A 62,584-nucleotide genomic window follows, 5' to 3' on the forward strand; every position below is an offset into this window, starting at 1 on the left:
CTGGAATCCTTTCCCCTGGCACACTGGCGGGGCGCGGCCCTGCCCTGGCTGGGCACCACCGAGGCAGGAAAAGGGGAGGGAGCGGAGCCAAATCCCCTCGGGAATCGGCACCGGAGCCGCCGAAGCCGCGCTCGGGCGGTGCCGGGCGTGGGGCGGGCACCGAGGGCGTGCCCGGATCCGCGCTGGCATCGCACGGAAAGCGCCCGGAACGCTCCGGAAAAGCTCCCAAAAAGCTCCCAAAGAGCTCCTAAAGAGCTGCCAAAGAGCTTCCAAAGAGCTCCTGAAAAGCTCCCAAAAAGCTGCCAAAGAGCTCCCAAAAATCTCCCAAAGATCTTCCAAAGAGCTCCCGAAAAGGTCCCAAAGAGCTCCTAAAAATCTCCTGAAAACTCCCTCAAAACTCCCAAAAAGCTCCTGAAAGCTCTTGAAAGCTCCCCAAAAGTTCTGAAAACTCCCCCAAAACTCCCCCAAATCTCTGGAAGTCTCCCAAGAACTCCCCCAAACCCCCAGGAAGCTCCCAAAAACTCCAACAAATCCCCTGAAAAGCTCCCCAAAACGCTCCGGAAAACTCCTGAAAGCTCCTAAGAAGCTTCCAAAAGCTCCCGAAATCTCCCCAAAAATCTCCCGAGCCGTGAATTCCCCCAGCCCCGGGCCCGCGCTGGGATCTGGGATCGGGCTGTTCCCCACCTCGGGGGGAATTGGGGAAAATGAAAATAAATTAAAAAAAAAAAAAATAAAAAAGAGATGGAAAAGCGGCTGGCTGGGCCGGGCGCCCCTCCCAAGAAATGGCAGGGTGTCGGAGCGTCCCCGATAATTACCGTAATTAACGTCCCGGGGATGAGCGGAGCCGCACAAAGCCGGGCTTGGCTGGGGCTGGGGATGATGAAAGGAAGGGCCCGGGCGGGTCCCGGCCTGCCCGGCCCCGGGGATCCAGCCGGGATCGGGATCGGGATCGGGATCGCCCCACGGAGACGGGAAAAGGGGAAAAGGGAGCGGAGCGTGGGGAGAAACCGGGCACGGGCTGGGGGGGACGGTGGGCAGGACCCCAAATCCAGGGGGGAGCTGGGGATGGACACAAATCCAGGGGGAGATTTGGGAATGGACACAAATCCAGGGAGGAGATTTGGGAATGGACACAAATCCAGTGGGGAAATTTGGGAATGGACACAAATCCAGGGGGGAAATTTGGGAATGGACACAAATCCAGGGAGGAGATTTGGGAATGGACACAAATCCAGTGGGGAAATTTGGGAATGGACACAAATCCAGGGAGGAGATTTGGGAATGGACACAAATCCAGGGGGAAGATTTGGGAATGGACACAAATCCAGAGGGGAGATTTGCGGATGGACACAAATCCAGTGGAGATTTGGGGATGGACACAAATCCAGTGGAGATTTGGGGATGGACACAAATCCAGGGGGGAGCTGGGCATGGACACAAATCCAGGGGGGAGATTTGGGAATGGACGCAAATCCAGTGGAGATTTGGGGATGAATCCAAACCCAGGGGGGAGATCTGGGTATGGACCCAAATCCAGGGTGGAAATTTGGAAATGACCCCAAATCCAGGGGGCAAGTTTGGAAATGAACCCAAATCCAGGGGGGATTTGGGGATGACCCCAAGTACAGAGGGGAGATTTGGGAACGAGCGCAAATCCAAGGGGGGTACCTAGGGGTGAACTCAAATCCCGAGGGGATTTGGGGATCCCGAGGGGATTTGGGGTCAGCAGTGGGGGCTCACAGTGCACAGTGGCTCCGTCCCTGTGCCCGAGGGGTCACTGATGGGGTCACTCACACATCCCTATCCTATTTTTTCCCATTTTCCCATTCCCATTTTCCCATTTTCCCATTCCCGCAGCCCCTCAGCCAATCGCCCTCTGCAGCCGCTCTCCCGATCAATCCCGCGCTGCCACCTCACGGCGCTTCCCACCAATCCCAGAAATCCCAGGAATCCCATCAATCCCAGGAATCCCTGCATCCCATCAATCCCTGCATCCCAGAAATCCCAGGAATCCCATCAATCCCAGGAATCCCTGCATCCCATCAATCCCTGCATCCCAGAAATCCCAGAAATCCCACCGACCCCGACCCCTCCCAGGCTGTAACGCCCCCTCCCCTGCAGCCGCTGTTTTGGGGTTAGAAATGGGGATTTTGGGGGTTAGAAATGGAGATTTTGGCGGTTAGAAATGGGGATTTTGGGGGGTTAGAAATGGGAATTTTGGGGTTAGAAATGGGGATTTGGGGGGTTAGAAGTGGGAATTTTGGGGTTAGAGTTGGGGATTTTGGGGTTAGAAATGTGGATTTTGGGGGTTGAAAATGGGAATTTTGGGGGTTAGAGTTGGGGATTTTGGGGGTTGAAAATGGGGATTTTGGGGGTTAGAAATGTGGATTTTGGGGGTTGAAAATGGGGATTTTTGGGGGTTAGAATTTGTTGGGGGGTCAGAATTTTTTGGGGGGGTTAGAAATTGTGGTTTTTGGGGTTAGAAATGGGGGTGTTTTTTGGGTTAGAAATGGGGGTTTTGGTCAGTGCCCCTCCCTGCCCCACACAAACCCCACTCCATCCCCGCACCCCCCCGAGCTCATTAAGGCCCCGCACTAATGAACTTTCCGGGCACGGGGGGCTCATTAACCCTGCGCCGACACCCCGCCCCCAAATAAACCCCGCAATTAACCCGGGGCTCATTTGCATACGAACCCTTCCAAATCCATCCCCATCCCGGTTTTTTCCCCCCCTTTATTTCCACCCCCCAGCTCCGATTTTCCCTTCTTTTCGCTTCCCGCAGTTCCCATTCCCGGCCCTCATCCATCGGGAACGCGGCATTCCCGTTGCCACGGCAACGCGCCGGGATGCGCGGGGACAAAGAGCGAACGGAAAAATCGGGAATCTCCCCCAAAAATCCCGATTATTTCCCCCCCACCCAAATTTCCCCCAAAATCGGAAAATTCACGGATTTCCGCGCTTTGCGGCGTCGCCGCTGGAGATGCCCCAAAAGCGCCGGATTTTCCCCAAAAAACGGGCTGGGGGGGTTCGGGATCTGCTCCCCTTTTTGGGGTGCCAGGAAGCAAAAAAATCCCCAGGAGGATGGGGCTGGAAAATGGGGGGGGAAAAGGAGATTTTTGGGAATGGTTTGGAGAAGGATCTGCAGGGAAAGCGGGATGGGAACGCTGGCCCTGAGCGCGGCTCGGACGGATCCATTGGAATCTGTTGGGATCCATTGGGATCCATTGGGATCCATCTCCCGCAGGGCTCCAGCTTTGCCCCGCTCCATTTTGGGGGTTTATTTGGGTTTTGTTGGGTTTTTGGGGGGCTTTTGTTGGGTTTTTGTTGGGTTCTGTTGGCTTTTATTGCGATTTTATTGGGGTTTGTTGGGTTTTCTGTTTTGGGGAGCTTTGGTTTTTTGTTTGTTTTTTTTTCCCCCCCTCATTTTTGGGGGCTTTTATTGGGTTTTTGTGGAGTTTTCATTTTTTTTTTTTTTTTAAGTTCTAGGGGTTATCTCTTGGGTTTTTTCCATTTTGGGGGGGGGGGGTTGTTGGGATTTTTTGGGGAGGAATGGGGAAAAACAAAAGGAACCTGAGACCTTCTGCCCCTCAGAGCTGACCCCAAAACCCCTCCCAGCCCCAAGACCGGCGCCGGCTTCCCCCCAGCCGCCCACCACAGGCGCCACCACCCCAAATTCTGCCCATTTTGGGGAATTTTGGGCCCAGCTGAGCTCCCAGAAAAGGAGCAGGATGGGATCTCCCCCCAGATCCCAGCCCGGCCCCAAAAATGAGGATAAAACCGGGAATCAAATCCGTCCGATCCGGCTCAAATCGATTCCTGCTCGTGCCGGCTCCTTCCCACCCCCCGATTCCTCGGATTCCTCCTCTCTGGGCGTGTGGATTTCTGGGGTTTTATTCCCTTTTCCCCCCTTTTTCCGGCGTTCCTGGGGTTCCCAGCATCCCCAAACTTCCCTTGGTCCCAAAACCCGTCCCGGGATTTCCACCAGGAAAAAAAAAAGGAGAGAGGAAACGCGGAGGGAATTTTTTTGTGGAGGGGGGGAGATTTTGGGAGCGTCCCCAGAACAAAAAGGAACCCCAAAACGGAGCTGCTGCGTGTCCCTGGAATTCGGGGGGGCTCCAGCTCCTTCCCCGCTGGTCGGATCCCGAATTTTCCATCCGGGATTGGCGGCGTTTTCCCCGCGGCGCCGTGAAAGGCGCTGGGCAGGAAAACAAGGCCGAGGAACGGCGTGGGAGCCATAAACGGCGCCGTAAAAGCAGGGAATAAACGCGCCGGGCGTGAAAATCCCAGGAATTCCAACCTCGGCAAGGAGCTCGGCCTCGCCTTCCGTGGATTTTTGGGGAGCTCGAGGCGTTTCGGGGTTGGTTTTGTTTTTTCAGGAAAAGGGGAAAAAAAAATAATAAGGGGAGTTTTGGGATGGTGGATGTTTTCAGCTGAAAAAAAAAGCGTTCAGGGGGAATAAATCCATCCCCAGCAGCCCAAAGCTGCGGCAGGATGGGAATTTTTGCCTTCGAGGCCCTCCAGAGTGGAAAAAAAAGGAGCGGATTTGCCCCGTTCCTGGGAAGTGGAAATAATCTAAATTATTTCTTCTATAATCGGAATTATTGCTTCTCCACGCCGCCCTCCGGAGTGAACAAAAAAGGGGGTGGATTTGCCCCAGTTTGAAGCTGCTGCAAATATTTTGATTTTTTTTTTCCTCATCCCTGGGTCCTTCTGGGAGCTGGCGAGAGGGAAACTGAGGCAGGGGAGGGAAAACCAGGAACGAGGCCAAACCCAAAACCGCAAACCTGGGGCTGAGCAGGGTCTGACCCCAAACCCCGGCAGCTCCAAGCTTTGGATCCCCCAAATTCCCCAGGATTTGGGCCATTTTCCTCTTTTTAAACAGCAAAAACCCCGCCTGGAGCTCGGCGCTCTCAAGGAGAGCTGCAAGATCGGCGCTGCCAATCCCAGGGAGGTTTTTTGGGAGGATATTTTGGTTTATTTCGGGATTTTCGCCACAGAATTGCCGTGGTTTATCCCCGGCTCCCCGTTTTTTTTGTGGTCAGGGGCCGCGCCACGAATTATCATTCAGCACCTTCGTTTACATGGAGCGACCACGGGGTCAATTTATTCCCAAATCCCCCTTTTTTTTACGGCTCTATTGAACTATTTGCCACATTATTTATACGTTAATGTGCCGAGTCCCCGCGGAGATCGCTCTGGCTAATAAATAACGGGACAAATCATTAAGCAAGGCGATAAAATCAAGCCATTTAAAAATACATCAACCTGTGTTGCTTTCGTGTAAAAAGAAGCTCCAGGGGCCCATCAGGAGGAGAGAGAAACACATGGAACAAAAAAAAAATATAGGGAAAAACACCTGCTTTTGCTGTTTTCCCTGGAAAATGAGGGATGGAGGGGGGTTTATGGGAGTGGTGAAGGTGGGGAGGGTGAAGTTGAAGGAAAAGGGGATTTATCCCCAATCCCAGCAGATCCCAACTCTGAGGCTGGGCTGGAAAAGCCCCAGAGGCCTCCCCAGCTCCCGAGGGAGAAGATTCCGGCCGGGTCCTGCAGCCCCAGCCCAGGAAATTTGGGATTTCCCTCAGGAGCACAATCCTAAATCCCGTGTGCGTTCTCAACAGGAGCAGAGGGGGGTGGGATGGGATTTTTTTTTGGGGGGGGGAATCGCACCCAAAATCCTTCCAGGGGTGATGGGGATGACCCAGAGCGGGTTCCCATCGTCCTGCCTTCATCCAGCCGCCATGGGGTGGGTGGGATGGGATTTTTTTTGTGGGGGGAATTGCTCCCAAAATCTCTCCAGGGATGAGGGAGGTGATGGAGAATTGGAGGAGCGACGGCTCCCATCCTCCTGCCTTCATCCCCACCTCTCCCTGCCCTTCCAGATCCTCCCCACCAAAGGTCTCCTGCAGCTCCACGAAATCCCAAAACCCCCCAAATCCCGATTGCCGGGCACCCCCTGCCCCCAGCCCCGAGGAGAAAATCCGAAAATCCTGCGCTGGCCTCTGGCACTTCCCAGTGATGCAATCCCGCTTTATTTGTGTGACAACAGAACGGTTATTACAGTCATCAGCATAATTAGCAGCAGCCAATTACCATAATAACACCATGCCGGGTCCGGGGGACTTTGGGAAAAACAGGTTTATTTGGGGTTTTGGAGAGACAAAGGGAAAATGGCTCAGCCAGACGCGGCGCTGGGGAAAAGGGAGCGTGGCTTCCCCCGGGGGACCGGGAGGTCATCGGCAGCTCCCAAAAAAAAAAAAAATAATCATCTCAAAAAATTCCTCTCCAGGCAGGCCAGGAGAAAGGGAAAAACGTGTGGGATAGTGTGGGATAACCCGGAGGAAGGATTGCAGCAGCCTTTCCTGAGGGGTGCAGCTCCAGAACGTTCCCGAAAAATCCTGAAAAAAACCACCAAAACAAAACAACCCACTCCCGCAAAATCCCGAAAACCTTCCCCGAGAGGGCCCGGGGCTGTGCAGGAGCTCCGGCAGCAGCCGGGATTTACGGCAGGATAATGAGAACGCTTCAAAATCTGCTTTGTTTTGTTTTGCACCCGCACCGCCCTCAGCGCGCAGGGAAACTTCTCCGGAGAACCCTCGGGAAGAGCTCAGCTCCTCCTCCAGGGCTTTTAGGCCAGGTTTAAAGCCGGGATTAGGCTGAGGCGATGCTTTGGTGGTGTCACTTTTTGTCCCCGAGGCCCCGTTCGGGGTGGAAGCGTCGCTGGCGCTGAGCTGGATGTGGAAAACTCCAGGAATGGCCTCAAAAAGTCCTCCCGTGGTGTGCCCCGATCCCAGCCCAACCCCGCGGCTCCGTGGGGTCTGCAGGACATCCCCTCACCCTCCCCTAAACCCCGAAAATCTCCAGAACCAGCCCCAGTCCGGGGCCTTTCTGATTCCCAGCCTAGGCCTTGGGATTTTGTGAAGAATCCTTTGAAAAATCCACCTTAAGAACATTTTTTTCTCCCTCAGATTTGTATTTTCAGGCTGAGGCGAAGGAGGCTCTGTGGCACTCCCAGGACATCCCCTAAACCCCAAAAATCTCCAGACGCAGCCCCAATCCGGGGCCTTTCTGATTCCCGGCCTAGGCCTTGGGATTTTGATAAAAAATCCTTGGAAAAACTCTATTTTGGAGCATTTTTCTCCCTCAGATTTGTATTTCCAAGCTGAGGGGAAGGAGGCTCTGTGGGGTCTGCAGGACATCCCCTCACGTTTCCCTAAACCCCAAAAATCTCCAGAACCAGCCCCAATCCAGGGCCTTTCTGATTCCCAGCCTAGGCCTTGGGATTTTGTGAAGAATCCTTTGAAAAATCCACCTTAAGAACATTTTTTTCTCCCTCAGATTTGTATTTTCAGGCTGAGGGGAAGGAGGCTCTGTGGCACTCCCAGGACATCCCCTAAACCCCAAAAATCTCCAGATGCAGCCCCAATCCGGGGCCTTTCTGATTCCCGGCCTAGGCCTTGGGATTTTGATAAAAAATCCTTGGAAAAACTCTATTTTGGAGCATTTTTCTCCCTCAGATTTGTATTTTCAGGCTGAGGGGAAGGAGGCTCTGTGGGGTCTGCAGGACATCCCCTCACGTTTCCCTAAACCCCAAAAATCTCCAGAACCAGCCCCAGTCCAGGGCCTTTCTGATTCCCGGCCTAGGCCTTGGGATTTTGTGAAGAATCCTTTGAAAAATCCACTTTAAGAGCATTTTTTTCTCCCTCAGATTTATATTTTCAAGCTGAGGGGAAGGAGGCTCTGTGGGGTCTGCAGGACATCCCCTCACGTTTCCCTAAACCCCAAAAATCTCCAGAACCAGCCCCAATCCAGGGCCTTTCTGATTCCCAGCCTAGGCCTTGGGATTTTGTGAAGAATCCTTTGAAAAATCCACCTTAAGAACATTTTTTTTCTCCCTCAGATTTGTATTTTCAGGCTGAGGCGAAGGAGGCTCTGTGGCACTCCCAGGACATCCCCTAAACCCCAAAAATCTCCAGACGCAGCCCCAATCCGGGGCCTTTCTGATTCCCGGCCTAGGCCTTGAGATTTTGATAAAAAATCCTTGGAAAAACTCTATTTAGTAGCATTTTTCTTCCTCAGAGTTATATTTTCAGGCTGAGGGGAAGGAGGCTCTGTGGGGTCTGCAGGACATCCCCTCACATTTCTCTAAACCCCAAAAATCTCCAGAACCAGCCCCAATCCGAGGCCTTTCTGATTCCCGGCCTAGGCCTTGGGATTTTGATAAAAAATCCTTGGAAAAACTCTATTTAGGAGCATTTTTCTCCCTCAGATTTGTATTTCAAGCTGAGGGGAAGGAGGCTCTGTGGGGTCTGCAGGACATCCCCTCACGTTTCCCTAAACCCCAAAAATCTCCAGAACCAGCCCCAATCCAGAGCCTTTCTGATTCCCAGCCTAGGCCTTGGGATTTTGTGAAGAATCCTTTGAAAAATCCACTTTAAGAGCATTTTTTTCTCCCTCAGTGTTATGTTTTCAAGCTGAGGGGAAGGAGGCTCTGTGGAGTCTGCAGGACATCCCCTCATGTTTCCCTAAACCCCAAAAATCTCCAGAACCAGCCCCAATCTGGGGCTTTTCTGATTCCCGGCCTAGGCCTTGGGATTTTGTGAAGAATCCTTTGAAAAATCCACCTTAAGAACATTTTTTTCTCCCTCAGATTTGTATTTTCAGGCTGAGGCGAAGGAGGCTCTGTGGCACTCCCAGGACATCCCCTAAACCCCAAAAATCTCCAGAACCAGCCCCAATCCGGGGCCTTTCTGATTCCTGGCCTAGGCCTTGAGATTTTGATAAAAAATCCTTGGAAAAACGCTATTTAGGAGCATTTTTCTTCCTCGGAGTTATATTTTCAGGCTGAGGGGAAGGAGGCTCTGTGGGGTCTGCAGGACATCCCCTCACGTTTCCCTAAACCCCAAAAATCTCCAGACTTAGCCCTGATCTCGGGCCTTTCCAACTCCCACCCTAGGCTTTAAATTTTGAGGAAAATCCTCAGAAAAATCCATTTTAGGAGCATTTCCCCCTCAGGCTGATGATTCCAGCGGGGGAAGGAGCTCCCCGGCACAATCCCAGCCTGGAAAAGCCCCGTGGCCAGCAGGAGAGATTTTGGGGCCATTTCCAAATTGGAGCTGCAGGGTCGTGAACAATTCCTGATTCCCGGTGGAATTTTGGCTGCTCGGGGGCACCCAGGGATCCAAAAAATCCCACGGGATGCAGCGGGGAGGAGGAAGGGGAGCCTCAGGATCCATCCAGGAGGGACAAATTCGGGAATTTCTCTCCCAGCAGCCCTGATCCCGGCCTGGGATGAGCCCAAGGAGGCACCAAGGTCATCCCACGATCCTGGAATTTATCCGGTGATGGTGAAGGCAGAGCAGAACTGACCCCAAATTCCCGTATTTTTGGGGCAGCTTTGGGATGGAATCCCAGCCCTGGGTCGCCAAGAGGATGAGAATTCCAAGTGCCACCTTCCCTTGGGGCGCTCCTGAGGGGTCGAGGTCCCCCTCCAGGCCCTCCCTGCTGCCTTTTCCCTGTTTTTTCCAATTTTCCCTGTGGAAAAGCTGCTGCCAGAGGCTCCAGGAAAAGCAGGAGGAGCTGCTGGAAGGGGCTGTGGATGGAGGATTTCGGGATCAGCTCCGAAGATCTTCCCTGAGGCCGTTCACCAGCTCTCCTTTGTTTCATGGGATTGTTTTTATCCTTTTTTTCCTTTTTTTTCCCCCCACCTCTCTTCCCTTCTCTTTCCCTTCCCAGATGTTCTCTCCTTTTCTTTCTCTTCCCCCTCCCAGGGATAACCCCAGGGAAAAGCCACCCCCAGCACCAAAATCCACCTTTAAATGTTGTGGAGGGAGGGAAAAAAAACCCCCAACCCCTCCCAAAAAAAACCAAAAAACCCACAATGCCCCAAAAAACCCCAATCCTCAAAACCCAGCCCCTATAAAATCCCCCCAAAATCTTCTCCCGGCTTCTCCCCGTCCCAGTGCCCCCAGTCGGGGCAGGGGAGGCAGCACCAGAATTTGAATTTTTAAGGGAAAATAAACCCTGGAATTCTCCCACTCCAGGGCCGCTCTTCTGATCCAAGGCCAAGGAATTTGTAGGGAAGGGGAAGGGGAAGGGAAGGGGGTGAAGGGTGGGATGGGGTCTCCACAGGGCAGGAAATGGGGCTCTGGGGGTGCTGGGGACACCTGGAAAATCCCCAAAGCTCGGGAAGGGGCCCGGTTAAAACAAACCTCAGAATCTGTGTTTTTCCCCTAAAAAAAGAAATCAGAATCCACGTTTTTCTCCTTAAAAATAAATTATTATTATTATTATTAATAATAATAATAAATATATATATAAAAATTGGGATCTGTGTTTTTCTCCTAAATGAACTTCAGAATCAATGTCGTTCTCCTAAGACAAGCATCAGGATATGTGTTTTTCTCCTTAAAAAAAAAAACCAACAAAAAAAAAACAAAAAAAATCGGGATCCACGTTTTTCTCCTAAAACAAACATCGAGATTAGTGTTTTTCTCCTAAAAAAAAAACCCAAACCAACCAAAACTTAGGACCCACCTTTTTTTTTTTTTTTAATCCCCTAAAAAAACCACCTCAGGATCCACGTTTTTCTCCTAAACCAAACCTCGGGATGCAGCCCCGCCGGGGGCAGCCGGGCAGGGAGGAGGAAAGGGGGGGGTTTAAAAAAAAAAAACCCACCCATTTTCTATCCGGACATAATTCCTCCTTGTCAGCCCCCGCCAGGAGCCGCATTCCAGCCAGGAAAACGCTCCCAAAACATCCCCGTGCCGAGGAGTTTCGGCTCCGGGGCTTCCTCTCCTGCCTCCCCTCCCCCGAGCCAGCGGGGGACCGAATCCGCCAGGTTTTTACCCCAAATTTCTGCAGCTCCAGCCGGGAGCAGCCGAGCCTGGCCCCGTTCCAAATTCGAGCTGTGGAAACCAGGCCTGATTTTTAGTTGTTGTTGTTTTTCTTTCTTTTTTCCTTTTTTTTTTTTTTTTTTTTAAAGGATTCTGGAAGAGCAGCGGGAGAGCTGTGGAGTTGTTTTGGTGGGGTTTATATTTTTGTTGTGGGGTTTTTTTTTTTTAGAGGGCGTCTGGGCTGCCGTCTGGTTTAAAATGAGCAATGAGTGGTGGAAAACAAGGTTTTTTTTAACACCAGATTTTTTTTTTTTTTTTTTTTTAGTGGTGTCACCCAATATCTTCCAAGCTGGAGGCCTGGATGGAGGAACCCAAAGCTCCAAATCCATGGATTCAGCAGAGGAAAAGGAGGAGAAAAAGGAGAAAAAGAGGAAAAAGGAGAAAATGAGGAAAAAGGAGAAAAAGGAGAAAAAGGACCCTGGAGGCTTTCTGGGGGGATCCACACCCCACAGCCCCTGCTCCTCCCCGGGATGGATTTTCCCTTCCCTTGGCCCGATTCCCTCGGGATTAACCCCAAACCTGCGTCAGCCCGTGACGGGGGGATGACGGCGGCGCCAATTAGCGCTCACGCGCTGCCAATTAAACGTTGTGAAACGGAACGAAATGAAAGCCCGGATATCAAATTATCCGCGCTAACTGCGCGGCGCGAGGCGTTCGGCCGGGGCTCTGGGGCAGCGCTGGGCTCGGCCCCGAGGAATTTCTGGGATTTTCCCATTTTTGGGGGGGTTGTTTAAGGCTGGGCCCTGCGCGAATTCTGGGATTTTCCCTTTTTTAAATTTTTTTTTTGTTTTGGTTTTATGGCTCGGCCCCGCTGCGGGTTCTGATGGGCAGAGTTACGGGCGAGAACCGTAAAAAAAAATATTGTGGGTGATGGGAAACAATTAATTTTTAAATTTAATGCTCGTGGGGCTTTACTGTCTCAGCCAGACATCCATCCTTATCAGAGATCCTTATCAGAGATCCTTATCACTGATCCTTGTCACTGATCCTTGTCAATCACTGATCCTTGTCACTGATCCTTGTCAGAGATCCTTATCACTGATCCTTGTCAATCACTGATCCTTATCACCAAGCCTTATCACACCCTGTCTGCTCTGCTCACACCCAGGCTCTGTCTGAGCCTTTAGGGCTCAGTTTTATCCTTTAGGGCTCTGGAACCTCTCCAGAACCTCTCCAGGGGCCACCAGAACCTCTCTGGGGCCACCAGAACATCTCCAGGGGCCACCAGAACATCCCCAGGGCCACCAGAATCTCTCCAGGGCCTCCCCAGGGTTGATTTTGATATCAGTGATGGGATATCGATGATATCAATGGTATTGATGATGGCATGCTGTTGGCCATGGGATCCCATCCGACGCTGCTGGAGCACGGATTCCTCCACAGCTCAGCTCCCCTTCCCCATCCTCATCCCTCAGGGTGCTCCTGGATCTCTCCCAGATCACTCGGGATGCTCCCGGATCTCTCCCGGATCCCTCGGGATGCTCCTGGATCTCTCCCGGATCCCACAGGATGCTCCTGGATCTCTCCCAGATCCCTCAGGATGCTCCTGGATCTCTCCCGGATCCCACAGGATGCTCCCGGATCTCTCCCAGATCCCTCGGGATGCTCCCGGATCTCTCCCGGATCCCACAGGATGCTCCTGGATCTCTCCCGGATCCCACAGGATGCTCCTGGATCTCTCCCGGATCCCACAGGATGCTCCTGGATCTCTCCCAGATCCCTCAGGATGCTCCTGGATCTCTCCCGGATCCCTCGGGATGCTCCCGGATCTCTCCCGGATCCCTCGGGATGCTCCGGCGCTCTCGGCGCATTCCTGGGGCTCTCCCTGCTCCCTCCCTCCCCTTTCCCTGTTCCCTTTCCCTCCCTCAAATCCCAAATCCCCCCCGGCCCCTCTCCTGCGGCTCCTGCGGGGCTCTGCCCGCGTTCCCAGCCCGGGTTCCCCTTCTCCAGCATCCCCATTCCCTTTCCATCGCCCTTTTCCCTGGAATCCGGCCCGGGAGCGAGCGGACCCGGGGGGCGCCCCAGTTCCGGAGGGGATTTCAGCCCCATTCCCGGCTGGAATCGCGCCGGGAGCTGCGCTCGCAGCCGTTCCCATCTCCCCATCTAGTGCCCGCACCGCGCCTAGCACCCGCGCCGCGCTCCGCTGCGTTTTTTTGGGGACGATCCCAAATCCTTCCCGGGGCCGAGCGACCCCGGCCGGGACGGGAGGGAATTCCCGGTTTTCCATCAAAATCCCGGAGAGGGGCGGCGGCCCCGGCGCCGTCCCCGAGGATTTTGGCTGGGATTTTCCTCGGTTCCTGATTTTTTTTTTTTTTTCTCCCCGGCTGGGTTTTCTCCCTTCTGGATTTTTCCCGGTTGGATTTTCCCGGTTCCCGGCGATTTTTCGGCTCTCCCGCGGCTGCCCCGCTCCAGGCCCCGCTCTCCAAAGGTGATTTTGGCTTCTCCCCTCAACCCTTTTTTAAAAAAAATTAATTGCTTTTATTTTGGCTTGAAAGGGCGAGAAAGGGAAAATTAAAAATCCAAACCCAGACAAAACAAGGAATGCGCTTTGCTTGGATTGCTTTGGATTCCTTGGAGTGGTGTCTGGATCCCGAGGGGGCAGCAGGGTCTGGGATGCCCCAAGCGACCCTGAGCACCCCCAAAATTTTGATTTTTGGGCTGTGGGATCAAAGCCAGGGATCCCTCAGGGATTTGGGGATCAGAGCCCATCCTGGGATGTTCCCCCAGGGCACAGCCCCAGGGGAGCTCATGCGGCATTTCTGGAGGAATTTCTGGGAATTTCCTGGGGGGCAAACCCGGGACAGGACCCCAAAGCCCCCGGAGACGCCCCCAGCCCTGCCCCGATCCCGTTCCCGGTTCCTGCCCCGGGAAGGAGCTCCAAGAGCCCAACCCTGGCCAGGAATGAGCTGGGACTCGCAGGGAACCCAAAAACTCTCCCTGGAGAGGCCGAACCCTTGGGATGGAGCAAATCCCAACCCAAAATCCCCCTGGAACCCTCGGGATGGAGCAAATCCCACCCCAAAATCACCCTGGAACCCTCGGGATGGAGCAAATCCCACCCCAAAATCTCCCTGGAACCCTCAGGACGGAGCAAATCCCACCCCAAAATCCCCCTGGAACCCTCGGGATGGAGCAAATCCCACCCCAAAATCCCTCTGGAACCCATGGGATGGAGCAAATCCCACCCCAAAATCCCCCTGGAGAACCCTCGGGATGGAGCAAATCCCACCCCAAAATCCCCCTGGAACCCTCGGGATGGTGGAAATCCCAAAATCTCCCTGGAACCCTCGGGATGGAGCAAATCCCACCCCAAAATCACCCTGGAGAACCCTCGGAATGGAACAAATCCTGAAATCTCCCTGGAAAACCCTCGGGAACCCGCAGCCGCCGCTCCCCCTGCTCGCTTTCCTCCGGATCAGCAAATCAAACATCATTAGGGTTTTTTTAAATTTATTTTTTAATTATTATATTCTTTTTTCCTGCTCTCTTTCCTTTCCACGTTCGATTTCCACGCCGTCAGCAGAGCCCGGCAGAGCAATTCCAATATTTTTCATTTCCATCCCTCCCCGCTCGCCGCCTTCCTCGGCTTTTCTCCGCCCCAAAGCCGACGATGCCGAGCAGGATTTTGGGGCATTTTTCCCTCAAACCCATCCCGGATTTTTTAAATTTCCCCCCACACACACACTTTGGGGGAGGCCGGAGCCGGGATGAAGAAAAAGGAATTAAATCCCTTTTGGGGCTGTTTTCCCTCCATCCCCGCAGCCACGTTCCATCCCTAATTAACCATTTCCCCTTAAATCGCTTTTTTGACCCAAAACCCGGCGTGGGCACAAGTCCCCTTTTCCCATCCCCGGTGGGATAATGACAATTCCCGATGCATTATCCCAAAATTCCCCATTTTCCTACAGGATCCACGTTTTCCGGGATGGATCCACCTGCAGGAACCGGTGTTGTTTAAATGTGGGTAAATGGGGATAGGGGCAGAAATCCCACAAAATCCTGTTTAAAATCCCGTTAAAAATTGCTGTAAAATCTTGTAAAAATCACGTCGATCACGTGAAATCTTGTAAATTTAAAAATCACGTAAATTCCCCTAAAAAAATTGCGTACGTCACGTAAAATCCCGTTCGAAAATGGCGTAAAATCCCACAAAAGAAAACACCATTTTAAAAATGCACAAAGCTGTGTAAAAATCACGTAAATAATAACCTAAAATCACACAAAAAATCCTGTAAAAAACCCATAAAATTGCATAAAATCGCATAAAAACCCACGTAAAATCTCGCAGAAATCCCGTGAAACCGCGTGAAAAAAAAATCACGTAAAATCCTGCAAAAAAAATCGTGTTAAATCCCATAAAATCTTGTTAAAATCCCGTAAAAATCCTATAAATACCTGTATAAATCGCATAAAAATCCCAGTAAAACCCCATAAAATCGCATGAAATCACGTAAAATCCCGTTAATCCTGTTAAAATCCCGTAAAATCCCGTAAAATTCCATAAAAACCGGGAGATTTGCAGGCTGGGGATGGGGAAAAGGGGATTTGGGTCATTTTCCCATGGGGATTTGGGGGTTTTGGCTGGAAAATTAGGAGTTTCCACCCAAAAATGCACCCGAGGCCCTGGGGGGGCTCCTGGGGCCACTAAGAGTCGAGATGTGGCCACCAAAACTCTCCTTCCTTTTCTCCCCGCCCCAAAAAAGGAGAATTTCCCCCCAAAAAAGGAGATTTTCACCCCAAAAAAGTGAATTTCTGCCCCAGAACCTGAATTGCCCTCCCTAAAAGGGCAGATTTCCCCCCGAAAAAGGTGAAATTCCCCACAAAAAAAGGACGAATATCGCACCCAAAAAGGCGGTTTTTTTCCCCAAAAAAAGCAAAATTTTCCCCAAAAAAGCAAAAATTTTCCCCCAAAAAGGCGAATTTTCCCCAAAAGGACACTCCACGTTGGGAAAAGCCCCAAAAGGGACCGAAATTGGGGAGATTCCCGGGGATTTTGGGACATCCCCGAATCCGAGGGCCTGGCTGGGTTTGTGCCTCAGTTCCCCCAGTGAAACCAGCGGCGTAAAAACCCCGCGTGGGCTCACAAAAATGGGGCAAAAACCCGCGATTCTGGGGGTAAAAAATAGAGAGCAACGCAGGGAGCCTCTGGGGCCTTCAGAGCAGGGGAAAAAAAAGGGAAAAAATCTGATTTTTTTTCTCTATTTCTGTTTAATTTTATTGATTTTTTCCCCCCTCCGAAGCAGCGGGTTTGCAGCCGGCAGCGCCGGCTCCTCGCGGGAGGAATAAATAAAAGCGGGATGGAAACCTGGGGGAAGGAACATTTCCTGACCTTTTCAAAGGCAATTAAAATCCCGCTGGAAACGGGGGATTTTGAGGAGAAAAATCGTGAAAAAAGGAGGGGAAAAAAAATCCGATTTTTTTTTTTTTAATTTTTTACCCCTTTTTTTTCCCAGCTGCAGCAGCGATGATTTAGGGGGGGGAATAAATGGGATTTTTGGGGGGGTGTCTGCACCTGCCGGCGCTGCCTGGGGTTTTCCCCTCGGTGGTTTTGAGGCAATAAAAGGGGATTTTGGGGGTGGGGGTGGAAATTCTGCCCCGCTCGGGTTTATGGATCCTCTCTGCGGTGCTCATTACCAGCACGCCGCTGCTCTCGGGTTGTTTTAACGCCGAGGTTTTATTTTATTATTGGGTTTTATGGCCTTTTTTTTTAAAAAAAAAAATTATTATTTTATTCTATTTTATTTTTCTGATGTAATGCCAAAAAAAAAAAAAAAAAAAAAAAAAAAAAAGGGGGAGGGGGAAGGAAAAAAAAGGCGAAAAAAAGGGGGGGAAATAAAAAGGAAAAAAAAAAAAAAGGGAAAAAAAAATTCCCATCCCGCAGCCCCCTTTTTGCCTGGAGGGATCCGATATAAAATACGGAACAATTTGTCAGTTACAGCGGGAAATAAAAATGATGGATTGGAGGGCCAGGGCCGAGCTCGGCGGAGGCTTCACCTCCTCCGCTCGGGAGCCGGGAAAAGGCGGAGAAAAATCCCAATTTTCGGGGGGGATAATTGGGATTTGGGGGGGAAAATTGAGATTTTCGGGGGGAGATACTTGAGGTTTTGGGGGTGCTAATGGGATTTGGGGAGGATTTTTGGGGTTTGAAGGGTGGGAAGGTGTTTTTAGGATGCAGGGAGGGAGGGAAAAAAAGGGGGGGAAAAGGGGGGAAGAAAAGCGGGGGGAGAGGGGGAAAAAGAGAGGGGAAAAGGCAGGGAAAAAGGGGAATAAATGGGGGAAAAAAGGGAAATAAAGGGGAAAAAAGGGAAATAAAAGGGGGAAAAAAGGAAATAAAGGGGAAAAAAATTTAAATTTCTCCCTCCTTGGGCACGTCCTTCCTCCCCTTTGGCCTCTCAGTGCCCTGCCCCATCCCTGTCCCCGTCCCCTCCTCCCCACCAAGGAGGCGCCGCTCCCGCTCTTCCTCCCCCTCCTCCTCTTCCTCCTCCTCCTCCTCCTCCCGCTCCGCAGTTTTGATTTTCCGCTCGGCTTTGCGGCTCCGGCTGCTGCATACAAATGGCGCCGTTATCCCGCACGGACCAACCCGGACACGGCTGGGGTTTTTTATTTTATTTTATTTTATTTTATTTCTAATTTTTTACATATTTTTTTCCCCCTCTCTTTTTTATATATATATATATATATATTTAATATTTTTTAATCCCCCCCCCCCCCGCCCGTTGCTATGGAAACCTTCCCTCGGCCGCTCTCCAGAGTGGGGGCTGCGGGAGGGGGGGGACGGGACAAAGGGGACATTGGGGACACTGGGGGGGGGTTTGGGGACACTGGGAGATTTTGGGGGGATTTGGGGAGGTTTCGCCATCCCGCAGCATCCCGGGAGGTGAAATCCCCGCAAGGATCATTCCAGCCGGGAAATGGGAGCCAGCGCCTCCCCCGTTTTCCCCGTTTTTACCCCAAAATGAGTCCCCGCTTTCCAGCTCGGCTGCCCGCCCCGCACTGTCCCCAAATCCCGGGGTCCGGCCCCAAAACCCCGCGGTGTCTCCGGCTCCGGGCACACCTCAGCTATTTGGGAGCCTTTTCCAGCCACAAATTCCCCATTTTCCAGCCACAAATTCCTTTTTTTTTCCAGACCCAAATCCCCCCTTTTCTCCCTGATTTTCACCTGGGAAAACCGGAATGGAGCTGGGACGGCCCGCGGGGAAACTGAGGCACGGCGGGGCCGGGGTCAGCCCGGGGCAGCGCTGGTGGCGGCGTTTGTCCCCTCCTTGTCCCCTCCTTGTCCCCTCCCGCGCCGGTTTAATGGGCTGCGATGGGAATGGAAATGAGCTTTAATGGCTTTTCCCCTCTCCTTTAAATATTCATTTTCCAGCCGCTTCTCGCGTCCTTTTGTGGAACCGAGCTCCCAAATCCCGGCGGCTTCCCGGAGGCGGCTCCGGGCTGCGCCGAAGGAACCCCAAAATCCTGTCCTGGGGAGGGGCAAAACCCCCAAAAACCTCTGCCCCAAAAATCCTGCCCGAGGGAAAACCCCAAACCCCTGTCCTGGGCAGAACCCCAAACCTCAGGGCTGGATTTGGGGTGCCCAGCAGAGCTCTGGAGGTGACAGGAGAGGCGGGACCCCAAATTTCATCTTTTCCTCCCCTCCAGGGGCCTTTGCTGAGAACCAGGACAGGGATCTTTGGGGTTTTTTTTGGGGGGGTGTTTTGGGTTTTTTTTCTCAGTTTTGGCGGGATTTGGGAGGGTTTGGGATGCCGGGGGCGTCCCAGGGCGCTGCGCTCCTGGGCCGGCCCTGAGGGTGGAGCAATTGTCCCGACAATGTCGCCGTGAGGGGACAGAGCCAGGCCCGGGGGTGACACCTGTGCGCCCCTGGCTGTCCCTGTCCCTGTCCCTGTCCGTGTTCCCTGTCCCTGTCCGTGTTCCCTATCCCTGTCCGTGTTCCCTGTCCCTGTTCCCTGTCCCCTGTCCGTGTTCCCTATCCCTGTTCCCTGTCCCTGTTCCCTGTCCCTGTCCGTGTTCCCTGTCCCTGTCCCCTGTCCCTGTCCGTGTTCCCTGTCCCCTATCCCTGTCCCTGACTGTCCCCGCTCTTGTCCCTGTCCCTGTCCGTGTCCCTGTCCCTGGCTGTCCCTGTCCCTGTCCCTTGTCCCCTATCCCTGTTCCCTGTCTGTGTTCTCTGTTCCTGTTCCCTGTCCCTGTCTGTCCCCGCTCCTGTCCGTGTCCCTGTCCCTGGGTGTCCCTGTCCCCTGTCCCTGTTCCCTGTCCCCGTCCCTGTCCTTGAGTGTCCCGTGTCCCTGTCCGTGTTCCTGTCCCTGTCCCCTATCCCTGTCCCTGGCTGTCCCCGCTCTTGTCCCTGTCCCTGTCCCTGTGTGTCCCTGGTCCCTGTCCCTTGTCCCCTATCCCTGTCCTTGAGTGTCCCCTGTCCCTGTCCCTTGGTGTCCCTGTCCCTTGTCCCCTATCCCTGTCCTTGAGTGTCCCCTGTCCTTGAGTGTCCCCTGCCCCTGTCCCTTGTCCCCTGGGGCAGCACCAAACACAGCCCAGAAGTCATCACCGAGCCCCGAACCCATCTGTGTCCCCAGAGCCGCTGTCCCCAGCTGCGAGTGGCTTTAAACACCCCCCCCCAAAAATCTCATTTCCGACCCCAAAACCCGCGCGGAGAGCGGCGGGGGCGGCTCAGCCGCTGGAGAATCCTGGTGGGCCCAGCCCGGGGTTTGTCCCTTTGCTGCCAGCCCCTCTCAGGGGACAAAAACGGGCCCAGAATTCCCCAAATTCGCCGTCCCTGGCGCCGCCGCGGCCCCGCAGGATCCACAACCCCGCGGAGCTGTCGGAGTAAATCTCCAGCGCCGCCGAGACCCCAATAAATATCTCCATTTCCCCTGTCCTGGAGGGAAGATCCGATCAGCTTTTAAATGTCACACGTAAAGTAAAGTTTGTCATAAAAGAGCGTGTAAAAAAAGGGGGGGAAAAAAAAAAAAAGAAGAAGAAAAAAAAAAGGGGAAAAATCGAACGGGAAAAGCAAATCCGGTGTTGAGGTGGCCAGGGATGAGCGTGGGGTTTGGGGTGACCCCAGCCCACCCCAAAAGGGTCCCACAGACCCCACTGTCCACAGACCCCACTGCTGGGGGAGAGGCCAAGTCCTGGGGTGAGAACTGCGTGATCCTGGGGTGAGAAATCCTCAGTTCCTGGGGTGGGAATTCCTCAATTCCTGGGGTGAGAATTCCTCAGTTCCTGGGATCAGAACCCCCCCAATTCCTGGGGTGAGAATTCCTCAGTTCCTGGGGTGAGAGATTCCTGATTTCTGGGTGAGAATTCCTCAATTCCTGGGATCAGAACCCCTCAGTTCCTGGGGTGAAACCCATCATTTCCAGGATGAAAAACCTAATTTTCTGAGTTGAAAGACACCCCCCCCCCCCAAATTCCTGGGATCAGAACCCCACAATTCCTGGGATCAGAACCCCTCAATTCCTGCGGTGAAACCCCTCATTTCTGGGACCAGACCTCCCCATTCCCGGGAACCCTGACGCCGTTTTGCGGCCGTTTATCGCCATTTTTACAACACAAATCTGCCGCACCTCCGCGGATAAACCCCTCTCACCCCCACCCCACCTTCTACCGGCACCAAAACCCCCGAAATTCCCCCCAAACCCCCCCCGGTTCCCCCTCCCGCTGCCCAGTCCCGGTCCCCATGACGCCATCCCCGGTGAATCATGTCGCTTTTGTCGCTCCCTGTCCCCACCCGGCACCTATTTACGGCCCGCGGGGGTCCCGCCGCTCACCCCCGGGGTCCCGCCGCCCACCCCCGGGGTCTCGGTGGCCACCCCCGGGGTCTCGGTGGCCACGCGGGGTGGGGGCACCCCAAGGGGGGCGCGGGGGGCGCCGCTGTCGCCGTGTCCCCCCCCCCTCTCCTCGGTAGGGGACACCCCGGGGGTGGCAGCGGAGGGGAGCCCCCAAAAACGTCCCCAGGGCCCTCGGGGGGCTCCGGCGGGAGGGGGTCCCCAGGGTGTCCCCAGGGTGTCCCCGGGGTGTCCCCATCCCTGGTTTTGGGATCGGGGCAGCCCCCCCCCCCCCATAACTCCATCCCGGGACCCCCCCATCCCCTTCATCCCCTCCGGACCCTCCCACCCCCCAAATTCACATCGGTCCTCTCCGCTCCCCACTCGTGCCTCAGTTTCCCCAGCCGGCTCCAAACGGGAGGGACCCCCCTGAGAGCCCCCCCGAGACCCCCCCAGGCCGCTGCCCCCATTAACCGCAAGGTCAAAACCATTGTGGGGACATGAAACCATCGACGGGGGGGAACTGGGGGGAACTGGGGGTGACCGGGGGTGCACAGGGGGGCTCCTCGGGACCCCCCCGGCCCCTCCCCGGCTCGGAGCTCGCCAGGTTTGGGTTTAATCCGAGCCGTTCAGGGCAGCAAATGGAGCCGCGGCTGAAATGGGGAATAAAACAATAAAATGGGAAAAAGGAGGAAAAAAAAAAAACCGGCAAAGGGGGAGGGGAAGGGAGGAAAAGGGCGGGGGAGGGGGGGGCTGCAGGTGGGTTGGGGGGGGGATGAGGGATTGGGGGCTGAGGGTCGGGGGTCCGGGGGGTTCGGGGGGAATGGAGAGGGTCGGTGGCGATAAAAGGGAGCGGGGGGCGCTGGGGACGGGGCGCGGCGCCCCCGGGGTTTGGGGGTCCCCACCTGCCCCCCTCTCCCCCCCGGCTCTGCCGGAGCCCCCCCAGAGCCGGCTCCTCGTTATTGATTTCCCGTTAATGGCAGTTAATTATCGCCCTGGTTTAATTAATGGCCGTGACGGCTCCCGCGGCAGAAAGGCGGCGGGGGGGGGGGAGGACGACGACACAGGACCGGGGGGGGACACAATGTCCCCAAGGTGGGACACAGGACCCGGGGCTGACAATGTCCCTAAAGGTGGGACACAGGACCCGGGGCTGACAATGTCCCTAAAGGTGGGACACAGGACCCGGGGGTGACAATGTACGCAGGGGGGTGACAGTGTCCGCAAGGTGGGGGACACTCCAGTTGCGGGGCACAGAGCCCTGGGAGGGGACACTGCACCTGGGGGTGACACTGTGCCCTCTGTGCACCCCCGGGGACGCGGTGGGGACACGGTGGGGACACGGTGGGGACGCGGTGGGGACACGGTGGGGACACGGTGGGGACGCGGTGGGGACACGGTGGGGACACGATGGGGACACAGTGGGGACACAGTGGGGACACGGTGGGGACACGGCCCCACACACGGTCACGGTCACGTGCTCAGCCCAGGTGCGCACACCTGTGCTCCCCGTTGTTCCCGCCAGAGGGCGCGCTCTGCCCCGCCCCTCCCGCGCCTCTCCGGGTCCTCCTGTCCGGCAGGGGGCGCCGCGCGCGGACTCGCCACCGCCCCAGCAGCGCTCCCGGCCGCGCATGCGCACACGGAGCGGCCGCGACCTGCCCGGCGGAGCCCGGTGAGACGGGGCGGCCGGAACGGGGAGAGGGCACCGGGAGCTCTGGGGGACACCGAGAGCTCTGAGGGGTCACTGAGAGCTCTGAGGGACACCGGGAGCTCTGGGGGGACACCGAGAGCTCTGGGGGACACTTGAGAGCTTTGGGGGCACACCGAGAGCTCTGGGGGACACACAGAGCTTTGGGGGGCACCGAGAGCTCTGAGGGGTCACTGAGAGCTCTAGGGACACCGGGAGCTCTGGGGGACACTTGAGAGCTTTGGGGGCACACCGAGAACTCTGGGGGGACACTGAGAGCTCTGGGGGGACACTGAGAGCTCTGGGGGACACCGAGAGCTGGAGGGACACTGAGAGCTGGAGGGACACTGAGAGCTCTGGGGGGACACTGAGAGCTCTGAGGGACACTGAGAGCTGGAGGGACACTGAGAGCTCTGGGGGGACACCGAGAGCTCTGGGGACGACACTGAGAGCTGGGGGGTCACTGAGAGCTCTGGGGGGATCCAGAGCCCCTCGGGACAGGAGGCGAACGGAGCCCCCGCACTCCATTTGGGGACAAGGCCGGTGTCACCCCGCTGGGACCTGGCTTGGGGCATCCCCTCGTTTGGGGGTGACGTTCCCTCCCCAGTGCCCGCGTCTCCTGCCAGGGCTGGGGGTCCCCAGGCCGGGCCCGTCCCAGAGCCCCGGAGCTCCTGTCCCCCACCCGGGGGTGACACCAGCACCGCCACCCCTGACTGCCGGGAGGTGCCACCTGGGTGACAGCGACACGTCCTTGCCCCTCCCGTGTGTCCCCATGTCCCCTGTGTGACCCCTCCCAGAGCCGGGGTCACCCGTGGGGCTGGACGCCCCTCGCCTCAGCCCTTCACTCCTGGTGTCCGTGTCCCCTCCAGCCGTGTCCCACCTGTGTCCCTCGGGCCGTGTCCCACGTGTGTCCCTCCGTCCTCGCCATGTTCACCTGTGCAAAGTTCGTCTCCGCTCCTGCGCTTGTGAGTAGTGACAGCCTGTCCCTGCCCCTTGTCCCTGCCCTGGGGGTGACGAGTGACCCTCGAGGACACGGGGGGTGACAAGTGACCCCTCGAGGACACGGGCAGCTCTGGGGACACGAGCCCCAGAAACTGAGAGGTGACAGGGGCTGGGGTGACAAACCTGCGGGGTCACCAATCACCCTGAGGGGACACAGCACTGGCAGTGCCACCCTGGGGTGCCAGGACAGCCAGGACAGGTGCTGCTGTCCCACGGGGCTGGGCATGCCCGGGGTGGCAGCGGTGGCCCTGGGGGTGCCCGGGGGGAGCACAGGGTGGGTGTCCCCGCCTGTCCCCACGCTGTGAGCCCCACGTGTGCCCTGCAGGTGAGGAGGAGCCCGTGGGTGCTGGGCCAGCCCCTGTCGGCGGCGCTGAGCCCCGAGACGCGGCCGGAGCAGGTAACGCACCTGGGCTGGGGGGCAGCCCCCCGAGGGGAAAACTGAGGGGCTGGGCTGGGGTTAACCCCTGCTGCCCCCCAGACTGTCCCTCAGGTGCGGCCCGGAGCCCCCCGGGCCCTGCGGACCAGCGCTGCCCACCGGGACATCGACACGGCCGCCAAGTTCATCGGGGCCGGCGCGGCCACCGTGGGAGTGGCCGGCTCCGGGGCCGGCATCGGGACCGTGTTCGGGAGCCTCATCATCGGCTACGCCAGGTCAGGGGACACGGGGCACGGCTCGGGGGGCTCAGGGGGCACAGGGAGCGAGGTGCCCCCCTGAGCCCAGCCTCGCTCCCACAGGAACCCCTCGCTCAAGCAGCAGCTCTTCTCCTATGCCATCCTGGGCTTCGCCCTCTCCGAGGCCATGGGGCTCTTCTGCCTCATGGTGGCCTTCCTCATCCTCTTCGCCATGTGACGAGCGGGCGGTGACAGCGACGGAGCCGTGAGGTGACAGGGACAGAGCCCTGAGCGGGGACGGTGGCCCCGTGCCCGTCCGGGGTGCCAGGGGCAGGGAATAAAGATGGTTTGGTGACAGTCTGGGCTCCTCGCGTCTCCTTGGTGGCCCTGGCCAGTGCCACCCGTCTGCAGCGGGATTTGTCCCCACAGGGTCACCCCAGGGAGGTGGCAGTGGCCCAGCTCGGAGCCCTCAGCGTGTCCCCAAAGGGACGGGGACGTCTCTAATGCCCAGGAACCTCTGGGCTGCCACCCCGGCTGTGCCCTGCATCCATCCCCTCGGGACACCTCAGCCAGGAGGGGCTGCGGGGCTGTTGGGGGCCAGGAGTGGGGTCTGGGGTGTCCCAGCTGTTGGGGGGGACAGATCTAGCTGTGCCCGGGCTTTGGGGTGTCCCAGCTGCTGAGGGGGACAGATCCAGCTGTGCCCGGGCTTTGGGGTGTGCCAAGGGCCCGGTCCCGGCTGTGCCTGGGTCTCAGGGCACCCCAGGGGTGGCAGTGTCCCAGAGATGTCCTGGGTGTCCTGGGGGTGTCCCAGTGTTGTCCCAGTGTCTCGGGGGTGTCCTGGGGTGTCCCGGTGTCCCAGGGATGTCTCAGGGGTGTCCCGGGTGTTTCCCGGTGTCCCAGGGGTGTCCCAGGGGTGTCCCGGGGGTGTCCCGGGTGTTTCCCGGTGTCCCAGGGATGTCTCAGAGGTGTCCCGGGGGTGTCCCGGGTGTTTCCCGGTGTCCCAGGGGTGTCCCAGGGGTGTCCCGGGTGTGTCCCGGTGTCCCAGGGATGTCTCAGAGGTGTCCCGGGGGTGTCCCGGTGTCCCAGGGGTGTCACGGGGGTGTCCGGGGGGTATCCCGGTGGTGTCCCGGGGGTGTTCCAGGGATGTCTCAGGGGTGTCCCGGGGGTGTCCCCGCTCCCCACGTGTCGCGGTGCCCGCAGCGCGCGGGGCCTCCCGGGCGGGGCCTCTCTCTGGGCACGCCCCACCGGGCGTGGCGCCAACGCCCCTTGGCGGCCGAGGCCCCGCCCCCGGAGCGTCCCATTGGCGGCCGGGCCGTTACCTCCCCGCGGGTCTCGCGAGAGCCTCGCGCGTGGGGCGGGGGGGGGGCGGCGGGAGCCCCAGCGCGAGCGGCGCCAGCGCGAGGACCCGGCCCGGCTCCCTCAGGTAACGGCGGCCCCGGCGCGGCGGCGGCGGCGGCCCCGGGCGGTTCCTCCGCGGCCGCGGGGCAGCTCCGGGAGCGGCGGGAGCCCCGGCCGGCCCCTCCCCCCACAACTCTCCCCGAGTTTTCGTGCGGCGGCGGCTCCGCCCGCTCCGCCCCCGCTCTGAGTGACGGCGAGCCCCGGCCAATCGCGTCCTGCGCGGCCCCTGAGCGGCGGGCGCGGAGGCCAATGGCGGGTGAGGGGCCGCCGCTCTGAGGCCAAGCACCGCCCTCGGGGCGGGGCCGAGGAGCAGCGAGGGGCCCGGGCGGTGCCGGGGGGAGCGCGGGGGGCCCTGAGGGGGAGCCCGGGATGGGGCTGGGGGTAACCGGGATAGGGCTGGGGGTAACCGGGGAGGGCCCGGGATGGGGCTGGGGGTGCACAGGGGGTGCCCGGGATGGAGCTGGAGGGTCTCAGGGCTGAGGGTGAGCCCCTGAATTTTGGGGGCAGTCAGCAGGATTGGGAGTTCTGCAGGGAGCCTGAGGCTGGGGGGGCTCCTGGAGGATATGAGGGGGTGCGAATAAGGGGCAGTGACCGTGGAGGTTTGCAGATGTGGGGGATTTAAAGGGAGAAGGGTTCTGGGGTGAGCCCTGGAGAGGCAGGAGTCCTGAGGTGCTGGGAGGGGAGAGTTTGGAGAATGGGGGGGGGAAATTTGGGTGTGTTTGGGGGGGGTTCCTTTGGGAGAGACCCTTCAGGGTTTGGGGCCTGGGGAGCGCTGAGGAGATGTGGGCTGGCAGGTATGGGACCGCAGAGGTTGGAGGAGCCTTTGGGGGTCCTGTGCAGGACCCATGAGGTGCTGAGGAACCCCAGTGGCTGGACTTCGTGCTCTGGGGAGGGGGCTGCACCCCTGGCTGTGCTGTCAGGGGCTCCAGGGGGATGTGGAGGGGCTGCAGAAACCCCTGGGGAGCTGGGGGTGGGTGTCTGCCCTGGCGCTGGGTGAAGGCAGCCGCAGGAAGGGGCACACATCAGGAGTCGGAGAGTTTGAGGAGTTTGTTCTCAAGCCAGGCGTTAATTCCCACCGCGAATGGAGGGCTGTGTCTGTGAGCTGACCTGCACCTGCTCACCTTTCCTGGCGCTGCTCCTGCTGCGGGGGGCATTGCCTGGCTCAGGTGTGACCACAACAACTCCCTGCTCAGCTCTCCCCCTTTGCTCCTCCTGCCCCTTTCTCTGCCACTCTTCCCAACGGTGCCACCATTGTCCCTTTGGAGGTGCCACCTGTTCCCCTGTCCAGGTCCCTCTGAGGGCCCCCTTCCCGGTTATTTGTGTAGAGGTGGCACCGACTGCACTGAATTCCCACGTTATTCCTCTGGGGATGATCCAGAGGGGCTCTCCAGTTGCTGGCAAAGCGCTTCACCAATAGCTGTGCCCAGCGCAGCTCTGGAGAGGAATCCAGCAGCAATTCTGGCGCCGTGGGGTTTTCTCAGCAGAGACCAGGAATAACTGCGGTGTTGGAAGCGGGGAGAGCTCTGTGGGAAGTGGGCACAGCAGCAATTCCCGAATTGGGGGCAGAGGGAGGGAGGGATGGCATCCCCTGCTCCTCCAAGGAGGGCTGAGGTTCAGCTCCTGTGGCTCTGGAGGGCTGGGAGCAGCTCTCAGAAAAGGGTTCTGGTCCTGGTGCTGTGAATTGCTTGGGGTTGGGAATCAGTCTGCTTTAGGAATCTGAAACCAGCCCTTTTCCTATGGAAAAGTTCCTGCTTTTGGGTGAAGCTCCTGGAGTTGGGAGCCAGTCCTGGGTGTTGTGGAGCTGTGGGACTCTGGAGATGAGCCCCCAGGGGTTGTGTGCCCCCTCCTCACCGCCCCACGTGCAGGTATTTCAGTCTTTTCCCAGGGTTTATCCATGTTTTCCTGCATCCAGAAGCTGGGGCTGGACAGGGCCTGCAGCAGAGGTCGGGGCTCCCACCAGGAGGAGGAAAAGGCTCCACACAAACTTTGGGAATGCGTTCGGCCTCCCTGCCGAGATTCCTCTTTCGCTCTGACTCGGCCCTGCTCTGCCCGGGGCTCGTCTCTGACGTGGATTTCTGTTCTGTTTCTGCTTTCTCCAGGTTCCCTATTCCCCAGTCCCCTGCAGCGTTTCCCGGCAGGTCCCTGCGGTGCCCGGGCTGTGCCGGGGCCGAGCTGCAGGTGCCAGGTGCGCACGGAGGTGCTGAGCCCACCTGGGCAGGTGCAGGAGCCCTTCCTGGCCCGTGGGGTCCCTGGGACAGCTGGGCAGCGTGGAGGGACGAGGCAAAGTCAAAGGATGTGCCTAAAAACCAATTCCAGCTTCCTGTTGGCGTCTTTATTCCCATTTCTTCCAAAATCCCCCTGAGCCGGGCCGGGGCAAGGATTGAAGGGGGGTTTTGGGATGGGAATCCCCTGGCTTTGGGAAATGGGGAAGTTGGGGAGAGGAAGCAGCAGCGGGGTGGGGACAGGCAGGGCTGAGGAAGGGAATCCTCCCTCCTCCTCCTCCTGGAGCTGCTCTCAGCATCCCAGGGAGGGCTGGGAGAGCTCCGTGCTTGGAAGGGCTCCCTGGAACAGGCTCCGTGCCCACGGGCTGGTTTTGTGTGTCAGGGAAGGAGCTCTGGCTTGGATTTGGCTTTGGACTCGTTTCTGCTGCATCCCACGTGATGCTGCTGCTGCTCCTCTGTTTGGGTTTATTTATCCCTCGGACTTTCTTGGGGCCTTCTTTTTCTTTTCCTTCTTGGGTTTTTTTTTTTTGTTCCTCCATTTTTTTTTTCTATTCCTGGCACCGCGAATCGAGGCCAGATTTCCCCAACTGCTCTTCCCCCCTCGTCCAGCACGGAGCTGTGCTGCAGCCAGGGAGGAAACGCTGCCAGAAAAGAACCTGAACCTTTTGGTGAGAGGCCTTCAGCGCTGGGGACCTGTTGCTTCCTGGAATTCATCAATTTCTTTTCTCCCCCTTCCGAGTGGACTCGGAATTCCCAGTTTTGGCTTTAAGGGATTCTCTGGGGTCGGGGTGAGAAGGGTGGGTTCACCCAGGGGCCTGGGCTTCCCTGGGGAGCCAGGGGTGGTTTTTCTTTGGGCTGGAGGCGTGTGAGAAGCGGCTTGGAGGGACTGGAAATGGGTTCAGTCAGCATTCCCAGCTTTTGTCTGGATTCCTGCTTGGAATCCTGTGTGCTGTCCCTGGGTATTTGCGCCTGTGTGGTTTCTGTGGGTATTTGTACCTGTGTGCTGTCCCTGGGTATTTGTACCTCAGTTGCTGAAAGTTTGGTAAACCAGAGTGAACTTTTGCTGTGAGGAGGAAAAGCTTTGCTAATTAATGTAATTAATGCGAAGGTTTCTCCTCCTCTGTTGTGGTGGGATCTGCGGTCAGGCTTGGGAGCCCATCCCGCTCTTCCAGCAGTGGGAATGTTGAATATTCCCTCTTTTTTTATTGTTCTGGGTGTTGGTAGAACAGAGCTGGATGAGGAGCAGAGGCAGACTGTCATGGGGGTGACAGCTGGCTGCCGGGATTCCTGGGATTGTTTCACTGATTAATTAATTTTGGATCCTAAAACTGTGAGGGCAGAGCTGCCGCAGAGAATCCAGCACTGGGGGGTGGTGGGAGCAGGGCTGGGGAGATTTATCCACAAATTCCACTGGATTTTTGGAGTCTTCCCATGGCGGAGCTCCCTGTCCCCTGCCTGGAGTGTCCTGATCCCTGCTCAGAGGTGACCAAATCGGATCTTCACGGGGAGTGTGGCAGTGCTTTAACGAGCAGGGGCTGAGGAATTCCCGAGGGATGCTCTCCCTCTCTGGGCATGGCCCTCACCTTCCCTTTGTTTTCCCGTTTTTTTTTTTTGGCATCTCCCCGTTCCCAAAACCTGCTCCACCCCATAAAGCTTCACCTCTGAATTACAGGAGCTCCTGCCCGAGGGGACGGCGGCTTTGCTGCCCCCCAGAACACAGCTCCACTAAAACCCCTCTCTCCAAACCCTCCTGCCCGGAATATTTCTCAGAACTTTTTGTTTTTTAGGGCTCCTGCATCAAACAGCGGCGCCGTAAAAGCGCCTGAGCCTCGGGAAGCTGAATAAAGGGAAGCGCCCAGGCGGGATGGGATCACAACAGGTGGGACAGAGCAGTTTTTATTTGATGGGGAGAGCGGTGTGGGGCCGCCCTGGCTCTGTTATTTAAATTCCCGGGCAGGGTTTTTATCCGTAGGTGCTCCTTCACCTCCCAGGCTCTCCCGCTCCTCGCTCCGGGCAGCCCTGACTCCGCTCTTCCCCTCAAACCATCCGTGCATTGGCAGGGAAAATATGTTCCAGCTCAGCTCGGGGCTCTCATGCCTCGTTTGCAGCAGCTCTCATTGAAACAAGGGCTCTGAAGTGGTGAAATAATTTCAGGAAATGGGACTCCAGTTTCTGGGTCACTCAGGCATTTCCGAGGTAAAATACTGCTCTCTCCGAGGCCGCCGTGGCTTTCTGGTAATTACCCGGGCTGGGTGAGGAGCTGTGGCTCTCCCAGGCCTCTCCTTCCCCCCGTAAAGCTGAATTATTTCCCCGCCCCGCCGTAGATCTGCGGCGCGGCCTGAGATGGATCGTGCAGAGCCCACCCCGGAGCCTGGCAGGCTGTGCCGCTGGAATTGCGGCAGGAGGAGGAGGAGGAACAGCTTTTCCCTGCTCCTCCGGGGCAGTTTGGGCTGTGCTTTTTATTTTTTTTTTTTCTGCTGGAGTCAGGCACAGGTCGTGGCTTTGGGGAGCTCCTGGAGGCTGCTCCCGAGGTCCTGGAGCCAGGGGGTGCCCAGCCTCGCTGCTGTTTGTGGGAGCTCCCAAATTCCCTGTCCAGGTGCTCAGGTGACCTCGGGGACATCCTGCAGGGTCCCAGTTCCCCCAGGAGCCAGGAGGGAAGCAGGACACGGCCGTGGCAGCACCTGGGAGCTGCTGGCTCTCAGGTTGGTGTTGCATCTCCTGCTCCTCAACGGCTCTTGGATTTTTGGGGCTGGAAATCTCCTGGGCACCGGGCTGGGGGAGCCCTGCCCGCTCCCAGGCCTGCTTTGGTGGAGTTGGGCCAGGATTGCTTAAAATCGGGATTTGCAGAGCAGCAGCGGTGGATGCTCCCTGTGGGCTCTGCCCAGGGCAGGAGGAGCAGGGGGTGCCCTTCATGCCCCCCAAACCCCAGAGGTGCCCCCCAGGCCCTGGAGCAGGGATCCTCACCTCGCTGGGGCTGAGCAAACCCAAAAGCCAAGGCTCTAAAACCTCCCTTTGCTTGGTCCCACTTGGGTTGTTTTTCCCCCCAGGGTGATTTATTTATTTACCCTTCCCTTAGTGAGGTGACACGGGACATTGTCCAGCGCCTGGTCCCTCAGCAGAGATCTGACCTGGAGCCTCCTGAGGCTCCTGCACACGGATCCCCCGGGAAGTTTCCATCCTGCAGGCAGCCAGTGACACTTTGGTGGCTCCTGAGGCTCCTGCACACGGATCCCCCGGGAAGTTTCACCCTGCAGGCAGCCAGTGAGGCTTTGGTGGCACCTGAGGCTCCTGCACACGGATCCCCCGAGAAGTTTCCATCCTGCAGGCAGCCAGTGAGGCTTTGGTGGCTCCTGAGGCTCCTGCACACGGATCCCCCGAGAAGTTTCCATCCTGCAGGCAGCCAGTGACACTTTGGTGGCTCCTGAGGCTCCTGCACACGGATCCCCCGGGAAGTTTCCATGCTGCAGGCAGCCAGTGAGGCTTTGGTGGCTCCTGAGGCTCCTGCACACGGATCCCCCGAGAAGTTTCCATCCTGCAGGCAGCCAGTGAGGCTTTGGTGGCACCGGGAGCTGTGGAGTGTCCCTGGGAACAGCCCCGGGGCAGGCTGCAGCTCCAGCCCAAGGACTTTTGTTGCTTTAAGTGCAGGGCAAAAGCTTTTGTGTCCCAGCAAAGCCTCTCCCTGGGCTGGGTGAAGTCCCCTGGCTGGGTTTGCGCTGTCTGGGACCCAGGGCCGCTCTGGGCCCCCCCTGCCCCTTCCCAGGAGGTCTGACCCTTTTCCCAATCCCGTGGAATTTCTCTGCAGTCCATCTGCTCCTGCCAGAGTTCTGGGAGTCACTCTGGAGTCACGTCAGGGCCAAACGCCAGGTTCTGTCAGGAATGGTGCCGCTCCAAAGCTGCTTTAAGGCACTTCCAAACAAGAAATGAGGGTTTTGCACATCTCCCACACCCCTGAGGCGACGATATCCTGGATTTTTGGGGATCCCCTCCGAGCCTGGACCCCCAGAAAGGCCTAGCCCCGAGGGAAATGCTCGGGCTTGGCTGAGGCTTCGCTGTGAAACGCTCTGTGGCTGGGGGGGATTTGTTTCCAGCAGAAAACCCTGCCAATATTCCAGTTTATACAGTTGGGTTTGCTTTGCTTTGTCAAGCCCACGAAGCGTGAGGGTGTCGTGCCTCCAGAGCAGGTTTTATAGCCCGGGCTCTTGGCCTCCTTTCCCACACGACAATTTTCAGCTCTCACAGCTTTTTGGTTACAAAGCAAACACTCTGCCTCCTTCCCTCACACCCCAAAATAACTTGAAAGTCGGAGCTGAGGCCCAAAAGCCGCCCGGGGAGGGGGGGGCCTCTCCCTGCAAAACTGAAAGTTTCGCAATTTCCATGGGTGGATCCCAGCTGGGAGAGGCAGGGAGAGCTGCGGGCACCCCAGGGGCAGGGCCAGCCCTGTGCCCGCTGTCTGCAGGCTCCAGATTGGGAATGAGGGGCCCAGCGGGCTCTCCAAAGCAGCTGAGACCCCCGACTCCTGCTTCCCTCCTTGCGTTTTCCAAGGAACAGCTTGAGCCGTTTGGTTTTTCCCTCGTTTGAGGATGGGTCGCTGCTCCCAGGCTGGCACAGGGCTCTGTCCCTGCCCTCTCGGGGTGGCCCTGCTGACCCCAGCCCGTCCCAAGGCTCAGGAAGCTCCGGGCTGGCCGCGGCTGCCCTCAGAAAAACAACAAGGAGCCTTTCCTGCTTCCTTCCTGGCGTTTTCAGGGAGATGCGGGGCTGGGAGCGGCCGTGGGGATGCCTCCCCTCCTGCTGCTCCCCCGGGGCACTCCGGCCTTGGCATTGCCCGGGGTTTGTGTGTTCCTCCAGCCCAGCTCTGCAGCCATCCATAATAATCTGGTTTATTGTGGCTCCGTGCGCTCTCCCCCTGCCCGTGCCTGGAGCGGTTTGTGTTTGAATGGGTTTGTTTGTGCTGGGCTGGGGCTGCTGGAGCCGCTCCTGGCGCGGCTCCCGGGGCTCGGCACACGGAGCTGGGGTGGCCTGGCCGCTCCTGGGGCTCCGGGAGTGAATCTGGAGCTCGGCTCCTGCCCCGAGCTGGGTGAGGACAGCAGCAACGGTTCCGTGCCAGAGAGAGGGAGCTGGCACCGGAACCCAGGCTGGGGTGAAGGCTGCGAGCTTTTTGGGGCAGTTTGTGGGTAAAACCCCATTTCTGCCTGCGCTCCTGCTGTAGTTTTCCGGCAAAGCCCCGGCCCCGCCTGGATCCTCCCCCCTTCTCGAGGACTCTGTGCCCCATTTAATGGCCTGGCAGGGTTTTGGTGCTGCCTCTTGGCACAGGCTCCTCACCTTCAGCTGCACCTTTGCTTGGGCTTGTTCCTGCAGGCCTGAGGGCAGCGGGGTTTGAGTGTTCATCTCAGGGTTTGTGTCTGAGTGTTCATCCCATCTCAGGGTTTGTGTCTGAGTGTTCCTCCCATCTCAGGGTTTGTGTCTGAGTGTTCATCCCACCTCAGGGTTTGTGTGTCAGTGTTCCTCTCAGGGTTTCTGTCTGAGCTGTTCCTCTCAGGGTTTGTGTCTGAGTGTTCCTCCCATCTCAGGGTTTGTGTCTGAGTGTTCCTCTCAGGGTTTGTGTCTGAGTGTTCCTCCCATCTCAGGGTTTGTGTCTCAGGGTGCACTGCCCGTGCAGTGCTCTGCCAGCAGCGTGGTTTGGTGCCTCTTCAGGCTGAGCCTATTTTTAGGAAGTGGCTCTCGCAGCTCTTCTGGTTTTGGTTCATGGTTGGTGCAGCCCTCAGCTTTAATTTTGTGGTCACATTAGTGTAAAGTTTATCCACATGATTTATGGGCAGAACTCAGAACCGTGGTGGTGCTGGGGAGGGATCCCTGCTGGAAAAGGGATCTGTCGTGGAAATGGATCCCTGCTGGAAAAGGGATCTGTCATGGAAATGGATCCCTGCTGGAAAAGGGATCTGTCGTGGAAATGGATCCCTGCTGGAAAAGGGATCTGTCGTGGAGGGGGATCCCAGCTGGCACAGAACAGTGTCTGCATCCCCTCCAATGTTTTTCGGGATTGAAACATTCCCAGTGCAGTTCCCAGTGTAATTCCAGTGCATTCCTGGTGCAATTCCCAGTGCGTTCCCAGACCTGCAGTGCCCCATGGAGTGTTGGGCACCAGCATTCCTGCAGCAGGAGTCACGTGCCAGGACAACAATAGAGCCTTTTATTTTTAGAGCATTCCCAGCCCGGCTCTGTCCCCAGCATCCAGCAGAGTTGAGGTCCAGGGAGTTCCTTCCATCTTCACGCTGAGGTTTAAGGAAAAGGTGATTTTAATTTTTTTTTTTGCTGTTTTGTGGTTTTTTTTTTTTCCATGGGGATTTGAGGAGCCCGAGCGGTTTGCAGCTGGCCGCAGGAGTGTGGGAGCCCCCAGGGGTGAAGGGCCAGCTGCTCCTGACTTTGGCAAATCAGGAGGGACCCAGATTCCCAAATCCTGGCCTCAGACGCTTCCAGCCTCAGCTGCTTCTGTAATCCAGCCGGAGCAGCCCCAGGGAGCGTCCCCAAGACAAAACCTGATCCCAGAAAGCCAAAGCCAGCCCGGAGCCTGGGTGTGACCCTCCCGTGTCACCAGGCTGTCCCCAGCCACAAATCCCCTCCTCTGCAGAGCTCAGATCAGGGATGTGGAGGGAAAAGCTCCAGAAGTGCCGAGGGGCCTTTGGAAACCTCATCCTGCTCCTCCTGCCCTTCTTCCCAACCCGTTTCCGAGCGGGATTTCTCTGCTGGGGACAGCCCGTGGGGGCAGGCTGCGCTGTCATCGCTGTCCTTGAGGCGTGGAGGGGCTGATTCCTTCCCAGGGACCCCCAGCATTCCCCCTGGGAATGTTACTGCTGCTGTTGATGGCTTTGGGAGCACGGCTGGGAGCGCTCGGCTTCGTGGGCCGTGGGCACAGCAGCAGCTGGGCTGGCAGGACTCAGCTGGGGATTGCTGGGAGTTTGGGCAATCGAGGGGAGAAACCAGCTCAGCCCAGGGTGAGCAGGGGCTCCGAGGGGCAGGGAATGTTCTGGTTTTCCATGGATCCTGGGCAGCCTCTCCTCTGCTCCGGCTCCTGCACCAAGAGCCCTTTGAGGCGGGTGAAGCTCAGACTGATTTCAGAGAGGCACTGCTTTGGGGAGGAGGTAAAACTGCTGCAGGAAAGGTGGGAAGGAGATCCCGAGGGATCAGTGATCCTGTGGGTGTCTGGAACCATGGCAGGTGCTCAGCTCCTGCTCTGTGCTCTGGCTGCAGGAAAGGTGGGAAGGAGATCCCGAGGGATCAGTGATCCCGTGGGTGTCTGGAACCACGGCAGGTGCTCAGCTCCTGCTCTGTTCTGGGCTCTGGAGCAGCTCTGGCTGCAGGAAGGGCTCCGAGGGGCTGGGACAGCCCGTGGGTGTCATTCCCAGCCAGCCCAGATGATCTCTGTGGGTCAGGAGGGGGAAGATTCCCCACCCAAGCCTGGTTTGGGTGAGAATTCCCCCCCTGAAGCTGCCCCAGAGCTGTCAGTGCTGCGTGGCCGATCTGTCTGAGCGTTTCCTCCTCGCCCGGCCGTGTCCAGCGTGCTCAAACCCATCAGGGCAGTGAATTATCGTCCCAGGGCTGCCGGAAGGGGGACGGGAGCGAGCTCCAGCGTCCAATCAGCTCCTCACCCGGCCTCTTCCCCAGGACAGGATTTATGGAAGGAATTTATCCCGGCTAAATGTGACATAAATCTGGGCACAGGGAAGCTTTGGCCTCTCCTGGCCAAACTCCTCCTGCCCTGCCGGGGGTGACAGCGCTGAGTGTCCCCAGCTGGGAGCTCTGCCTGGAGGGGGATTCCCTCTGGGATCCTCGAGGTCCTGGAGTGTCCTACCTGTGTCCCCACCCACAGTTCTGGTGTCCCCTCAAGGTTTGGGCAGGATTTGCCATCCCTGCTGTCCGGAGCTGCTGCTGTCCCCTGCTCTGTCACCTCCCGTGTCACTTCTGGGCATTTCTGGGGCTCTTCCTGATGTTTGGGTGCCTTTGTTGGGCCGGGCTTTGGCTGCCAGCCCGTGCCACTGGTGACAGGGACATTTATCCCCATTCCTGTGGGTGACAGGGACATTTATCCCCATTCCTGCTTGCACAGCCCCCGGAGTTTGGCTCCATAAATCCAGCCCCAAATCCAGCCCAGCGCCGCTGATCTCTGCCTCCCGTCTCTGCGGGATCACGGCTCCTCTCTCGTCACCCTTCAGCTCTCGCTGCCGTGGGGAGGGGAGGGAATTCACCTCCTGCAGTAGAAAAATCCCCAGTTCTGTTCACTTTAAAGCAGCTCATTGATTCCCTTCGAGGGGAGCAGGAGGGGCCGCTCCTGCCTCTCCCCCTGCCGCATTCTTGGAGCTCTTTCTCACACAGCTCCTAAAAATACCGACCCTAAGAGCTGCAAGTGCAAAAACCCTCCTGCCCCCGGTGCCGGGTCCCTTCCTGGCATTCCAGCATCTCCCAGCTGGGAGCAGGAGGAGCTGCATCCCCCCCTGGAGCAGCCCCCCGAGGGGAGAACATTTGCTTTATTACAGCTTTTTTAAAATCCAGCTGTATAAAATATCAGGGGGTGGAGGGAGTTATTCCTCGAGTTCCGAGACCGAGGGGCGGGGGGGGGGGGGAGGGCTTTACTTTATTTACTCTTATTTTTTATTAATGAGAACAGCTTCACTTGTAGCATAATAGGAGTGAGTGTTTTGTTATCCTTGGCTGTAATCCGTGATAAACTGCCCCTGCCATCAGCCTTGTAGTTTACCCACTGGGGAGCCCGATTATTGCCTTGTAAAACGGAGCACCACTCCTATAATCCCTTAATTAATTAAATGACAAATTTTAGTTCTCTCCCATTGAAAATATAACCGGTGCGGAGAGAGGGCCTTGGATTTATTTGATGGCTGCTCGCTTGCACTCTGTTTTCCCGTGGATTGCCACTGTCCCTGCTGATTTGTGGGGGTGTGTGTGTGGCAGGGGGGGATTCCAGGGCTGGCTTTGGGGGATCCCTGGGGATCCCAGGATATTCCCCCATCCCCTAAATGCCGAGGGAGGGCGGATGGGGCGGGTTTGGCGCTTGTCCCCCACCTCGCAGGAGGTGACCCCGAGCTGCAGGAGCTCCCTCTGGGTGATGGGGCAGCCCAGGGAAGCTCCCACACCTTTCCAGGTTCCCTTCCAGCTGTAAAATCCCACCCAGTCCCTCCCGAATCCCAAACCCGGGGCTGGGATAATTCCCACCCCGGGGCACTGATAAATTCCAGCCCAGCAGAGGGGCAGCTCCCGCTGGTGCTGGGGGGATTTTTGGGGCTGTTTAAGGATGTTTTGGGCTGTTAAAGGATTTTGGGTGCTGTTCAGGGATTTTTGGGGGCTGTTTAAAGATGTTTTGGGCTGTTTAAGGATATTTGGGTGCTGTTCAGGGATGTTTTGGGCTGTTTAATGATTTTAGGGGCTGTCAAAGGATGTTTTGGGGCTGTTTAAGGATGTTTTGGGCTGTTTAATGATTTTGGGTGCTGTTCAGGGATTTTTGGGGGCTGTTTAAAGATGTTTTGGGCTGTTTAAGGATATTTGGGTGCTGTTCAGGGATGTTTTGGGCTGTTTAATGATTTTAGGGGCTGTCAAAGGATGTTTTGGGTGCTGTTCAGGGGTTTTTGGGGCTGTTTAAGGATCTCTCTGTGCTCTCTGCTCCCCAGGTGCTGAAGGATGGGTGACGACCGGCCCTTCGTGTGCAGCGCCCCGGGCTGCGGACAGGTTCGGCCTGCTTTGCCTTTGGGGTTGGGCTTTCCTGGTTTTCCAGGTTTAATGGGATTTGGGGCTGGTTTATCCCAGAGCTCTCCCAGCCGCCGTTCCACGGGATCCAGGGAGGAGAGCAGAGCCGGGATCTGCGGGGTGCAAATCCTGCCTGGGGGCTCTCACCCCACCTCACGGGGTGCCTGGGCCTCCCCTGGGCCTGGCCCCTCATCCCACACCCCTGCAGGGCCAGGAGGCTCCCGAGTTCCCCCTCTGGAGCAGCTGGGAATGTGACAGGTGATGGGTAAATGCTCCCCAAAATGCTATTTTGGGACGGGCTTTCTTCCCGTCGTGAGCTTCTCCTCCCTGCGGAGTTTCCTGGGATGAGAGAGGTGGAGGAGGCTCATCCTCCTCCAGTCACAGCTTCCCGTTCTGTTTTCCTTTAATTTCCAGGGAAAATGGTGCTCCCATCCCGTTTTCCTTTAATTTCTAGGGAAAACTCTGCTGTCCCAAAGCTGAGCTCGGGGCCTCTCTGGCACTTGGCACTGGGAGGAACTGGGAAATCATGGAATTGCTGCTGGGGCTTATTTACTGGGATCTGCTGGAAGCTGGGGGATCCTGGAATTCCTGCTGGTTGAGTGGGAGCTGCTGGAAGTTGGGGGATCCTGGAATTCCTGCTGATTTACTGGGAGCTGCTGGAAGCTGGGGGATCCTGGAATTCCTGCTGGTTTACTGGGATTTGCTGGAAGCTAGGGCTGTCCTGGGAGTGCAGATCCCAGCAGGATTTGGGGTTGTCTGTTCTGAAGCACCGGGATCTCAAAATGCCTTTTTTGGGGGAATTGTGGCTCTGAGTCAGACCCTAAGGGATGTGCTCACCCCGCTTTCGTGGCTGGGATTGGTTTGGGATGGGTTTGGGAATGACAATCCATCCCAAGGACCCTGTGTGTGTCCGGCTCCTCAGTTTATTTCACGCCTTCCTGCCTCCCGTGGGGTTTACCCGGCATTGAGGGAATTCTGCATCCCCAGAGAGCGTCCTGTGAGGGATCTGTGCTGTTGTTTCTTTTTACAGCACAGAAATGGGTCAAACCCCTCACCTGGGAACTCCTGGGGGCTCCAAAACCCACATATTTAGGGTTTCCCATCTCTCTGGTCACTGTGGCAGGAGCCTCACCAAATCCTTCCCTCCTTCCTTGCAGGTGAACTTCCTGTGTTTGGCTTTTTTTTTTTTTTTTTTCTCCTTTCTTTCTTTCTTTTCTTTTTTTTTTTTTTTTTGGGGAGGCTGCTTTTTATCTGAAACTTCTTTGCCTGTGAAATTGTGCAGGCCATTTATAAAATGTATTAGCCGTGTTTGAGCACTTAATGGTGTGAGCCCTTCAATCACACGGCCTTAAAATCGCCTTCAAACAAGCAATTAAGGCAAACAACAATGTATTTAAATTTAATCTCCCACAATCTCCCACAAATGACATATAAAGGTGGCTGCTTCCTCCTCTGGCTGTTCCAGCCTGCTGCTTATGGGTAATTCCGACAATTCTTCATGTTAATATGGAAATGCTGGAATCCTGGCAATTCCGGGCGGGGTGATTCATGGGGATCCAGCCTGACCTCGTGCACGCTTTGCTTTTTCCCGAACGTCCTTCAGGGCGCAGCGGGGACGTGGGGATCCGGCCCAGCCCCACGGGCAGCACTTCCAGGGGTGGGAGCTCCCCACAGCCCTGCCCCGGGTGGTTTTGGAGGCAGGGAGGGAAAGCGGGGCTGATCTCCGGGCTGGGGATGGGGTTTGGGTCTGTTTGTAGGGCTGGGGATCCTCCCTGTGGAATTCCAGGTGTTTGCTGGATCATCCCTTAAACCCCACGGAGTTCTGAGCCTGTCCCTGTAAATCCCAAAGGAATTGTGGTTCTGTGTGCTGGGGACAGGTTCAGGTTGGTTTGTAGGGCTGGGGATCCTCCCTGTGTGTTGGAATTCTGGAAGCCTGGATCTGGGGATCCAGGTGTTTGCTGGATCATCCCTTAAACCCCACGGAGCTCTGAGCCTGTCCCTGTAAATCCCAAAGGAACTGTGGTTCTGTGTGCTGGGAATGGGTTCAGGTTGATTTGTAGGGCTGGGAATCCTCCCTGTGGAATTCCAGGTGTTTGCTGGATCATCCCTCAAAGCCCCACGGAGCTCTGAGCCTGTCCCTGTAAATCCCAGGCTCTCACCTGTGGTTCTTTGTCCTGTACCTGTCCTGGGAAAGGGTTCAGGTCGGTTTGTAGGGCTGGGGATCCTCCCTGTGGAATCCCAGATGTTTTCCTGGATCATCCCTTGAAGCCCCACGGAGCTCCCAGTGTAAATCCCAGTGTCCTCCCGTGGGTTTCTGCACCTGAGCTCGGCCCTGGAGGTGTGAGAGCCTTGCCAAGCCTTGCTCAGCCCTTAGGCCCCGTCCTGAGCCGGTCCTGGCTGGGCTGAGCTTTGCTGGGCCTTGGGCTGAGTGGGGTCCTTGGGCTGAGCACGGCTGGGAGCTCTGGGAGCGAGGATAAATCTGGGCTGGGGCAGTGGGACAAGGAGCCCAGTCCCTTTCCTGCTCCCCAGAATCCGGGATCGGCCTCCTCCAGCATTCCCAGGGATGGGAAGAGGAGAGGGAACGGCAGAACCAAACCGAGCTCTGTGAGCCCGGCACTGACTCCCACTCTTGTGTAACGTCAAAAATCAAATTATTTCGCTTTCATTTCACTCTTTGCCCCAGCAGCTGCTTCCTTCCCTCCGTAGCCGACACAGCCCCGCCTTTTATGCCTTAAACCCGTTTTTCCTCCTGGTTTTGCTCCCAATTTTTCCCTGTTTCCGTGCAGGAGGAGCTGCTGAGGGCGCCCAGAATAGCCGTGCAGCTCCGTGCCCGCGCCGCCGGGCGCTGTGAACGCCGTAAACATGTTTGGGGTTGCCAGGGCTGCAGGGTGGGGTGTTATTTTGGGATGCTCCCGGCTGTCCCTGGCCAGCAGCGGGGCCGGGGTGGCACAGCTGACTCGGGACGCGCCGCCGATGCTGCCGCAAAGATCCCGCCCAAGGTCGAGCGCCCGCAGCCTTCCCCGCAAGGACAGGTGGAGAATTTCCCCTTCGCCTTCTCTCTGAGCCCAGGGAATGGGGCTGTTCCTGCCCCTGGAATGCCCCTGCGAGGCGGAGAGGGGTGCCTGCAGCCAGGATTTCCTGGTGAAATGATCTGGGTGCTGCCGATCACCCTCCAGAGGCCGGAATTCATCCCTGCGAGGGCTGGGAGCGCTCCTGAGCTTTGGGGGACAGCCCCACCTGGTTAATTAGGGAGTTAAACCCTCAGGTCTGAGGGAATCTGTTAATTAGGGAGTTAAACCCTCAGGTCTGAGGGAATCTGGACACTGGGAGCGTTCCCGAGGTCTGGGCAGGAGGACAGCTCCACCTGGGTTAGCGTGAGGGAATTTGAGGGAATTTGGGCGCTGTTGTTGGAATTGGGAGGGGTTCCCCAGCTCTGTGCAGTGGGACAGCTCCACCTCATTAATTAGGGAATTAGCTGGCTCATTAAGGCACCCAGATCCCGGCTCTGGAGCTGGGGGGGCTTCAGCTGCTGCTTCAGGAGCCACAGGGAAGTTTCTCCATGTCTGGTTCCATCTCTCCCTGTGGAAAACGGCCCCAAACCCCCTGCAGCACCCAGCAGATGCCAACCCTGAAGTCCTGGGGGCTCTCCAGAGCATCCCCCTGGAGGAATCTCCTCGTTGGAGAAACTGTCGGGCCACCCCTGCTGCCCAAACCAGCGGCAGGAGTGCGATATTCGATATATTTACCAGGGAGCGCGACTTCCCCAGCCCTGCCCTCCCTCCCTGCGCAGCATTTCCCTTTTACAAGGCACACAAATCATCCGTCCTGATTCCAGAGCCCCAGTTATCCAGGCCATTTCCTCAGACAATCGTTTGCTTTTTAAACCCCCCTTAATTTACCAATTTATTCCCCCTAAACCCTTGCTCGGAGGTGCCGCTTTGTGCAGCGTTCAGGAAACGCCGAGCCCAGAACTTTTCACGAGGCCAGAAAATGATTTTTTTTTTCCTTTTCCCCCCCCGCCCTCTCCTTGCCGGTTTATTGTATCCTCTTATCTTGTCATATAATAGAAATAATGTTTATGGCGTCGAGGCCTCAGCATCACTTGGCATTTAACCAACCTCAAAAGCAGTTTATTGCTTTGTATACTCTGCTGCCATGGCCATTATCCCTTAAATCTCTATTGCCCAGTAATGGATGAGGCCCCAAACAGCTCCTGCCATGGCCTGAGCTGGGCTTTGGGCCTTGGAGGATCCAAACCAAAGCGGATTATTCCCTTTACAGGGTGTGCAGAGGGGGAAAATCGACCTTTACCCTTGCCCAGGCAAGCATGGGGCTCACCCTGCCACCACTGCGGCTGTGGGGTGGCACCACGGGGTATCCCTGCGGCCATGGCTGCTCCGGTGTTTCCAGCCCGGGATTCCCAGTTTGGGATTCTCGCTTTGGGATTCCCAGTTTGGGATTTCCATTTTTGGATTCCCAGTTTGGGGTTCTCACTTTGGGATTCCCAGTTTGGGATTCCCAGTTTGGGATTCCCAGCCGTGGCACCCGAGCTGTGCCTGCTGTGCCCGGCCCCAGGGCCGATCCTGCCCCTGGAGCAGATCAGGTTGTTCCAGAGGAGCTGCTGCGGTGGGAAAAGGCAGCAAAGGAGGGAGGCGGGAGCGGGCAGGGTTTGAGGGGCCGGTGCCATCCCAGAGCCTGCTTTGTCCTTCTCCCTTCCAGCCCCAGGCACGGCATTCCCAGCCTGGCAGGTGCCAGGGGCCACCTGGAGCCCAGGGGTGTCCCAGCTCCCCTGGGAGTGCTGCAGGTGAGGAGCAAACCCTCGGGCTCTGCTCCTGAGGCTGGGGAAGGGCAGCAGCACCAACTCTGGATGAATTCCCCGGCGGTTCAGGGAGCGCAGCTGGCACGGGAGCAGCCGAGCTGTGGCACCCTGCCCTGCAGCAGGAGCCGTCCCTGGCCCGGCACCGGCCTTGGGCACAGCTCGGGGTGCTGCTCCCGAGGAATTCCAGCTCCTGCCAGCCCCTGGGAGCCTTTGGGAATCTGAGCCTTCCCCTGAGGAGCCTGTGGGATGGGGCTGCTCTTCAGAGCTGGGGCTTCACCGTGGTGGCACCTGGGACTGCCCCTCCAGGGTTATGGGGTGCACGCCTGTCAGAGCTCGGGGACACCACGGTGACCAGGACACTGTGATGAGGGGGACACCACGGTGAGGGGGACACCATTGTGACCAGGACACTGTGATGAGGGGGACACCACGGTGAGGGGGACACCATTGTGACCAGGACACTGTGATGAGGGGGACACCACGGTGAGGGGGACACTGCAGTGCTGGTCTCAGCTTCAGGACACCACAGCTCTTTGGGGCTGGACGCTCCGTGTCACCAGGGTCCAGGCACACGTCTGGGTGTCCCAGGAGCAGCTCCCACCCCAGCCTCAGCCCTGCAGGCGCCCCAGCAGTGCCAAACCTCCCCCCAGGAGCCGCAGAGTCCCTCCCTGCACCGGCCGAGCGTCAACACAGAAACCACGGAATCCGACGATGGAGAAGGGATAAAATGATGCTCCCCTTTGCTCCCCTTTGAGGGAATGCAGGTTCCCAGAGGGATGAATGCAGGATCCCAAAGGGGATGAATACATGATCCCCAAGGGAATGAATGCAGGATCCCTGAGGGATGAATGCAGGATCCCAAAGGGGATGAATACATGATCCCCAAGGGAATGAATGCAGGATCCCAAAGGGAATGAATGCAGGTTCCCTGAGGGAATGAATGCAGGATCCCAAAGGGGATGAATACATGATCCCCAAGGGAATGAATGCAGGATCCCAAAGGGAATGAATGCAGGATCCCCTGAGGGAATGAATGCAGGATCTCCAAGGGAATGAATGCACAGTCCCAAAGGGAATGAATGCAGGATCCCAGAGGGAATGAATGCAGGATCCCAGAGGGAATGAATGCAGGATCCCAGAGGGAATGAATGCAGGATCCCAAAGGGGATGAATGCAGGATCCCAAAGGGGATGAATGCAGGTTCCCTGAGGGAATGAATGCAGGATCCCAAAGGGGATGAATGCAGGATCCCAGAGGGAATGAATGCAGGATCCCAGAGGGAATGAATGCAGGATCCCAGAGGGAATGAATGCAGGATCCCAGAGGGATGAATGCAGGTTCCCAGAGGGATGGATGCAGTTCCCAGAGGGATGAATGCACAATCCCCAAGGGAATGAATGCACAATCCCCAAGGGAATGCAGGTTCCCAGAGGGATGGATGCAGTTCCCAGAGAGATGAATGCGGGATCCCAGAGGGAATGAATGCAGGATCCCCAAGGGAATGCAGGTTCCCTGAGGGATGGATGCAGTTCCCAGAGGGATGAATGCGGGATCCCAGAGGGAATGAATGCAGGTTCCCTGAGGGATGGATGCAGTTCCCAGAGGGATGAATGCGGGATCCCAGAGGGAATGAATGCAGGATCCCCAAGGGAATGAATGCAGGATCCCTGAGGGATGGATGCAGGTTCCCAGAGGGATGGATGCAGTTCCCAGAGGGAATGAATGCACGATCCCCAAGGGAATGCAGGTTCCCAGAGTGCATCACTGACAGCAGCTGCAGCCCCTGCACCGAGCAGCAGCTGCTGCACGGCTCCAGCCTCGCAGGCTCCGCGTGCACGCGGGGCTGGCTCCGGGAGCTCTCGGGCTGTTGGCAGGAAAAGGAGGGAATTAATTTGAGCCGTAACTCCTGGACTGTCAGCAGAGCCCAGTGATCTCCCCCACCTCTCGCCGAAGGTATTTTTGGAGGTGGGGAGGGGGAAGGCTAATTTTGAATAATAATAAGCTTGAGAAGGCATCTGAAACCAGTAAACGTTTATTTTTTACACTCCTATAACTTAAAAACGGCCAAACCAATTTAAACCAAATTGGATAATAAAAAATATTGCTCCTAGGCTGAGCCCCTGTTTGCCAAGTTCCAGCCTAGAATGAATTTTTATGGCCAAATTATAAACCCCCTAGAAATGAAGGTTTAAAATGGAAATGTTGACAGACCTTTAACTACAAAAGCACCGTAATAGAACTTCTTTTTTTCTAAAATGGCCGGTTTAAAATATAATTAAGACTTAAATATTATTTAATAGCAGCGTTTCCTGTAAGTTAAAATCTTTGTCATTCCTCTGGCTGGGATTCCTTGGCAGTTCTTGGCAGCGCTGCGCAGCACGTGTGTGCCACACAGCCAGGGCTGACAGCAGTCCCAAAATGGCCCGGAGCCGGGAATGAGCCGGGAATGAGCTGGGAATGAGCCTGGATGTGTCTGGATGAGCTGGGAACGAGCCGGGATCAGGCTGGAAGCTCCTGGAAGCTCCTGCCGCAGTGTCCTTGCAGGAAAGGCTTTTCTGCTGCAGAGCCCGCTCAGGCTTCTCCCTGCTCCCTTCCCGAGGGAAGTGCTGGCATTGGGGTGACGCTGGCATTGGGGTGACGCTGGCATTGAGGTGACACTGGCATTGAGGTGACACTGGCCCTGGGGTGGCTCTGGCGTTGGGGTGATGCTGATATTGAGGTGACACTGAAGTGGCTCTGACATTGGGGTGACATTGGCATTGAGGCGACACTGGCATTGGGGTGACGCTGACATTGAGGTGACACTGAAGTAGCTCTGGCATTGGGGTGACACTGGTCCCGGGGTGACACTGGCATTGAGGTGACACTGGCTCCAGGGTGGCTCTGGTATTGAGGTGACACTGGCATTGGGGTGACACTGGCCCTGGGGTGACACTGGCATTGGGGTGACACTGGCCCTGGGGTGGCACTGGCATTGGGCTGACATTGGCATTGAGGTGGCACTGGTCCCGGGGTGACACTGACATTGGGGTGACACTGACATTAGGGTGGCACTCCCGTGAACATCCCAGCCCCGGATTCCTGCGCGTTCCTCAGGATTTCGGATTCGTCCTGGTGCCCCTTGAGCCGGGTTTGGCGCTCCTCAGACTCCGCCGGCTTTCTCCTGAGCTCGGTTTCTGATTTATTCGGGGTTCGTATTTTCTCCTGAGCCTCGCTGTTCCCGGTCTCCACCTCCCGCAGCAGCAGCGGGGAATGAGGAGGGCGGGTTTCTCATTTTTGGGAACGCGCTCAGGGCTGCAGAAATCCCCCCCGGAGGAGCTCGGCCGTGCCCTCTCAGGTTCCTTCTCCTTTGGATTTAGAGGCTCTCACACCCGCCGAGTTTCTGCTGGGAGCGAAGGGAGCGGAGCCAAGTCCTCACCTGGAGCTCCTGCTCTGTCCCAGAAATGCAAATTGCGCTGCCAGGAGCTGAGCCAGGCTCCGGGGGGAGCAGAAATCTCCTCTGAACCTGAGCTGGAGCCTGAGCGCGGCTCCCAGCCGGGCCTGGGTTTCTCCCAGAGCTGCAGAACCTGCACGTTTCTCCCTAAAACCCACGGGAATGGGGCTGGGGGCTGCTTGGCCAGGGAGGGAGGGGTCCCCAAGTGCCACCAAACCCCGAGGGTTGGAGCTTTCCCTCCCTGCTCCCAGCTGCGAGTGTTTTCCTGGCACCCGCAGTATTTCCCGGTGTTAACGCCGGTCTTTCGGAGTCAAGGCTGTTCGGTTTTGAAGCCCCGCTCGCTCCCCTGCCTGCTGCTCTGAGACAATTGTAAATCCTTTTTATTTTACTGGGAGAACAAATCACTTAACTCCTCGGAGCAGCAGCTCTGACAAAGACCTCGTTATCGGCATCATGGATATATCCCAGAATCAGCACCGCAGCGGGGATAGGGCTGGAGAGGAAAAGGATTTATCCAGCCCTCCGAAAGGTGCCTGAGCTTGCAGGATTTTCTGTAAACTTCTTGTCTAAAACCCAGCCAAGCTGTCGCTTCACTTTAAAATAACCCCGGGCTGGAGGTGGGGGAATGTGCCGGGGTTTTATCCCTTCCCCGGTGCTGTGGAAAGGGATCTGTGGGCTGGAGAGGGACGGGAATGTTTCCCTTTCACCCCGCCCTGTGCCCTGGATTTTTTATTTAACACCCAAATAAATGATCGGGCTTTGATTCACGAGCCGCTTCCCCCTCGGGCCCAGCCCAGCCCGGCAGCCAAAATCTCCCTTTTCCTCCCTTTTCCTCCCTTTTCCTCCCTTTTCCTCCCCAGGACTTGGCTTTGTGGGCTAGCAGCCAGAATCTCCCCTTTTTTCCTCCCCTTTTTTTCTCCCCTTTTTTTTTCTCCCCTTTTTTTCTCCCCTTTTTTTCTCCCCTTTTTTTCCTCCCCTTTTTTTCTCCCCTTTTTTTTTCTCCCCTTTTTTTCCTCCCCTTTTTCCTCCCCTTTTTCCTCTCTTTTTTCTCCCTTTTTCCTCCCTTTTTTCTCCCTTTTTTCCTCCTTTTTTCCTCCTTTTTTCTTCCTTTTTCCCTCCCTTTTCCCTCCCTTTTCCTCCCGAGGATTTGGCTCTGTGTGCTGGCAGCGGCCGCTCCGCCCCTCTGCGGCAGCCGCGGATCCATTGGGAATAACCGGGAATAACCGGGGATACCGGGAACAACCGGGAACGTTGCAGACGAACAGGACACAGCGTGTCCTGAGCGCCAGGGGCGCAGCAATGTTGGGAGCAGGGTGAAAATCCACCTTTAATTCCCTGTATTTCCAGAGAAACGTGTCGGGTTTTTACCTTCGGGGTTGTTGTTTTGTTTTGTTTTATTTTGGGTGGGTTTTTTCCTGATTTTCTCCCTCCGTTTCTCGCCGCTTTGTTTTGTGCGCGAGCCTCGCTCCGGGCCGGGTTTGGGGTCACGTTTGGGGTCCATAAAGGGCTGGAGGGCAGTGAGATGGATGCTCCAGGCTGGGGCTGCTCAGCAAAGAGACAAAACCCCCCCCACACACCTTTGGGGCTTTTCCTTAAAGACCAGAGCACGGGCTCAATTTTTGGGCAAAGCCGTTCCCGGTGAGCGGCAGAAACGAGAACCTCGGGGTGGGAGAGGCTGAGCCGGGCTCATCCCTCCCCTCTGGAGCCTCCCTAAATCTCGTTTAACACCTGCTCCAGCACCACGCCTTCCCAGCGCTCGGCCCAGCTGTTGTGCTCAAGTCATTCCTTTTTTTTTTTTCCCCTTAATTTTTTTTTTTTTTAATACGTCGGATTAAAACAATCGAAACGTGAAAGCCTTTAAAATTCCCCCTGGGAATAAAGATGCAGACAATAAGGAATGGTGAGAGCCTGGGTCGGGCTGGGGGGGGGCTCTGCGGCAGCGCACAAAGAAGAGCTGCGAGAGGAGCCGGAGAATTCCCTGCTCCCTTCGGGGTTTATAAACCGGGAACGTGACGGGGCTGCGGCTCCAGGCGGGGCTGGGTGGGCAGGGAGGGGTTTGTGGTCATCCAGGAATTCCGAGCATCGCCCCCGGCTGCTGGAACCCCTTCGGTGCCGGCTGCAGGCGAGCGGGGAGCGGCTCCGTCTGAAAATCCCAGTATTTGTGAGAATAAACACCCAAAGGAGCGGCTCCGTCTGAAAATCCCAGTATTTGTGAGAATAAACACCCAGAGGAGCGGCTCCGTCTGAAAATCCCAGTATTTGTGAGAATAAACACCCAGAGGAGCGGCTCCATCTGAAAATCCCAGTGTTTGTGACAATAAACACCCAAAGGAGCAGCTCCATCTGAATATTCCCATATTTTGTGAGAATAAACACCCAGAGGAGCGGCTCCATCGGAAAATCCCAGTGTTTGTGACAATAAACACCCAAAGGAGCAGCTCCATCCGAAAATTCCCATATTTTGTGAGAATAAACACCCAGAGGAGCAGCTCCATCTGAATATTCCCATATTTTGTGAGAATAAACACCCAGAGGAGCAGCTCCATCTGAATATTCCCATTTTTTGTGAGAATAAACACCCAGAGGAGCGCTTGGGGTGATCCAAGGCTGGGATGGAGTGAGCCGATGATCCCGTGATGGTTTTTCCCTCCCCTTCCCTTCCTGCCTCACCTGCTGCCACCTGGCACCTGCAGAGTCAGGGAATGAGCCTTTCCCGGTGCCCTGCAGTGCCAGGGATTTGGGAATGAGCCTTTCCCGGTGCCCTGCAGTGCCAGGGATTTGGGAATGAGCCTTTCCCGGTGCCCTGCAGTGCCCAGGACTCAGCCCTGAGCTCTCCCTGCCCTGCAGCACCGCTGCAGTTCCCTCCTTCCCCTGCTCCCAAGCCAGCCCGCTCATTCCCCACGCCGGGAATCGGGGAATTCTCCCCGGCTCGTGGCTCTGGGGCCGGACCAGACAGTTCCTGCTCGTGGTTTGGTGCTGAAGCCTCTGGTTCCTCTCCTTGCCAGGGGCTCGGGGCTGCTGCTGCAGATCCCCCACGTCCGCAGAGCTCCGGAGGAGAATCCCAATGCCTTTTGCTCCCTGTGAGATTTTATTACCTGCAGCCCGAAGCGTGGGCAGGAGAAAACGGCTCAGGCCCCCTAAGGACGGGGATTTTGGTGACCTTGGCTTTGTGTTTCCACATCACTGAATCAGCACCTCGCCGTGGGCTGTGGGGGAAGCTGCCGGGAGAGGTTTATCCGGGCGCTGGAGGGTTTTATCCGCTCGCTTTTACCCGGGGCTGCAGGTGGGAGGGTTTGGGGGCGGCCAGGACGTGATCGGGGAGCGAAGTGCGGCTGCAGGCTCCAGCTTCTGCCGGGAATTCTGTGGGGATCGTGTCAGTGTTTGCTCCCCGAGCCTGATCCCGTCACGGGCTGGGCTCAAACCTCCCGGGGCGAGTCACAGGAAAAAAAACGGGATAAAGGGAAGGAGCCTCTGGCACAAAAACCTGACCCCGCCGGCTGGGGAAGCTGAGCAGCCTCTGAAAACCCACTGCAGGCGGTTTTGAGGGAAGAAAGAGGGATCCAGGAGCTGCGGGATGGAGTCAGGCATGGGAGTGTGCCGGGAGAAATCATAAATCTCCGGGGAGAAGAGGGTCACTGAGAACCTCATCAGGGTGGGAGCAGCAGCTCCGCGTTAATGTGCCCATAAATCCCCGTTCCGATAAAACAGGTGGCTCTTCCGAGAGGCAAAAAGAGGCAAACGCCGATTTTTTTTTTTAATTTTTTTTTTTTCTGCTGCTGCTGCTGCTGCTGCTCTCCTTTTTTAAAAGCTTTAATTACCGCAGTGCTGACGGCTGGGCGCAGGCAGGAGCCGGGAATGCGGCTGGATGTGGGAAGCAGGGAAGGGAGCTGCAGGTTGGCCAAAATCTCCAGGGGAAAAAAAAACCCCACAAAAACGAGTTTTTATCCGGGGAAATGGACGGCGTTGGTGGAAAATTCCTGGTGCTTCGGTGCTGGGGATGAGGAGGATTAAGGGAACTGCAGGGTGGGAAATGGAGCTCTGGGAAAAGGTCTGGGATGGACAGGACTCGTTCCCTGGGAATGGGCAGGGCCTGGCCTGGGACACTTCAGGGATAAAACACCCGGGCAGCCCCTGGGGTTCCTGCAGCTCGTCCCCAAAGCACCCACCAACCTCAGTTTGCCCCCCCTGTTCTGTCCCCATCCCCACCCTCCAGGAATTCCCCCTCCCCTTTTTTGGGGTGTTTTTAACCCCGGGCACCTCTGGATCCACGGAATCTGCCCTTCCCTGCGGCTTTTTCCCTCCGTGCCACCGTTAGAGGGGACAAACCCCAAACTTCTGAGCGGCTTCAATTCTCTTTGCGTTTGACCTGCTGCCCTTCCCAGGCAGCTGCTGCTGCTGCTGGAGCTTCCCCAGGAGATAAATCCACAAAAAAACCCCTTTTCCAGGCGATAAAGCCATCAGCGGAGCCTCGCGCTCCGTGAATGGGTGGGCACGTTCCCAATACTGCGCTGAATTGAAGGAAATCACCATTCCAGGGCCTTAAAAAGCTGAATGGGGCCGTGGCATCCTCCGTGTGATTGTGGTGCCGTTCCAAGGTCAAGGCTGAGTCACGCCGGCGCTTCCAGCCCGGCACGGGCACGGCCGGATCCCCTCGGAGCCGACTTTGGTGTCAGGGTTGGTTTTGGGGTCGTTTTAGGGTCGTTTTTTTGGGGGGAGCTCTGAGACAGTGGTGGGTTGGGGGGTGCGTGGGGACAGGAGCCCCCCTCCAGCAGCCCTGGGGAGGGGCTGGAGCGTCCCTGCCCAGCCTGGGGCTCGTTCTGGGGTAAATCCGGGACGGAGCTGCTCCCACGGCGCCGCCCAAACCCCTTGTCCTGCCACAGCTCTCCCAAATCCACCAGAGGCACCCCCAGCCCGGCCTCCGGCTCTGTTGTGCCTCAGTTTCCCTTTCCTCCGGTGCCAGGGCTCCCTGGGCTGTGAGGCTCTGCCCCCAGCCCCGATTCCCACGGAATTCCAGGCCTGGCAGGGAGCGGGGACTGGAGCAGCTCATCCCAGGTGCCACCTGCGGCCAAAGCCTCTCCTGGCCCTGGCCCCTCTCCAGGGGCGTTTCCCAACCCCTCCCAGGGCACGGAGACGCGGCAAAGTCATCGTCCACGGCTCGGAGTCGGTTATTTTTACATTTCCATTCTTGTTTCAGGGACTGAGCTTCCTGTTAGGCTTTTGCTTGCACTCCATAAACCCTCCCCCATTTGTTTGTTTGTTTGTTTGTTTGTTTGTTTGCTGGGGGATCAAACTTTGGGAAAAGCTCCTGGATTATCCCTTCAGGAGCTGTCGGGTGTCCAGGACAGGGGGGTGAGCACAGAGGCCGCAGCGAGAGCTGAAGCCGCAGAGAGGGATTTGATTTTATTGTTATTTCTTTCTCTTTTTTCCTACCCTTTCTTTTCCACCAGCAGCTGCCGTGGCTCTCTCTGCGCACCAGCAGCGCTCCCTGAAAACCCGGCAGCAATTTTAATTCCCCATTTCCCTCCTGCAACGGCCGCTCTTTGCCTTCGGGCACGGCCCGGAGCCGAACGCGGCGCTGGTCCCGGATCCGGGCGGGAAAAGGCCTTGGCTGGGTTGGGTTGGGTTCCCGCTGAAGGACGGAGCCTTTCCCGTTTTATGGGCGCTGTCTGCCGGCGGGCCGGGATTGATGGCTGGCCAAGGTGACCCCGAGGAGCCGCGGCGCTGCCGGGCCCGAGCCGGGCTGGGGCCGTGATTCACGCCCGGAGCCGTCCCGGGGGATGCTCCGGGCCCGGCTCTGGAGCCGCTGCTCCCCTCGCTCACGCCGTTAATTACCGCGGGGCCGCTGCTGCGGCAGCGCTAATTAACACCCGGCTGTTAATCACCCGCGCTCCCGTGGAAAGGGAGACGGGATTTCGGAGTGGTGCGGGGATTTCGGAGTGGTGCGGGGATTTCGGAATGGTGCGGGGATTTTGGAATGGTGCGGGGATTTTGGAATGGTGCGGGGATTTTGGAATGGTGCGGGGATTTTGGAATGGTGCGGGGATTTCGGAATGGTGCAGGGATTTTGGAATGGTGCAGCGTGCGGAGAGCGGGGATGGCGGCATTCCCGGGACCTGCCTCGGGCTGTGTCCTGGTGCGGAGTATGGAGATCCATCCCGAGGGGTTTGGGATCAGTTCTGTGGGATGGATTCATCCCACTGGGGTTTGGGGATCAGCTCTGTGGAATGGATCCATCCCGAGGGGTTTGGGATCAGTTCTGTGGGATGGATCCATCCCGAGGGGTTTGGGATCAGTTCTGTGGGATGAATCCATCCCCACAGGGTTTGGAGATCCATTCCCTGGGATGGGCTCCATCCCTCCGGGCTGTGTCAGTGCCGTAGGAAATTCAGGAGCCACTTGGGGTGTGTATCCCTGGAATCGCAGCCTGGAGGGAACTGGGCTGATTCCAGTTGTATCCCTGTAACCCCAAGGAGGGAACTGGGCTGATTCCAGCTCCTCCCGTAGGGACTGTGCTGTGCCCAGGGCGCTGCTCCCACCCAGGTGCTCCTTCCCAAAGCCTCGGATTTGGTGGTGAGAGGTTAAATCCCGCCGGGATAACACCGTGCCGAAATTCAAGGGGAAAATAAAAGAGCAGGACGTGGAATGCGGAGTTGGTGGAGGGTTTTCCCCGGACGTCCTTGGCTCCTCACGTTCTCAGCCAGATGGTTTCTTGCCCCCCCTGCCCAAACACCTGCATTCCAGGAGGGGCCCGTGCCTGAGAAGCCCTTTGGGATAAGCGGAGCCATAGAAATGTAAATTAAATTATTTACCTGCTCCCAATTAAATGCTCTGCCCTTCTGGCCAAGGAGGGTGGGATGTGATGGGATGGGATGGGATGGGATTGGATTGGATGGGATGGGATGGGATGGGATGTGCTCCAGAACCCGCTTAGCTCTTTGTGTAAATTGCGGGGAACTTTGGGGGAGTACCTACAAAAGAAAAAAATTCTCTGAGCAAAGAAGAAAAGGGAAGAAAATCCCAATTTTGGTGCTTTGTTTTTTCTGTGGGGCTGCTGGGCCGGGGATTCCTCACCCAGCGCTGCCCGGAGTTTCATTATTATTCTGATTCCTCCCCCTTTTTTTTTTTTTTAACACAAGGAAGGACCCGGAATCAATCACGGGGCGGGAGGGAGCAGCGTTTTAAAGGGCAAGGCAGAGCCACGGGGTCCCTGGAGCCGCCAGAGCCAAAAAGAACATTTCAGGGATTAAATGTCGCTGCATTTTTAGCTGGGGGCAGCTGCAAGGGGGGAAAACGGCTCAAAACGCCCCCAGGGCTCCTTCCTGGAGCCGGCAGGAATTGGGGCAGGAACTGGGGCAGGAATTGGGGCAGGAATTGGCTCGGGAAAGGCTGGGAAAGGCTGGGGCTGCTCGGGGTTTCACATCCCGGTGTGGAGCAGGATCCGTCCCCGCTGCGGCAGGGCTGCAGGGAGCAGAGGGGGGAGTCACCTCTCCCAGCCTTTCCTCTCCTCCAGCTTTTCCCTGGATTGTGGAACACCCCGAGCTCTCCAAGCGCAGTTCCTGGCCTGGTTTTCCTCCCTGAGCTGATCCTTGCAAAGCTTCCCCCCCTTTCTCCTCCATCCTGTCGTTCCAGGAGCGCTCGGAGACCTCGGTGCCACGGTGGGAAACAACCCCCAGCTTCCCAGGGCGGCTCCGAGCTCTTCTGGAAGCTTCTGGGCACCACCGGGGCCCCTCCAGCTCCCAAACCTTTGCCTCGTGTCTGCTGTGTGTGCTGGAACAGGACGATTTGTCCGTGTGGTGTTGGGTCCTCCCAAAGCAAGGCGTCTCTGCGGCTCCCCCCTCATCCCGACTCCCCCTTCCCCGTGGAAATGGGCCTGGGATAATTGCCGTGGTCCCCCCGGCCTGTGCAGCCGTGAATCATCGGAATCGCTCGGAATCGCTCGGAATCGGGGCACTTTAGGCACATTAGTGAATTAATCCGTGCAGGCGGCGAGGGAATTATCCCTGCATCGCTCAGCTGGGACGCGGAGCCGGGCCCCGAGCCAGCAGCGGGGTCACGTCGCTCACCCTGGGACAGCCACCCTGTCCCCTGGCTGGGGGGACCCCCTGAGCCCCCCTGAGCCCCCCTGGGACCCCCTGAGCCCCCCTGCACTGTGCCCAGCGAGCAGGGAGCGGCTGCGCAGCCTGGAAACGGGCTGGGAATGTCTGTGCAACCTGGCAATCCATCGAGTCCGGGGATGGGAGCGGGGCTGGGAGCAGGGAGGAAGGGCTGGGATGAGCCGGGAGGTCCAAACCCCCCACCCTGGGCCTGAGGATGCCGTGTCCCAGGAGAGCCAGGCAGAGCCCGGGATATCCTCCCGGCCTGTGGGGAGTGCAGGGCTGGATTCTGGAGGTGAAACCCAAACCCAAAGGGCGGCAGATTTTAAAGGCGGTGACTTTGAGCTCTTCCTGCTGCTCTCCTCTGTGTCCCTGTGCCCAGGGTGTCTCCATCCCTGTGTCCAGGGTGTCCCTGTGCCCAGGGTGTCTCCGTCCCTGTGCCCAGGGTGTCTCCATCCCTGTGCCCAGGGTGTCCCTGTGTCCATGGTGTCCCTGTGCCCACGGTGTCCCTGTGTCCATGGTGTCCCTGTGTCCAGGGTGTCCCCGTGTCCAGGGTGTCTCCATCCCTGTGTCCATGGTGTCCCTGTGTCCAGGGTGTCCCCGTGTCCATGGTGTCTCCATCCCCGTGCCCAGGGTGTCTCCAGCGCGAGTCACGCTCGGAGCAGTGGCTCAGCCTCCCCTCGTGCTGACAGCTCGTTAATTCCGCTCGTTAATTCCGCCCGTGATGAGCGTGGGGAGGCAGCGCTGGCCGCCAGCCCCCCCTCAGCACTCCCGGCCGTTCCTCGGGGAATCGTGGCTCGGTGCCGGGCTCTGGACAAGGTGAAAATCCAGCTGGAGCTGCTCCTGCTGCAGGATTCCCCCACCCTGGGCATCACCTGAGCCCCCTCTGCGCCGAACGCGGCTCCTCCAAAAACCGGGACGGCCCCTGAGCGCCCAGCCCCGTGTTCCTGGTGTGAAACTGCTGGAGAAATCCCCTCCAGCCTGCCCGGGCTCCAGCAGGAACCTTTGTGTGCCGTTAATTCGGGATTTTATTGAGCACATCTGTCCCCGGAGCTGTCCCAGCCCCTCGGGTGCCCAGCCCAGGCCCTCGGAGCTGTTTGCTCCCAAAAACCTGCGGCACCCCCGGCTTTGTCCAGCCCTCCGCGGTGCCCCGGCGCCGGGGAGGGAAAAATCTCGAATTTGGGGCTGCAGGAGGCAGCTCCAGCCCGGGGAAACCCCGAGGGCCAGCTGGCAGCTCGCTCACCCTTGCTGCCGTCCCTCGCCCCAAAGACTTTACAGCCAACATCTTCTTTTTAATTCCGACACCCGCAAAATAGCAGCTGAAATAACCCTGCTGTATGTCAGCTGCTGATGGAAGGAGATTAAATATTAAAGCTGGTGCTGCGGCTTTAACTCATTCCATTTTTTTTTCCCTATTCTTCCCCCCTCCTCTCCCCCCTCTGCTTCCCCTCTCTGTGTAAAATGACATGATTTAGAACCCAAGTGCCAGACTCAGCCTCTGGCTTTCGGCGTTTGGAAATGTGTGCAGAAAGATATATTGTGTCTGTGAGCATTTCTGCGCAGGGAAGGGAGAGAGCTCCCGAGCTGTGAGCCCACATAAAGATGTTAAATAGAGCTGTAACGCGCGCCCGGCGCACCGAAAGTGCCGGGGAAAAAAAAAAAAAAAATTAGGGGGGGAAAAAAAAAATCCGGCAATGAAGGAAAATGAAAGATTAAAATAAACCCGGCGTTGGCGGGAGAGAAGACACGACCCTGCTCTGCACCTCTTCCCTCCCTGACCTAAAAATCCCATTTCTTTAGCACAAAACGGAGGCGGGAGAATTGGGAATTTTCTTATTTTTTTTATTTTTTTTTTTCCCCCCCTCTCTCCTCCGTCTCAGGTGTTCAGATTCCCGACGCCGCCCGCCTGCTAAATATTCATCCCAACCCCGCACAAAACCCTCGGCTCGCCCCGTCCCAGCAGGGTCCCAACCGCCGGCAGCCAAATTCCATAAACCCCGGGGATTTTGGGGCCAAACCCGGGGAAGCTGTGGGTGGAAGCTGTGGGTGGAAGCTGTGGGTGGAAGCTGTGGGTGGAAGCTGTGGGTGTCCCTGGCCCTGCAGACGATCCTTCCCCGCTCTCATTCCCTTTGTTTCGGGGCCGGGGTCTGTAAAAGCTCCCGCACAAAAAGGATTTGATTTGTCGATGTGGCCGGGCAGGAGCAGAGCGGCGGCATCGGGAGCTGCGGGGAGGCAAAAAAGAGCCCCAGATGAGGCAGATTTTGGCCAGAGGGACGAGAAATTTTATTTATTTCGGGTTTATTTAAGGTTTAGTTGCGGAGCGGAGCTGCGAGAGACGGAGCTCAGTCACCTCCTGGAGCTCCGCAGGCAGAAAAAACCTCCTGGCTTTTCTCGCAGCAGCTCTGATTTCCCTAAAGCTGAGCCCAAATCACGGGCGGCTGCCGAAGCAGCTTGTGAGCAGTGAGGGGCTCTGTGTGTAACTCCTCTGTGTGCAACCTGTGTGTAACCTCTGTGTGTAACCTCTGTGTGCAACCTGTGTGCAACCTGTGTGTGTAACCTCTGTGTGTAACCTGTGTGTGTAACCTGTGTGTAACCTGTGTGTGTCACCCCTGTGTGTGCAACCTGTGTGTGTAACCTGTGTGTGTAACCTGTGTGTGCAACCTGTGTGCAACCTGTGTGTGTAACCTGTGTGCAACCCCTGTGTGTCACCCCTGTGTGTAACCCCCATATATAACCTGTGTGTGCAACTCGTGTGTGTAACCTCTGTGTGTAACCTGTGTGTAACCTGTGTGTAACCCCCTCGTCCCTGAGCCAAGGGGAAGGGGCTGGGCTGGATGGGCACCGTGTCTTGGTGTCCCCTGTCACTGAGGGACTGTCCCCTGCCATTGAGGGACTGTCCCCTGTCACCGAGGGACTGTCCCCTGTCACTGTAGGACTGTCCCCTGCCATTGAGGGACTGTCCCCTGCCATTGAGGGACCGTCCCCTGCCATTGAGGGACTGTCCCCTGCCATTGAGGGACTGTCCCCTGCCATTGAGGGACCGTCCCCCGTCCCCCGGCTCTGCTCATCTCACAAATCTCCGATTTATTTCCGAAAGCAGCGGAGCCGTTTCTGCCGGGCGCGGGTGTCGCTCGAGCACCCCCCAGGCTCGGGGGGATCTGGGTGGGTTTGGGTCGGCACGGAGGGGCAGGAAGGGGCAGGAAGGGGCAGGAATTGCGCCGCCGCTCTGCCGCTGCTCCGCTGCTGCAGCGCATTTCTCGAAGCAGCCGGTGCTGCTGGGCGCGTGAAAGCGCTGCGGAGGAGAGGAGCCGTGCCCCGGCCCCGTTTGTCGCAGTCTATTAGGAGAGACGCAATCCATCCTGGGCTTTATGGGGCTGTGCTTTAACCCCGTCCCTGCCTCGCTCCCCTCTCCTCAGCCCTGCCTTTGTCTGCCTTTCCCGGCCCCAAAGCCAGCCCCAGAGCCTGGGGTGGGGTTTTTTTTACCCTCCCCAAAGGCTCCCTGAGGGATGGGGCTGATCCTGCAGGTGGAATTTCGCTGGGGGGGGTTTGTGGTGTGGGAGATGTTCCCCCTCCCGCACGGCCGCTGCGTCCTCGCTCCGCAAAAAACTCCGCAGCTGGATCTCGCCCCACGCAGGAAAAGTTGCCCCAGTTGCACCCCAATTCCCCTCTTCCTCATCCGGCAACGAAGTGGGAATTCTGGAATTTGGGATTTCCGTGCGTTTCCATCAGCTGCAGCCGCCGCCTCGCTGCATCAAACCCAAACCCCGGATTATTAAAAATCCTTGCCCCCCACCATCCAGAGCCTCATGTAAAAGCTTTTTTTCCCCTCTTTTCCCCCCGGGCTCCCACATCCCTGCCCCGTTCCCTGCAGCCGCCTCTCCCCCCTCGCCCTGGGCGGGACGGGCCCGTAAAACACAGGACGCATTTATTCCCCATTTTCTAAATTGTTTCGTTTCAGAGGTTCACAAACGAGGACCACCTGGCGGTTCATAAACACAAGCATGAGATGACATTGAAATTCGGCCCCGCTCGCACCGACTCCGTCATCATCGCAGGTATGTGCCCGGCCAGCGCCCCGCAAGATTGATGCCAGGGACCAGATGCACTGCAAAACCCATAAAACCTCCTGTGATCTGCATTTAATCAGGGCGAAAGGAAAGCCAGAGGCTTCCAAGTTCTTTCTTTTTTTTTTTTTTTTTTTTTTTTTTTTTTTTTTTATGGTAGTATCAGGTTTTGTGGCGTTGGGGGGGTGGTGGTTTTTTTTTAATTTTTTTTTAAATTTTTTTTTTTTTTAAGCTCTCGCCCTTTTTTTATTAAAGGCTGGAGGATTTATGGCCAGGAGGGCTTTCACGTCTCTGCGTGTGCTTTGAGGACGATGAACCGAACCTGACAGAGCAGCTTCCCCTCTCAGCCCAGGTGTCGATTTTCCCGAGCTTTTTGGGAAGCTGCAGTTAATAAATTAAAAAAAACAACAACCCATGGAGCCCCAGCCGGGAGCTCGCGCAGCACCTGGGCCGTGCAGGGAAAAACCCCAAACCCCTCAGATCTCGGTCTGGCACCTTCCAGAGTCCCTCCCGTCCCTTTTGTGCGGCTGCTGGGTGCCGAGGCCGCGCTTCCCGAGGGATTTGTAAGGGAGAACAAAGCTGCTGCGGCAGCCTGGCGCCTTCCTCCCCGCTCCCCCGCAGCCCAGACCCGGGGCTGAGGCGGGGGATGAGGATTCACCTGGTTCCTGAAGGGTTTGGAGACAATTTGTGGCCGTGGGTGGGTGAGCTGGTTCCCGGCGGGATCGTTCCGTGCGGCAGGAGCTGCCGGGAGCTGGGATTGCTCAGGAGCAGCGCGAGGGTCAGCGCCGCTGGATCCCTTCTGGGCAGATCAGGAACGGGGCTGTGGGGCAGAAATGGGGCCAGAGCCCCACCCCGATCCCCCCACGGCTCCCAGAGCCAGGATTCCTCTCCCTGGAAAAGCGTCAGGGGATGAGAGACCGGAGGAGCGCAGGAACAAGGTCACCTCTGACACTCAGGGGCTGCTCTGGGGTGGAACACAAAAAACCCCAAACAAACCCAATTTATTCCTGGCCCCAGTTAAACCCAATTTATCCCTGGTCAGTTCAGGACCAGTTAAACCCAATTTATCCCTGTTTGGTTCAGGACCAGCTAAACCCCAAACAAACCCAATTTATCCCTGGTCAGTTCAGGAGCAGTTAAACCCCAAACAAACCCAATTTATCCCTGGTCAGTTCAGGAGCAGCTGAACCCCAAACAAACCCCAATTTATCCCCCCAAACCTGTCGCTGCCTGACACAGCCTGGGGGTGTGAGGGCTGTAAAAACCCTGCTGGCTCGGAGCACTGAGATCCGGGGCCGTTATTGCCCGGAATTCCATCCGTGCCGGGGTTTTTCCAGCCACCATTTTGTCTCTGGGATTTCTCCCGAGGCCGGGAGCAGGAGCAGGACCCGGCTGAGCCGAGGAGGGTGACGAGGAGCCCTTGTGGCAGCGGGGGCCGGGGTTTTTATGGGTTTTTACGGGGACGGGCGCTGGCGGCGCGGGGCAGGAGCCGCGGCGGGGCCGGGCTTTGTTTGTGGAAATCTCTGCGGCTCGGGAGGGCAATGCCGAGCGCAGAACGATCCCAAAAGAGCCCTGAGAGCTGTTAAAGCCCTGGAAAAACAACCTCCTGCGGAGAGATTTGGTTGATGGAGTTGCTGGGTTTTATGGATTGGGATCTGGGGGGAAGCAAAGGGTGCCCAGAGGGGGATTTTGCTTCCGTGGCAAACGCAGCGCAGGGAGGCCGTGGAGTCGGGCTGAGCCATCCCAGGGAAGCTCTTTGTGCTGGAAAATCCCGGTGTTTTCCTGCGGGATGGATCCTTTGGTGTGATTCCCGGCGGGATTGGGGGCTGCCTGGAGCAGGGAGGGTTCCTTGTGCTTTATGGGCTGGGCGATGGCCGGACTGGCCACGGCTCCACGTGTTCTCCAGGGGATTGGGAACGGCTCCGGGCTTGGGAAGAGTGGCACAGGGAGGGGAGAATTCCCAGGGAATGGCTCCGGGATTGGGAATGGTTTTGGGATCCAGGGCCGGGAGCATTCCCAGGGAATGGCCCCAGGATTGGGAATGGCTCTGGGATCCGGGGCTGGCGCAGGGAGGGGAGAGGCTCTGCCCGGCCCTGGGGCTGCTCCCTTCCCGTGCTCTCCCCTCTCATCCCTCCCTGTGTCTGTGATCTCAGGGACATCAAACTCCCCATTTTCCCTCCTTGTCCAGCTGAGGACGGGGCACAACCCCGGGCTGGGAGGGACGGGAATTCCACAGCCGGGAATTCCCAGGAATCCTCTTGCTCCAATGACTGTCCCCGTGCCAAGGTGTCACTTGCTGTCCCCAGGGTGACGCCCTCATTCCCCAGGGCTCCCCACTGAAGGGCTGGGGTGGGTAAAATCCCCTTTTTTGGCCTCTCCCTGACCAATTCTCGGTGTTCCAACCCGAACCAGATCAGACCCCGACCCCGACTCGGTTCCTGAAGAACTGTGAGGAGGTGGGACTCTTCAACGAGCTGGCCAGCTCCTTCGAGCACGAGTTCAAGAAAGCTGCTGAGGATGATGAGAAAAAGGCAAGGGGCTGTGGCGGCACTGGGAGCACTGGGAGGGACTGGGCAGCGCTCCTGTGGACGGGCACCTCGCGTTCGCTTCGGCTGCTTTTCCCCCTCATCTGCAGAGAGCAGATTCAACGCTTCGTTATTCCTTTGGCTTTTCGCTTCGAACAAAAAAGAAAAAAAAATAAAAGGGGAGAGGGGAGGAAAATAGAGAAGGGGAATATCCAAAACACCCCAGAGCTCGGGAAGGAGCTGCCGGGAGCACCCGGGATGGGAGCACAAACCCTCGGTGGGGCCGGGACTGCTCCTGGGAAGGGCTGGGTGGAAAAGAGCAGCTTTCCCTAACAAAGAGCTCTCTGCTCCGCCAGCGCCATCGATCCCGGCTGCCCCCGCAGCCCGGCGAGCGCCAGGGGCTGAAGGACAACGGGATCTCATCAGAAAGCAGCTAATTAAGGACATTTCCAGCCCCCCTCGCCCCCTCCCTGGGCTCGGAGCAGCAGCAGATGCGAGCCGGGCTCTCAGCCTGGCACATACATTTACTAAATTGATGTATGTCCGTACATACGCTCGCAGTCAGCGGCGCTGCTCGGAAATAAACTGCGGGAGCCGAGCCGCGTAAATCTTCCCGAGATGGGGAACGGAGGAATTCAGAATTAAAACTGAAACCTGGCTTCCCACCCGCTCTTTCCACCCCCCCCTCCCCTTCTCGCCAATAACGGGCTCTTTAAACCGAAATTGATCTCTCTCATTGGTATGCGGCTGCTGCAAAGGCTCCTGCCCTTTGTTCTGGGAGCGGGGAAGGGGCTGCGGGAAAGGAGCATTTTCGCTTTTTCGCGTGGTTTTTTTTCGCATTTTTTCCGCATTTTTTTCGCTTTTTTTTTTTTCGCCTTTTCGCACGTGGAATCGCCGAGCAACCCCGCCGAGACCACCCCAGCCCTGGGCTGTCCCATCCCCGCAGCCCCCGGGATGTGCTTTAGCATGGCTCAGCCTAAACACCCCTCAAAAATTATCCCTAAATGTTCCTGGATTTTTTTAGGGGAAGGGTTTTCCCCGCTCAGAGCCGCTGTCCGGGCGAGGTCAGCCGGTGACTGGAGCAGCATCCCGATCCGTGTTTGTCCTCGCGTTTTGCAAGGGTGGTCTCGCACCAGCGCCGTTAATTAAAAACACGGGCGCAGCGGGAGCTTCCCCGGAGGCGCTTTAAGCGGTTTGAAACTTCCCTGCATGTTAATCCCGGCTCCTTTGTAATTCCCGCAGCAGCGGCTCGTGCTCTAAAAGGGCAGGTAAATGGTTATTGCTGCGCCTAGCGCCAGCAAAACCGCCCGGGGGAATCGGCGAGGGGCAGAGCGGGGGCTGGATCCCCCCCGAAAAATACCCCAAAATGAGGGGCTGCATCCCCCCAAAAAATACCACAAACTGAGGGGCTGGGGCTGCATCCTCCCAAAAAATACCCCAAAATGAGGGGCTGCATCCTCCCAAAAATACCACAAACTGAGGGGCTGCATCCCGCCAAAAATACCCCAAAGTGAGGGGCTGGGGCTGCATCCTCCCAAAAAATACCCCAAAATGAGGGGCTGCATCCCCCCAAAAATACCCCAAACTGAGGGACTGCATCCTCCCAAAAAATACCCCAAACTGAGGGGCTACATCCCCCCGAAATACCCCAAACTGGGGCTGCATATGCCAAAAATAGCCCAAACTGAGGGGCTGGGGCTGCATCCTCCCAAAAAAATACCACAAAATGAGGGGCTGGGGCTGCATCCTCCCAAAAAATACCCCAAAATGAGGGGCTACATCCCCCCAAAAAATACCCCAAAGTGAGGGGCTACATCCCCCCGAAATACCCCAAACTGGGGCTGCATATGCCAAAAATACCCCAAACTGAGGGGCTGGGGCTGCATCCTCCCAAAAAAATACCACAAACAGAGGGGCTGGGGCTGCATTCCTCCTAGAATACCCCAAACTGAGGCTGCACTCCCTCTAAAATATCCCAAACTGTGGGGCTGGAGCCTCACTCTGCTCTAAACCACCCATGTTTACCCTTTTAGTGCTGGGATGGATGGAGCAGGGATGGATGGATGGATGGAGCAGGGATGGATGGAGCAGGGATGGATGGATGGATGGATGGAGCAGGGATGGATGGAGCAGGGATGGATGGAGGGATGGATGGATGGATGGATGGATGGATGGATGGATGGATGGAGTAGGGATGGATGCAGAACAGAGCTGTCAGAGCTGATTTAGGGACAGTTTCCCCTGCCTGGACAGGAGGAGGGACCTTGGTGATTTGCAAGGTCTGGAGCAGCATCTTTTATCTCCCACTCCCTCCAGGTCTGGGTGG

The 62,584-nt window shown here is 57.2% G+C and overlaps 2 protein-coding genes across 2 annotated transcripts; both read left to right on the plus strand.

The window, feature by feature from the left end:
* The first annotated feature begins 22,266 nt into the window (after positions 1–22,266).
* Positions 22,267–24,311, plus strand: ATP5MC2 (ATP synthase membrane subunit c locus 2). The gene is made up of 5 exons (XM_040088401.1): positions 22,267–22,325; positions 23,210–23,305; positions 23,668–23,739; positions 23,821–23,993; positions 24,078–24,311. The coding sequence occupies exons 2-5, from the start codon at positions 23,267–23,269 to the stop codon at positions 24,190–24,192; spliced, it is 399 nt and encodes a 132-aa protein (XP_039944335.1). The 5' UTR covers positions 22,267–22,325; positions 23,210–23,266; the 3' UTR covers positions 24,193–24,311.
* A 993-nt stretch (positions 24,312–25,304) lies between these two features.
* On the plus strand, positions 25,305–60,695 carry ATF7 (activating transcription factor 7). The gene is made up of 5 exons (XM_058423790.1): positions 25,305–25,377; positions 37,249–37,306; positions 57,628–57,724; positions 60,146–60,264; positions 60,615–60,695. The coding sequence occupies exons 2-5, from the start codon at positions 37,259–37,261 to the stop codon at positions 60,693–60,695; spliced, it is 345 nt and encodes a 114-aa protein (XP_058279773.1). The 5' UTR covers positions 25,305–25,377; positions 37,249–37,258.
* The last annotated feature ends 1,889 nt before the right edge of the window (positions 60,696–62,584 follow it).

The sequence above is a fragment of the Hirundo rustica genome, chromosome 30 (genome assembly GCF_015227805.2).
Source record: "Hirundo rustica isolate bHirRus1 chromosome 30, bHirRus1.pri.v3, whole genome shotgun sequence".
Classification (NCBI taxonomy): Eukaryota; Metazoa; Chordata; class Aves; order Passeriformes; family Hirundinidae; genus Hirundo; species Hirundo rustica.

Bases quoted from the DNA above. Each gene is read 5' to 3' on its own strand.
- ATF7 (XM_058423790.1), top strand. From the start codon at position 37,259: ATGGGTGACGACCGGCCCTTCGTGTGCAGCGCCCCGGGCTGCGGACAG. The intron at 57,725-60,145 runs GTATGTGCCCGG...AACCCGAACCAG, and splicing joins CGACTCCGTCATCATCGCAG to ATCAGACCCCGACCCCGACT. The intron at 60,265-60,614 runs GCAAGGGGCTGT...CTGCTCCGCCAG, and splicing joins CTGAGGATGATGAGAAAAAG to CGCCATCGATCCCGGCTGCC.
- ATP5MC2 (XM_040088401.1), top strand. From the start codon at position 23,267: ATGTTCACCTGTGCAAAGTTCGTCTCCGCTCCTGCGCTT. The intron at 23,306-23,667 runs GTGAGTAGTGAC...TGTGCCCTGCAG, and splicing joins TCGTCTCCGCTCCTGCGCTT to GTGAGGAGGAGCCCGTGGGT. The intron at 23,740-23,820 runs GTAACGCACCTG...GCTGCCCCCCAG, and splicing joins CCGAGACGCGGCCGGAGCAG to ACTGTCCCTCAGGTGCGGCC.